At 40.8% G+C, this 54,570-nt stretch overlaps 4 protein-coding genes across 6 annotated transcripts; 3 read left to right on the top strand and 1 right to left on the bottom strand.

Annotated features, from left to right (window-relative positions):
- The first annotated feature begins 5,535 nt into the window (after positions 1–5,535).
- On the top strand, positions 5,536–9,094 carry phox2bb (paired like homeobox 2Bb). The gene is made up of 3 exons (XM_079893516.1): positions 5,536–5,980; positions 6,596–6,783; positions 7,643–9,094. The coding sequence occupies exons 1-3, from the start codon at positions 5,740–5,742 to the stop codon at positions 8,063–8,065; spliced, it is 852 nt and encodes a 283-aa protein (XP_079749642.1). The 5' UTR covers positions 5,536–5,739; the 3' UTR covers positions 8,066–9,094.
- Positions 9,095–16,291: 7,197 nt separating this feature from the next.
- dicp2.2 (diverse immunoglobulin domain-containing protein 2.2) lies at positions 16,292–20,184 on the top strand. Its single transcript, XM_079893524.1, has 8 exons — positions 16,292–16,386; positions 16,885–17,187; positions 17,280–17,591; positions 17,984–18,004; positions 18,272–18,370; positions 19,026–19,096; positions 19,325–19,393; positions 19,652–20,184. The coding sequence occupies exons 1-8, from the start codon at positions 16,326–16,328 to the stop codon at positions 19,733–19,735; spliced, it is 1,020 nt and encodes a 339-aa protein (XP_079749650.1). The 5' UTR covers positions 16,292–16,325; the 3' UTR covers positions 19,736–20,184.
- Positions 20,185–22,604: 2,420 nt separating this feature from the next.
- Positions 22,605–24,731, top strand: LOC307171731 (uncharacterized protein). Its single transcript, XM_079893525.1, has 6 exons — positions 22,605–22,700; positions 22,978–23,280; positions 23,377–23,688; positions 23,892–23,936; positions 24,091–24,171; positions 24,340–24,731. The coding sequence occupies exons 1-6, from the start codon at positions 22,616–22,618 to the stop codon at positions 24,375–24,377; spliced, it is 864 nt and encodes a 287-aa protein (XP_079749651.1). The 5' UTR covers positions 22,605–22,615; the 3' UTR covers positions 24,378–24,731.
- Positions 24,732–33,827: 9,096 nt separating this feature from the next.
- limch1b (LIM and calponin homology domains 1b) lies at positions 33,828–48,211 on the bottom strand. 3 transcript variants are annotated; one of them, XM_079893047.1, is made up of 9 exons: positions 48,082–48,211; positions 45,827–45,994; positions 45,669–45,751; positions 41,674–41,747; positions 39,779–39,857; positions 39,455–39,538; positions 39,039–39,147; positions 35,797–35,899; positions 33,828–35,615 (listed from the first exon to the last, which is right to left on the bottom strand). In XM_079893047.1, the coding sequence occupies exons 3-9, from the start codon at positions 45,677–45,679 to the stop codon at positions 35,590–35,592; spliced, it is 486 nt and encodes a 161-aa protein (XP_079749173.1). In that variant the 5' UTR covers positions 45,680–45,751; positions 45,827–45,994; positions 48,082–48,211; the 3' UTR covers positions 33,828–35,589. The 3 variants fall into 3 exon arrangements, with proteins under 3 accessions (XP_079749173.1, XP_079749171.1, XP_079749172.1); XM_079893045.1 differs by having other exon boundaries at positions 41,674–41,750; XM_079893046.1 differs by having other exon boundaries at positions 41,674–41,750; positions 45,669–45,754.
- Positions 48,212–54,570: the final 6,359 nt, after the last annotated feature.

Consider the following 54,570-nt stretch of genomic DNA (forward strand, 5'->3'; position numbering starts at 1 on the left):
CATCTGTGCACGCGCACAGTTCATCATCACCATCAGCGCGCGCATGACGCTAATGAGGCTCGAGACTGTTAACAAACTCACGAAACAAAGCAAGGTTTTTAAAGCGTGTCTCCTCAGAACATGATGAAACAGGTGAGCTGAGAGAGGAGTGTTCAGACATTCACTCGTGGGATCGCGCGTCCGGATAATGTCTCGAGATCATGGAGAAATGCAATAAGGATTTTATAACAGAGAGAAAAGAGGAGGAAAAGCTCTGCCAGGCCGTCCGTGGGTTCAAACGTTCACGATCGCTGCTTCTGCGACCCTTAATATCCGTTTTCATTCATCAAAAACATTTCGTTCATTACTAGACAAATGCAAAACTCAAAAAATATGACGCGGGTCACATATGATTTATTGACATGTATGGAGACAGAAGAATGCCGGCCATTGTTTCCCGATGAGAGACACAGTGTGTATCAGTGACTGAGAGACAGAGTGACTGCCTGTCCACACACACACACACACACACACACATCTACGGTTAGGCCTACTGTGTACGATAGCGAAAAATTAGTCGGTTATTTTTGCATAATCTATTTAGACTTGTGTTGTATTAGAAATAGTTTGGCTAACAATGACACCTTAAAATAAAGTGTGACCGAAATTGTTGTGGCTAAAGAACTATCGTAGAATATACAGAAACGGCACATTTAGCAGCTGATAGCTGATTGGTTGGCGTGGCTTGTACAGTATAACTGCTGTTCAACTTGAGGAGCCCCATAGAGATTTGTTTAAACATTAAAAAACACTCCATCATTCTGGATGTAGCTGGTCATTAATCGCTTAATTCCAGTAAAGCTTCCCCGCACACAATAGGCCGCTGTCTGGCGCTAATGCGTGTGTGATTGAGCATTTATCGGGGGTCTTCCTCCAGCGGGTCCTGAGGGCCCCAGAGCCACACATGCCTTCAGGGGCCCGAGAGCCTCGTGGAGACGGGCTCGGATAATGACACTGACCCGACCACTCCATTCAACCTGCCGGCTGATTTATGACATCGAGGCTAATCTTTGTCAATTGCTTAATGTGGACAACAATGCCAGTGTGTTAAATAAAATATGGCCCTCTCACGCGTTTGTACGAATGACCCCGCCGGCCTTCTCAAGCCACGGTAAAATAAACAGCTATTCCTCCTGAACAAGAGTCACTTAAACTGAGCAGAAGCGATGAAATAAAGCAGGGTTACACTTTATTTTAAGGTGCCCCATACAGTGTAATTATATATTTCAGTCTGAGTAATATTACACAACTACATTACTGTAAGGTTAGAAGGTTACACTATTTAAGGTGTCATTATTAAAGTGTAATAAGTAGGCTACTAAGTAATTATAATTTACTACATGTACTTGGTTAGTGTAGGATTAGGGTTTGGTTTAGGGTTAGTTGCATGTAATTATGCATAATTTACTGTTATTACTATGGTAAGTACATGTAACATATGTAACAAGGACACTATAAAATAAAGTGTTACCAAAAACAGTTCAGTTTCATTTCAGATTTATGCAACTGTTAAAAGTAGTTATCATTTAGCGTGCAATTAAAGCATGACACATGCCGCATCAATCAGGCACACATGTAAGGTTGAGCACAGGTGAGCCCAGGTGAGCATCTTTACCGGACAGTCCCGGATCCGGGTCACTGTTAAACCAGCCGTACAGCACGGGATGAAACGATGACAGGGACTCCGATAAGAATTTAATTCCATCTCATTTTAGACAATTTTATGAATCAAATTCTTAAACACTGGCAAGAGATTAAATAATCACATCTTTGCGAAATCTTATTTGGGTCCGGTCGATGGCATTTCTTCTCCCGTTAATGTCGACTTAGAGGTTGGAGTAATTTCGTAATTGATTCCGAGCGCAGGATCTCGGCGGGGCCAGAGTCGCGTTAGAGAGGCTAATATGTTTGCTAATACTGTCCCCGCAGAATAAGATTTCTATGCTAATCCTCTGCTCTGAAGGCCAGACATCAGCGTGGTCACTCGGGAAGACCGTGAGATGAGAGAGGCATCCCGGACACACTCCGCCTGTGGACCGCAGACAGAACCGGGGGTCCGGGGCCTATTCTCCAGAAGGCAAGTGTCGGATCTCTATGTCAATATAGATTATTCTTTAAAAAATAAATAAAAAATAATAATAATAAAAATATTATATATAAATATATATTTTTCAGAAGCCTAAATTTTATTATGTTTATAGCAGTGCTGCGTTTAATGAATGGTTACTCACCATTAACCTGTCATCGATGAGAAGCGTGATTTAATGTGAAACAGAAAAACCCGCTGCGTCGCTAAATATTCAACAACTGCATCCCGCCGCGCGCTCTTCACGCGCATATGCTCTTTAATTTATTGTAAAATATAATAAAATCACATTTGACTGGTATTCTATATTTGTGCGAATACGCAATTAGAAATTCGAACAGTTAGAGAAAGAAATTTGAATTATTTTTAGGCCTATTGCCTTATTGTTTTATTATCGCCGGATTGGTGGAGATCGATCTCTAGTTTAAATTAGGCTACAGGTGTTTAAGAAAATAATGGGCAGAAAACTTATTTAACGATGGGTAATTCATTTAAATAAATAAACAGTTTGATCCGAAAATAAACCAAGTTTGCTTAATATATTTGAAAAGAAATCCAATGAATGCATTTTTTTTTTTTTTATCTAAAAGTGAAATAAAATTCAACGCTCAAAATTCAATCGGAAAAATAAGCCAGGCCTTCTGAAAGCATTCCAGCGCGCGCAGCATAACCTTTGAATGCACATATTAATTCCCCGTCTGATAATCCGAGGATTTCCTTCACATTAAGTGAGATGTGATGTTGGATCTGACAGCAGTCCCACCCCTCTGTCCTCCCCTCTTATTCACTCCTCTGTTTTCTATTCTTCTTCTGGGACTGATTCGTCTTATCCATCCACACACAAAGGCATTTTGTTTTGTCCCTTTGTGACCCGCATTCCTCCCGCACAGAGTCTCCACCGAGCCCGAACTCACGGCTCTATTGTCACACACTTCCACCAGAGATTTAGGACCTTCGGAGCGCTTTGATTTATTTAAGTGAAGCCATATGGACGCTGTTATTTATAAGTCCTTAAATCACAAATTAACTTCTAAATTACGGCTACTGAACCATTATCGCACTGTTAATCACTAATAACGTACAGTTTTACGGTTTGCTGTTAGAAAAGGGCTTAATTTAGAAGGCTTACACGCTGTTTTAACTGATTTATGACAGATTATGGTCAAGTGGATCTCGAGAGAAACGCGCGCGCCGCGTACATGTGTTCTTTAAGCTCGCGCATTCAACGCGTGATATCAAAGGTTTATCGCTGACATTTCAGTCCGCCCAACAGATCGCAGAACCAGTTGATAGAATGAAAGGAGATGTTGAAAATATAAAAGATGGGCGTTTCGGCGGCTGGTGGAGCACAGATCAGCGAATAAAGAGATGTTTGAATGGGGGAAACGGATGGCTAAAGCTATAATTGTATTTGCCTCGGCAAAATATCAGAAAGGACTTTTCTCGGGCCTTTGTGTGTTATTAGATTAATCCCTTCGTTTTCCTCTCGAGGCGCGTGGAGGGAGGACGGTGGACCAGTTGGTCTTTGGTTGCAATAATCAAATTATCAATTTGCTACATCTTTTAGTCACAACTCGCGTGTAGAAAGAAAAAATTAACATAATAGGGGGCCGGGATGTATCAAGAGAGACTGGACTTTTTAGTCGTCATTTATCTTTCTCACAATAAAAAGACGAAGGACCGAAAAAAGAAAAAAAGAGAGAGAATTTAAACGGTGCAGAAATGGTGGAAAATCAAACTCGAAACGCGTGATGCTTTCACTCGTGTGACCTCATAAATATTAATAATCGCTTTTATCCCTCTGTTGCATTTTGACACAAGCGTGTGTTTGTGAGCTCAACCACAGGTGCATCGGTCCTGGTTCTGTTCAACGCTAAAGGTGTTGTGCTTATCCTTTGTTTTATGAATTGACAATTGTTTTATATATATGTTTGATATTTTAAATATGAGGCGTGTGTTTTTGCTTATGCCTTACACACGGCCAATAACACTGGAGCCTTGAATATTGTTTTTTACTGTGAGAAACGCAATTATTTTGACTGCATTTCATATATAAAGTCCGTCATATGACTTGTAATCAATGACTGTTTGGATAACCACAGCTAAGAAATCATTCTTACCGGAATTTTGTTATGTATTAATTAAAATTAATTCAAACATCTGTGCAGTCCTCCGTTAACATTGTGCATGATTTAAATATATTATGGTATCACCGAGTTACAATTACACTTATGTTCTAAAGCAATTTGGCAAGATAAGAGGGTTGATGATTAAGCTATTTTGTGAATTTGCACTTGCCCTTAAACAACAATCACGCGAATAAAATCATTTTAAAATATATATTGCAGAAGCATTAATAAATTAGATGGAACTACAGCAAATAAACCAGTAACTCAGTTCAGTTTAATTTAGAAATTAAATCAGTTTCATTTAAAAATTAAATATCCGTACATGTGGTTACAAACATAACCTTTAAAGCCGTGTTTGCAAGTAAATCTATTGCATGTCTATATTCACTGACTGAATACCTTTATTATAAGGTATTCGAATAGATTTACATGCAAACTTTAATTTTACAGTGTCCTTGTTACACGTTACATGTAGATACTGTAGTACTAACTAAAAATTATGCATAATTACATGCAACTAACCTAACCCTAGTATGTAATTATTTTTATTACACAGTATCTAAATGCTTAATTACACTGTAACACAGACAGCCGCCTATTGCATGAAATTATTAGTATTATTGTTGTTGTTGTTGTTGTTGTTGTGCTATTATTAAAGCATCACGGAGAACATTTGCTTTCAGCAGTCATTGATTTCCGTCAACATTCTTCAGAATGACATCGCTTATATAAGTATCCCACTAAATTAGGCATGTACAACCACAACAGTCTCGGCTCCTGAAAACCAGCGAAGCAGTGCCGAGTATAAAAGAAAAGAGAAAACGAGAGATGAAAAAGTTAAAGGAGACGGGGAAATACTATCGAAAATTCAGCCCAAGGTATACCACCGGTTTAAAGGCTTAAAAGCTTGGGGAAAATTGGATCAGGGAGAATCGTCACCCAACTTTCATTATTTCCAAGTGGTGTGATTGAATTAAAGGGCAAGATGGCGGTTTGAGCGCGAGGGCTGGGCTGGCGCGTAATGGCGGGGTATTAAATTCTAATTAGAGATGCAGGGGATCAATGATAGGGAGGTTGGACAGCCCGATCCCCCAGTGCCAGCCCAATAGACTGATGAGTTATTGTCATGTAAAAAAGCGCTAGCAATAAGACCCAAACGCCGTGCTATTGTCCAAGCGGAAAGAGCCAAGTTTATTATGAGGACTATATGCTCTAGAGACCTGGGGCTAGGCGGCTCCTTGGGAGGCTTTTCATAAAACAAGGCTCAGCTCCTATAAAGGAGGGCAGTTTTTGAGCAGGCGCCGAGCAGTGCACATCTACCCACGGCACGAGCCTCCTTCAAACCAGTCAAAATTCAGCCGTCACGAGCTGAGCTCCCCAACTCCGTGCGCGCTTCGGGTTTTCATGTGCTCCTCGCCATTTTAATCCAATTTGTGTGTCTTTTTCCTTGGGAGTGCAGCTTTCCTTCTCCACTGAGCCTTTTCAATGTATAAAATGGAGTATTCTTACCTCAATTCCTCTGCCTACGAGTCGTGTATGGCCGGGATGGACACGTCGAGCCTGGCTTCAGCCTATGCGGACTTCAGCTCCTGCAGCCAAGCCAGTGGCTTTCAGTACAATCCCATCAGGACGACGTTCGGGGCCACCTCGGGGTGCCCGTCGCTCACCCCGGGCTCCTGCAGCCTCGGCACCCTGCGGGACCACCAGAGCAGCCCGTACGCCGCAGGTAAGCCGACACACGCCGTATATAAGCGCCCTGATTGCTTTGGAAAATGGAAATGTGTTTAGTATTTACCAAACGAAATTTGCTTACACAAATGAAAGAATTTATCACGTTAGAAGCGATTGCAGGCAAGAGGTAATTCAGTTACGGGGTTACACTATCCCAGTCACACCCTAACCGCCAACAAAATTATCTTAAGCTGCCAAAATGATAGGCATAATTTATTTACTTTGCGATGAGACATAAACCTTCGAAAATAATGAAATAACCAGCGACTTAAGCTCATTATTGACAGTGAATTGAAGTTGCACTAGCAACAATAGCAGCATTTATGACAAGTTTCCAATGCAGTCTCCAATAACATTCAATTAACAGCATTTCGCGGATAACAGGATTACATCTGACTCGGGATTTTCATAACCTTATCTTTTATCACGATTTGATCTTATCCTACAAGCATAACCACTGAATACACACCTAGTTTAGAAACTTTATTTGAATTATTTCGTTTTCGTTTCTTGCTATTAGAATCAACAAGTGGCGTGTTTTACATCAACATGACATTTTAGGTACATTTTCTAGGTGCACAGTTGACTTGACTTGTGTGTTCTTCGACAGTTCCCTACAAGCTGTTCACGGACCACGGGGGATTGAACGAGAAGCGAAAGCAGAGGCGCATTCGCACCACGTTCACCAGCGCGCAACTCAAAGAGCTCGAGCGCGTGTTCGCCGAGACGCACTACCCGGACATTTACACGCGGGAGGAGCTCGCGCTGAAGATCGACCTCACCGAGGCTCGGGTGCAGGTGGGAGACCCTATACTCGCATTCACTACATCTACAGCAGAACACATCCCTACATGCATTCACTACATCTACATCAGAACACATCCCTACACGGTACACGCATTCACTACATCTACATCAGAACACATCCCTACACGGTACACGCATTCACTACATCTACAGCAGAACACATCCCTACATGCATTCACTACATCTACATCAGAACACATCTCTACACGTATTTATTACACCTCTACAGCAGAACACTACATGCATTCACTATCTACAGAAGAAAACATCACAAGCAAACTCTTATTGTATGACAAGAGCAACTGTTTTTTATTCTTGGGCTGAAAATGATGTAGCACTTCCCAGTGTAAATATAAAATTAAGTGCAATAATAATACCCAGCAAGCAATAGCCGTCATTTCAAACTATAGACCCGATATAGTCCGGCTGTGAGTAACACACTTCTAGACAAAAAAAACTTGAATTTGGTTACATGTTGTTTTTGCCAAAATCTTTCCATCATGTAAGCAAAGTAAACAGTAATTACAAGGTTTTATTTCTTCACTCATTTCATTTCTTTGTCATCTAATTGATGACTAGTCTATTATTGGGCTGTGGTTTTGCCGTCTATTAAATGTTCACTGACAGCCCAAAGCCTTGTTTTAGAATAGAATAGCAATATAATAGCCTTTATTGTTCTTTAGCCTAGATGTCTGAGCTGTGTTTGGACGGCTATTAGACGTCTTTTAAACGCAAAATTGCTTTTTGGAATGCAAAATGTTCTATATTATTATTAAGAGCATTCATATTAAATAATAACAATAGTTTATGTATGCAAGTGCAATGATATAACGCGCGCGCTTCTCCACAGGTGTGGTTCCAGAACAGGCGCGCCAAATTCCGCAAGCAGGAGCGCGCGGCCGCGGCAGCAGCAGCCGCTGCCAAGAACGGGTCCGCGAAGAAGGACTCGCGAGAGGAGGACAGCAAAGAGGCCAAGGCCACCGATCCTGACAGCACCGGCGGGCCCGGGCCCAACCCGAACCCGTCCTCCAACTGTGGGGGGCCGAGCCCCAGCGGCGGACAGGTGAGCGGCTCGGGGAACGGCCCGGTGGAGCAGGGGAAGACGGCAGTGGCCGGAATGGGAGTCACTGCACCGAGTCAAGGGTGGGCTTCAGCCCCGGGAACCATCACCTCAATTCCGGACTCTCTGGGCGGACCGTTCGCCAGCGTTCTGTCCACATTACAAAGACAGAACGGAGCCAAAGCCACTTTAGTAAAGACCAGCATGTTCTGAGTCAGAGGTAGCGACGAGCGCGAGATTCAACAAACCAACAAGAGTTTACTCGAGTGACTGTGGGGAAATGCCAAAAGAAGGAGAGAGAGAGAGAGAGAGAGAGAGAGAGAGAGAGAGAGAGAGAGAGAGAGAGAGAGAGAGAGAGATGGAGAGAGAGTCAGTCCTGCTGAAGAAAGAAGAGACGCCACCCGACTACTTTCGGTTTACACCACAAGATGGATAATAATAATAATATTAATAATATCATACACATTATGTTAACATTGTGACCTTATCCGGACTGTTGTGTTTTGGCTGTGGTCGACACAAGTAAACGAGAGACTGCGATGCGCGCTCCCGCTGCAAAGAACACTCACCAATGACTTACGAAGATACAATGTCATTATTCAATGTCATTATACATGTCATTATATCTCGGCGCCATAATTATTTGTTTACATTGACTCAAGCGCAAGTTCCATGTCTGTATTACAGAATCCACTCTGTTATATATTTTTACCTATACATTTGCCAAGCCTTAGAGCCAGGGGCTCTGCAAACATTCATCTACACATTTACTATTAATCTAAGGCGAATTGTTCTTCAAAATGGCACAAGTACATACTTCACTGTTGACAGGAATACGTAAACGTTTTGTGTGTCTTTCTACAGCTGTGTTTTTGTGGCTCAGATTGTATAGTGTTAAAGCGTATTGACGTCCTAGATAAGCATAGACCACATTCCCCTTGTAGTTCATTGAGTCTTTATAATGTTTTACAACTGGCGCATTCTGTGGAGGAAAAAGGGAATGGATGCAAAACACTGTATTTATTTTCTATATTATTTGCATGTCGTCTTCTCCGTCCGATTTTATAATGATTTTCACCTATTTTGTGAGCATAATGTAACACGTTTTTTGTCCAGGATTTGAGATTATTTATATGTAGGTAATGGATGCTTATATTTAAGAAGGAAATATTTCTACATGTGCACATAGTTTTTCAGGTGTACCATTGACATGCTGTTGATGATAAAACGATTATGATGCTGAAAATAATACTGTCCCGTTTTCTCTTTAAAGTTTCCACTTCATTCAGCAGAAAGTCTTCATGCAAAAGATCTTTATGTGTCCTATAGCTTTGTTTCGTTCAGCACCTCGGACAGCCGCGCGAGCACGAGCACGAGCACGAGCACGGATCCCCTCCGGTAAACGACACGACTGAAGTGTATCGACGCTACTGTCACTACTGTTAAAAACACACAGACTAACTTCATTCCCGTTTTACTTCAAAATTCATATCTTTAAACATCCAGAACTATTATCTTACAGGTCGATTTTGCGCAGAATAGGTTTGCTATCTACATACAATAGACTATTATAAAAAAATGACTCATTCTATTAATAAATTCATCTGAACTAACGACAATTTGAAGCAATTAGATTTGTATAAAAAAAAAAAAAAAAAAACTCAGTATCTGTAGGCCTATTAAACTTTAGAAAAAAAAAAAAAAAAAAAAAAAAAAAAACTAAACCTACCCACGCGTATCATGTGCACGAAAAAAATTGTGTATTAATTGCAGATAAACACAATGCGTGCTATAGAGACGCATTTAGTGCGACCGGGTGGATTTTATGCAGATCCACATACAAGACGTTAAAAATGAAGTAGCCTAATATAATGCTATATTATTAAATTATATCATACATACACTGAAAAATATGATAGTTGAATTTACTAAAAAAAATGTATCTTAAGTGGTTGCACACAGTTGATTTTAGCTACATTTAAAGAAATGCATTAGGTTGAACTTAATCAATTTTAGTTCAACTTAATGCATTTGTTTAAATGTAGCTAAAATTAATAGTGTGCAACCAAAATTTAGTAAATTCAACGAAATTTTTTTTTTCAGTGTAGCTAGGCTATTACAGTTCGTTTATCCCACTAAAGATGTTCTGATACAGAAAATATCCAAACAATCTGTTTGGATATAATGAATAACTGTGTGAATAACTGAAGTCTCACAAAGGCAAAAATTGAATCAATAGTTTCCCGATAGCGATAAGATATCGTTTATAACATTAACAAATAGGCAAACGTCTTGCATGTATGGCTTGTTATTGACTAGAAGCATTGAAATTAAGTTTCAATGGTTGTGAAATAGTGAAACTCAACTTTAGAAATTATAATGATGAAAAAAAATATATATTTAATGCGACTTTTCACTATAGTAAAGAGTTCTGCAGTTATTGTCCAGATGCAACACTAAAACAACGAGAGTCATCAGCGCTTTATGAGCTATCCATACACTGACATTCGTGCATCTCTAAATCATCTGCTTTAATCTAAGCTCTGGCTGCCGTCATGTGTCTGTGATCTCCATCTCCATCTTCAGACTCTCAGATTATAAAGCCTTCACGAGAGGAAGAAGAGGATGAGGAGCAGCGCGCGCCTTTACACACTCTTACTTACATTAAGGAGCGATTATATGGTTTAAGAGCAAGCCCAGGCCGCTTTAGAGAAGGATGTACAGCAGCTGGTGTTCTCTACACGAGTTTAGGAGCATTCGTTCTGTTACTTTCCCTGAACGAGTCGCTGTCTGTTCATCAAGTGCTGAAATCATCTTCATCATCATGGCCTGGTGTTACGAATACTCGTTATTTTAGTCAGAAAACCTTAAAAGTTATTATCTTAAATATTCAACCTAATTAACAATATACACATAATTCGTGTTTATTGTATGCAGAGCAACGTTCCGATGTGTTAGTGCTGCAGTGTGTTTCATCTCCACTCACTCGCCTGTGACGTCACTAGTGCACTATATAGTGAGAGTTGTGCTTCAGGGTCAGTCACTGATCAGCAGTGCTTTATTCTCCCAGTGACACCAGTGCAGGAGGAGAGGAGGAAGAAGAGGAGGAGGAAGAGGAAGAGGAGGAGGAGGAGGAAGAACATGTCGTGTTGAAGACCCGAGGCGTGCAAACGCTTCTCAAACACCTCTGAACCACTGTAGTGTTTCTGTACAGTTTGTTGTCAGCTTGTCACCGCTTTATGTAAACGGCATGTATAGGTTCCTACTGTATATATTTTTTTACTAATCAAATCATTAATATGTCATGTATTTTATTACATTTAGTAAATTAATTTGGCAAATTAAATAACATTAATCATTTAATAAACCTAAATAAATTCTAAAGATATAAATACTGTATAGGCTATAATATATTAAATTCACAATATATGCCACATGAAGTGTTACCATGGTAAGAGTATTACGTTTCGGTGTAACTTCATTCTCAACAGTGCATGATTCATTCATACTATCGCATTTTAAATCTAATTAAGAATACCATTGTTTTAGAAAACGCGACCAGAAATCGATTTCAACTACATATCCTTATATCCTATATGTTCTCTGAATACAACATTTCGTTAGAGCTGATTCTTCTGATTCACATCAAAGCGTTTGCTAATTAAAAAGGTTTGACAGTCATTTAGAAAGATCAATTCAGATCTGAATTATTTCACAAATTTGTAAATGAATGAAATATGCAGTGTCTTAATCACACACACTTCACACCTTCAGGTCGGGATGGGCATTATTTCAGCTATTTGAAACAAAAAATACTAGCCTACTTTCTATTTTAAAGTAGGCTATTTAAAACAATTAAAATGTAAGGTATCTAAATAAATGTAAGTTTGGTATTTTTGTAGTAGTTCATGCCTTAAACCCGAACGCTGGGTCGCTGTGAGGTTTAGACTGTCGGAACGGCTTTCTGCAGGGAAGTATAGAGCACGACTGCGACTAATGACACAAATAAACTAGTTTATAAAAATGCGACTTAATCGAAAGTCGATTCCAAAAAGCGGAGTCGATTAAACCGTTTCCAGAAGTGAAGTCGGATAAGGTAATAATGTTACGGTGGATTCTGCTTGTTGAAGGGGAAAACAATAATAATTGCTGACAAATGTTATTTAATTTCCATCAAAAAATATGAAGACATCTACGATATTCCAGACAGATAATTAGCTAGTATAACATACCTTATAGTGTAATTTATTTTCTTTATTTTCTTTTCTCACAGTGAGCCACGCCGGGAAATGAAAACTAAAGTTTATGAGCAGTTCCTCACATTCAGAGCATCCAGATAAATACAGTCTAATGGTGATGGTTAATTAAATGTCAAAGAAATTGCATTAATTGAATGGCAAGTTTTTTTTTTCCACACATTATCTTGATTTTATTTTTATATATTTAAATGGAAGCATTTAGTATCTTTATGTATAGCTTACATTTTCATTTCATCTGTGATTTCGGGTACAACAGTATTAAATATGTGTGTGTGTGTGTGTGTGTTAGCTTGTATTGTAGCTGCTGAATTAAGGTGCAGTGTGTGTGTGTGTGTGTGTGTGTGTGTGTGTGTGTGTGTGTGAGAGAGAGAGAGAGAGAGAGGATGTATCACTGATGATGACTGGACAGATTATTACGTTTTATTCTTGTGGTTGCGTCATCCAACCATTAATTTCAGATTCTACAGATCGACAGAGAGTGAAAGAGAGACAGGGAAGAATAGACATAAGTATAGCTCAGTTTTCTATGTGTATGAGACACACACACACTAGCATCTGAGAAGGGTGGGGCCGGTGCAGTGTTTGAGTGGAGCTAGAGCGCCCTCTGCTGATTCAGACTGTTATTACACCCGCTGGGAGAATAAGAGAGCTTTAAAGCATAACTCAACACTACTTCTAATTCATACTGAATAGAAAAACACAATTCATCATATCAGTTAAGATATATTATTATATTTACATTTTCTATTACATTTTTTATTTATTAATGAACAAGCACTTTTTTTAAATTATTATTCATTGATTTAAAAAAAAAAAAAAAAAATCAGTATACTCTTATATCAGGCTTTTAAACAGCACCTCCTACTGGATCTACCTTCCTACAATTAGAAATCACCTTCAAGCCAAGTCACCTTTATAGCACTTCACAATACAGATTGTTTTAAAGCAGCTTTTCAGTGATAACAGGACAATAATGATTCAATGACACAAACAGAGTTCAATTCAGCTGTAAAGCAGCTTTTTCATTCATTAAAAAATAAAACAATATTAGTAGTATTTATAATAATAATACTATTAAATAATACTAGAAAAACTCTACTTAGCTCCACTGTACATTTCAAATAAATGGCAGCTTATATACAAAAAATGTGAATTAATAGTATTGTTAATGTGTTCATCAACAGTTTAGACATTTTCTGTAGCATACAGTCTCTAAGACAAGCCTGAACAACTGTAAATATTCAAATTGAAAAATAAAGGGTTAGTGATGTGTCTTTGTCTGAGGTGAGCTGAACATGCACATATGATGAGAGTAATATCTTACAATGCTCACTTCGAATCTCCTACCCTACAGAATGATTAAACCAAACTGATGCTTTCAGCAATGGTTGCAAGGAAGGATGAGTTGAGCTCCCTTGGGAACCGATGGGGAGGTTTGGGCTGAGGTGGAGTAATGAGCTGAGGGAGAGAATCCTCACACTAAAGCAGAGCTGGAGACCATGAGGCCTAAGGCGGATCCGATCAGCTGGGCGGAGTAGTGGAGGAGGAGCCAGAGGGACAGAGGAGGAGGAGTCGAGGAACTGGATGAAATCAGCAGAGACTGAGAGAGTGGGAGGCTGTGTGGGACCATCAGTGATGAAGGAAACTTGAGGCTGGGTGAGACCATCAGCGATGTAGGTGACCTGGTGCTGAGCACGAAGGCGATTTAGTGCTGGGCTACAAAGGCCGCTTGGTGTTGGGTGACGAAGGCCACTTGGTGCTGGGTGACGAAGTTGATTTAGTGCTGAGCGATGAAGACCACTTGGTGCTGGGCTACAAAGGCCACTTGGCGCTTTTATAAATCATAAATTAACTAAATTAATTTTTTTTTTTTACAACAGAAATTAATCAACACTGAACTTACTTAAGGTGGACTATGACACCATTTTCTTCTAGAGCTGTTGTATATCTGAAACAAACTGTTTTTCTGTTATTTTCCTGTTATCACTTTAAAGCTGCTTTGAAACAATCTGTATAGTAAAAAGCGCTATATAAATAAAGGTGACTTGACAAGACAAAATTGCTAGCTAATGCAAATAATGCATTTGTTGAAGGACTGGTATATGCACATAACTATGCATACAAAAAATATAACATTTAGCTGAGCACTTTTCTTATTAGAAACCTCAACAGCCAGCAAATGGTTGTCATGTGAGGTATTTTGGCATCTGTACTACAGGCATGTACACCACAGGGCCAAAAGTATGTGGGCATCCCCTTCTTACTAATGAGTTTTGATATAATCCAGTAATTCCAGTGTAAATTCTCAATGCTAGAACATACAATGACATTCTAGAGAAATCTGGCTTCTGTCATTGTTGAGGAGGGAACATTTCTGTTCCAAAACTATCTTAAGAACAACCCCCGACGCAAAATGTTGTGTACAGGTGAGAAAGCTGTTGCCATAGTATTCCATTTTTACCATAATGCTGTTTAAAGAGTAGACAAAGTACCATACAATTTCCAATGATATACCTACCACTACAATAACAGTTCTGTTAACAACCTCTGTTGATCCAACTGTCCGTAGACGGGAAAACAAAAATGCAGAAGTATAAAAGCCCTGGCGCTGTCAAAAGTAAATAAATGAATGTGTATTTCACAGTTCAGGTAACACCGAGAAAAAGTAAACATTGTACATTTGCATATATGAATGTCATTGTAACAATGGAAAGAGGGTTGAAAATCTGTGAAGTTACACTCTAACATCGTAAGGCAGCTTTTTTCGGAAAGTGAATTGAGCGAGTTGAATATTAGCGCTGATATTGAATTAAATTAGGCACTTTTGAGGACTCGATTGCTCGGAGTGGAATTACTCCAATCTTTGGAGTTGACTCCCGATTCTTAAAGGAGAAGTTCACTTTTAAAATGAAAATTCTGTCATCATATACTCACCCTCATGTTGTTTCAAAGCTGTATGAATTTCTTTCTTATGCTGAACAGAAAGGAAGATAATTAGAAGAATATCAGTAACCAGACAGTTTTTGGGTCCCAATGACTTCCATAGTATATTTTTTTCCTACTATGGAAGTCAATGGGACCCAAAAACTGCCTGGTTACTGACATTCTTCTAAATATCTTCCTTTCTGTTCAGCATAAGAAAGAAATTCATACAGCTTTGAAACAACATGAGGGTGAGTATATGATGACAGAATTTTCATTTTAAAAGTGAACTTCTCCTTTAACGCTGCGAAATTGAAGAATCGATTCTTTGGAATCCATTGCGAGTCCTATGAGCTCTATTCTCTAAGCAGAGTTTTAGAATAGAGTACAAACTCAAAACATAAACCTGGAAGTGTTCAACTGGTGCTATATCCCACGCAGAAAGATGGTGAGTAACAACATCATGTATTTGACATTACTGTGCAGTGAAGGGAGAGCGGTCCTCATACATACACTCGACTGAGCACACCACTCTCTGCTTTACGATCCTGGGCCGAGCAGCTCCCGTACCACAATGGGATGCGGAGGACACTGGACTCGTAGCGGGTGCGGGCTCTGGCTGGTAATTCGTGATGGCCGTGGCTGATGGTTGGCTGGGCTCTGTTGTGTTTCCTCATCTGCTGAGCAGACTGTGCAAACTAGGGATCTACAATTAACCAGCACCCACTCTACGAATGCGGCAAAGCTCTCCGAGGACCTTCTACAAGCAGGATTGTCTTGGATTGCTAATAAATCCCTTGTGATGTCCTCGAGGGAACGCTCCCTTGTTCTAAGAGGAGAAGACCTGAACGTCCACCTTTCTTCTCATTTCCAGTCTTTTGAGGGTTCGGTGTTCTGTCACGCTGACTGGTACGCAACACAAACGGGAAATAATACTAGAATAAGTCTATTATTTATTACTCAGGAGCACAAGAGAATAAATAAACCACACTGTACATAAAAACAACATTTAACATCTAACGGCATTCTAGGAAACGGTATCCAACACTGCTCTAACTTTAAATAGCCTGTATATGCAGTTTGGTGGCTTTTCACCACATGCTCACACAGGCATGACGTTATATCTATTGCAGAAGTCAGTGGCATATAACAACCCACATAGACAGAGTAGTTGAATGCTACAGTCTCTTTATTGCATCACAATGTTTTCCCACATTTCACAGGAAGTGACCTCACAGAGGACGGGCGGAGAGCCACTATAATGATGGAAAGAGGAAGACTGACAGAGACAGATGGATGACATGTGTCGTGTAGACATGCTGGGACTGATGATCCTCTGCTCGCTGCTCACAGGTAAGCCAACCTGTAGAAAACATCTGTGAAACTGACAACAGGTTCCTCTGGGGTTTTAAGATATCGTTTAGTTTAATTAGTTAGAATCCAATGTAAAGCAGAAGTTGAAAAAGTGAATTATATTCTTACTAACATTCTATGGAGTGTGATAGTAGTGTGTGTTTAGCTCATACTGTATTATTCTCACAAAACATTGTTTTGTGTTTGTCTCTGCTTTACACTGATAATGAAATAATTCAGTTTATTTCAAGTTTATGTAAGAATTCAAAATGAAGAAAATTACACAGGTGTAAACAATCCTCTTCAGAGAAGGACAGAGCAATGTAGATATTATACATTTAAATTTAAATCAGAAGAAATAAAATACAGTAGGCTATATATTTACAATATAGGGAATAGATTATGCCAAAATAACGAGTGTGGACCATTTTTAATCACTGATAATGTAAATATTTAATATAAAGCCCTATATGAACACTCATATCTACTCTGTCTCAGGTACCAGTGGATACACATCTCTCCATATGTTCAGCAGAGATGGTGAGAACGTCAGTCTGCCCTGTAGAAATGCTCTTCCTGACTGCACATCAACTAGATGGATGTACAATAGAGAAATCAGTTCAGAGTCAGTTGTATTATTTGAAGTATACAACGACACAGAGAGACGTGAGAGACTGAGTCTGGGGTCTGACTGCTCTCTGAACATCTATAAAGCCACAACTGAAGATCATGGATATTACATCTGCAGGCAACAGAATACACAGACACATACTGACAATGTTTATCTGCATGTTCTTCATGGTCAGTGTTTCTGTTCATTATATGATAAAGGAACATAATTCTCTCTTTAAACGCACATGTTTACTGAAATAAATGTGTGATTTCTGTTTCAGTCTCTCCATCATCCACACAGACTGAGATTAGACCTGGACGCTCGTTCACTCTCTCCTGTCACTTGTATGTACATGCTGGATATAGTTGTGTTAGTCTCTTCTATAATGAGGGAATTAAGCTGGTCTGGAAGGATAAGACTGATGTGGATCTGCAGTCAGACTCCAGATATCAGATCTCATTCTCTCGTCAACACTGTACCAGTTCTCTGACTACAACACTCCTCAATGAAGACGACAACACAGAGTGGAGATGTGAGATTACTAGAGGAACTAAAGTCAAGACCTCAGTCAGATATACTGTCACGTACTTGGGTAAGCTATGCAACTAAGATATATTAAACAATTAAAGTTGAGAATAAAATTGCTGGTTAAAATCAAAGTTTTTTGCCCATTGTCCACATGATATCTTACCCTCAGCTGATCCTTTCATTTATCCTTCCTAAATTATGTCATGATGAAATCCTCCAAATTAACAGCTAAAGTGAACAACATCAGGGTTTGTGTGATAATGTGCAGATGGCTTTCAGCAACACTGAATACATAAATAAGCCTTTGACCAGCAGAAGTGTGGAGTGTGAGCTGAGGTTACTATGGTGTGTTTAAACTAACTCCTGCTGTTTTTCCTCTTAACACATCAACTGCGCTGTCACATGACCTGAAACACGGTCACATGACCTGAAACACGGACACAACCCCACCTCCAGCAACACCATCTACAACACAAGGTGCTCAATCTCTCTTCACCTATGACTAATATAAGATTATTGCTGCTGAATGATGGTTGGATAGTCAACATTAATACCTCTATAAGTACTAATATTTCATATTCACAGAACAGAATAAACTTTGACTCTCTTCCACTTCGAATAACACACAAAGACATCTTTGGTTTATCGCTGTGAGGGCATGAAGGAAGAATCACACAGTAATTCTGTGAAATGTGGTGAAATGTGTGTGAGTGTGTGTCCGGTGTTTGACTGTTCTTCATGTAGTCTCTCCTGCAGTGATTCCTGCTGTAACTGCTACGCTAGCGGCTCTTCTTACTCTCACTGCTCTTATCGCTCTTCGGTTCATCTGTAGAAAAAGAGCCGGTGAGTTTTCAGTCACGACAAGTTTCCGTCCACTTTTTGCACTGTTTTGTTATCAACTAAGTAAATATGTGTTTGAAAATAAGATTGTGAAATTTGCTGTTTCCATCCAATTGGCCGTTAACAGATGCGTAATGACATCATCCCTAAAAAACGCATTATCGCATAAGTTTAGTTGAAAAACAAAAAAAAATCGGCCCTTGAGTCATTTCCATACATAATTTCACTTATATCTCAAATTATATTGTCTCTTTCACATCCCAAATATTTGTAAAATGAAGAGTAATGTGACAATTGGAATTCGCCAGTTTACTGCTTATGCTACTATTTAAAAATTAACACTTTTATTCAGCAAGGATGTATTAAATTAATCATGTGACACTGAAGACTGGAGTAATGATGCTGAACATTCAGCTTTGATCACAGGAATAAATTACACTTTACTATATATTCACATAGAGAACAGATGATTTACATTGGAATAATATTTCTCAATATTACTGTTTTTACTGTATCTTCAATCAAATAAATGCAGGCTTGGTGAGTGAAAGAGACTTTCAGAAACTTACCAGCCTCATTTATTTTTTATTTTATTGTGTAAATGTTTTAGTGTACATGATTAACTGAAGAACTGTTCTAATGTTGGTGTTCTGTTAAGGGTCAGATAAGGCAGCGGTCAGCAGTTTGACCCCGGTGACCCCGGTGACCCCTCCAGCTGCTGATGTCCATGTTAGTGAACAACACTGATGATCTCAGCTCATAGATTCACACACACATTTGACCCACAGCGCATCAGAACAAGCAACATTGGTTCAGCTATACAGTACTCTACCTGTTTAAATTTATTTAACTGAGCAGTAGTTGTAAAATATACACAGCATAATTTCTATTAAATAAAACTAATCAAAAATGAGTTACACTACTGTCTACACATTACATGTTTCTATTGATGTTTAGGAGAATCCAGAAGATGTGGCTTATGCTGAGGTCATTATTTCCAGAAACAAGTGTACTGAAAGACACAATGTGAGTAAAGGAATCTGGTCAGTTTCTTCCATTTCTGTGTGTGTTTGCTAACAGATAATCAGTTAACTTCTCTTAACTTCTCCTAATAATAGACTGGAAATATATTTCTGCATAACACTGACGTCATAAGTGGCAGACACATGTCGAAACTGCGGTGTTTAAATATGCAATGCTGAATCTGATTCTTAGAAACATTTGTCAGTACGGTGTGTTGTAATAATGTCTGTCGTTGTGGTTGACTCTGTGTGTGTGGCTCAGGCTCAGGCTGATGATAAAGTGACGTATGCTGCCATCAGAGGAGCAAAGGCTGGAGGCCAGGAGGAAGTCCTGAAGTTCTGCTGAGACCCGTGCGATCGAGGATAAGACCAAATTATTAACAAAGAATAAGTTATTGAATGCTTTTGAGACGTGACTTGCAACTCGATTTCCAGAAAAGTTGGGACATTTTATAAAGTGCAATAAAATCTATATTCTATAATCTTTTCACTTTTATTCAGCCTCAGTCCCAGTGTTTTTGGAGTGTGTTGCAGTCATCATGTTTATATTTACAAAACACACTTGAGTTGGTCAGAGGAAATATAATATTTGAAACATGAAATACTTTCTTTGTACATTTTCCAGTTATATGAAGGTTAAAGAGAATTGACAAATCACATATTCTTTTATTGCATTTTACAAAATCTTTCAACTTGTCTGGAAATGTGGTTGTAAAATAAGACTTTAAACATATAACTATAACTGTAACATGTCTGATCTCCTGAGCTTGTCATTAAAGACTATTTTTCTTATTCTCCTTTGTCTTTGTGTGTTTTACACAACCAATCTGTGACAGCAACAAGTAATTCCAAGTATTTATATTTACAAATATTGTAAAGTTGGTCATTGAATATGTAGAATTTATTATGCAAATGTAAATATATATATACACACACACACATATTATTACATCAGTGAAGTCTGGACTGAAGACTGTGAGGGTTTCGGGTTCATCTGAGACAGGACGGGTCAGTCACTGTAAACCGGCCTGTCAATCACAGTCAAAATCCTCATAAACACACTTCACATTTCATTTCATTTATGATACTCAACTATTTTCTACCTTATTGGAGAGAAAAAGAAAAAAGTTGCTCAGCTGTGAATCATTCATGACTTTTGCATATTAATGCATTTAATATTTAATGACCAAATACATGTTTTTACTATTGAGCAATTCATATTTTTATAAAAGTTCAACCGTTGCTGCAGATGAAATATAACATGGATAATGAGTTTACACTAAAGATTCACGACGAGATGAGATGAAACTCGTAACTTCTTGTAAAAGAATATGGTTTGCAGCATTCTAAGCGTGTCAACACTGGACGCCTGACAGTGAACGCTCCAGATCCATTCGCTCTGTTGGTGAAGAAGCGCAAGCGTGTGGAGTGTGTCAGAGATAGAGTGGGGCATCAGTGCACTTAGATGTGTCCCAATCACACACTATACACTATACACTCAACTGTGTAGTGCAACTGTGTGTTCTTTATGCTGTCACACATTGTTGATTATAATAATATGTAGCCTATTAATAAGAAGAAAATAAGAACATAAATAAATAATATATTCTTATTATTATTAGTAAGCACCACTCATCTTATAGTTATCATTAATAACACAGCATAATAATCAACATTATCACCCAGGAAAGACGTCTTGATGGGGTCAGTAAGGATGATATGGATAGAGGGTCACTGACCCAAAAAGAGTTTGAGAATTACCCCAGACAGCAACATAGTGTCGGCCCACATCTGGGCCGTGTGGAATACAGGTGTGGGCCGAATAAGTATATGTATACTGGGACTGCATTAATTAAATCTTTTTGATCAGGTAATATACTAATTATTAATCACTCAATCTTCTTTCAGTTTCTGGCCACTCTTTATTTAATGCTCTCTTCAGTGTCTTCCTCTTCCTTCCATCTCATCCTCAATATTTCCTCTCAGTCTCAAGGCCTTCTAGAGTCCATACGTTTCTGCATCCCTATAGAATTCAACATTAAACAGTGAAATAATAATCATACTGTATATATACAGATCTCTTGCTTTTAACTCTCTCTCTTGTTGACCCACTGACCCAGACATTTGTGTCTACAGTCCTGCTTCCCAGAGCATGCACGACCAAGACGAGAAGATCTGCATTTCAGACGCTCACGAACTGTTGAGATGATTCGCCTCTGCTCTCCTCCACCCGCTGATGACTCTTATTCAGTGATATCAGCATCCAGCGGTCCACAACAAACACATTAATGATGTATTCTTATCCCTCAAACAGAGCTGACGTCTCCTAACGTCTCTTCTCCCACCCCTACAAACTTCTACAAGAATTACAATTTTCCAAAACATATGAAGACAGAGCTCTTCTTCAAACACATAATGTAAGTTATGACCATGTTTATGGCTCTTTCTGATATATTACTAAAATATTTGGCTCTTTGTCTCCACTGTTGTGCACTTAAGCCTCGTACTGTGGTACTGGCTGCCGATGATTAACCGCTGGCTGGTGTTTTCTGTGGGACGGTGGTCTGGGTCAGGGTTTCTGGTGTCGTAAGTCCTGAAATACCATGATGAAATACCATGATGTGTCCCAGTGAATCAGCCAATGTTGAAGCAACTTCCTCAGTTTCCGCTAAATTAATCTTTTTTTTTTTAATTAAAGTAATGTTCTGATGAACTAGAAGACCTGGGCCTAGGCTTTTGGAAACTAAAAATAACTCTAGAACTGAGCGAGAGAAAACGCATAGATGACTCTTGTTCAATCTTTCTAATGGAACATTTAAGATACTTTGTTTAAAAGCCTTATAATGTTGGTACAAGACTGTGAACTTAACGGCTTTAGTGTGGGAAAGAACTACAATCTTGTAAAGCTTTGCTATCTATCTATCTATCTATCTATCTATCTATCTATCTATCTATCTATCTATCTATCTATCTATCTATCTATCTATCTATCTATCTATCTATCGATCTATCTATCTATCTATCTATCTATCTATCTATCTATCCGTCTGTTCGTCTGAGTTTTTATAAAACGTTATAAACATGATTTTCCATCTAAATGTATTGCATGTCAACTCTTCGTGTCTTTGAGAAGCAGCTGTAGCAGATTCAGGAGTAAACACGTTAGGCTGATGACATGAAGTTATGACCACAGGAACTGATGCTGTTTAAAAGAAGAACTGAGTGAATGATGAACCATGAAGACGGACAGAGACAGAAAATGGCTGATAAGAGTTTGCTGGGACTGATTGTTCTCTGCTCATTTCTCAAAGGTAAATGAATCTGCATGTGTCACACAAGATATTTAAAATGTGATTATGATCATTGTTTGTACTTTAGTCTGTCAGATGTGATCCTTGATCCTGTTAAGATGATTTAATTTGGATCGGTGAATATATAAGACCACTTTTCTTTGATATTTATGTGGTCAACAACGGGTTACATGTAGATTTATGTCGTCTACTTTATAACTATGTAATTGTAAGCCGTGTTTAAGAGTGAAAAAGTATCTGATGCACAATATGAACACTCATATCTACTCTGTCTCAGGTACCAGTGGAGACAAATCTCTCCATATGTTCAGCAGAGATGGTGAGAGCGTCCGTCTGCCCTGTAGAAATGCTCTTCCTGACTGCACATCAACTAGATGGATGTACAACAGAGAAATCAGTTCAGAGTCAGTTGTATTATTTGAAGTATACAACGACACAGAGAGACGTGAGAGACTGAGTCTGGGGTCTGACTGCTCTCTGAACATCTATAAAGCCACACCTGAAGATCATGGATATTACATCTGCAGGCAACAGAATACACAGACATATAATGACAATGTTTATCTGCATGTTCTTCATGGTCAGTGTTTCTGTTCATTATATGATAAAAGAACATAATTCTCTCTTTAAACGCACATGTTTACTGAAATAAATGTCTGTGTGATTTCTGTTTCAGTCTCTCCATCATCCACACAGACTGAGATTAGACCTGGACGCTCGTTCACTCTCTCCTGTCAGTTGTATGTATATGATGGATATGGTTGTGTTTATCTCTTCAATAAAGAGAGAATTAAGCTGGTCTGGAAGGATAAGACTGATGTGGATCTGCAGTCAGACTCCAGATATCAGATCTCATCCTCTCCTGAAGACTGCACCAGTTCTCTGACTACAACACTCCTCAATGAAGACGACAACACAGAGTGGAGATGTGAGATTACTAAAGGAACTGAAGTCAAGACCTCAGTCAGATATACTGTCACGTACTTGAGTAAGAAAACTAAATGTCTGCCAATATTCAGCTCAATGCTGGACATGCTGTATGAATATTCCTCTATAAGTCTGTAAATATAAATAATGCTGTTCTGAAGAGATCAGTTCGTCAGTTACTTTGACTATAATCATATTTATCTTGTGATACTATATTATTATATTATTACATCTCTGTCTGATGCAACTCTTTTCTCCTCTTAGTCAATTCACCAGACAACAAGACTTCGGTTGGATTATCACTCAGAGGTATGAAATGTCTTTAACACATTGCAGTGCATTATACTGAGAACATTTGTTGTCATTGTTGTTTCATTTATCATCATTTACAGTTTCATGGACTGAGTTTGTTTATAGTCTCATGCTGTAACATCTATCTGATGTGTCTGTCTCTTTGCTGTAGTGATTATACTTGTCATTGAGATCGCAGTTTTAACTACTCCTACTGTTATTCTTCTATGGATCATCTGTGAAAGGAGATCTGGTGAGATTTGAGACTCTTTTCAACATCTGGTGATTCACAACAATTGATGACTGTGATCAGACTGTGGTCACAGATACACCATCTGAAATATATTCAAGAGTTAATCAGTCTTCTTACCACATGATGCTATATGAGAGGTTTGATATAACGGTGTGCTTTTATTCACAGATAATAGAAGAAGAGGTCAGGACACCCAGAAGACATAGTGATGTAAATAATACTGACTGAACCACCCTCTTGGCAACTATAAAAATAGGCATTTTTATAGATAGGAATTTTATAGGCATAGACTGCTTTAAACTGAATTATTCTAAGTTATGTAAAATGATATATAAAGAGAGAGAGAGAGAAAATGAGATATAGATTGTAAGTACATGTAACATGTATAAAAAGGACACTGTAACATTCTGTTACCCTGAATTCATAATCTATTGCTTATGACATACTTCAATTAAAGCTATAGGCCTGTTTATAATTCATAGATGTGAATGTACATTTCTGTCTGTCTTTTGATGACTTTTTGATTTAGTCTGTCATTATTCCAGTAAATTGTCAAAATTCATCTCCACCTTTTTATTTTATTTATAAATGTCAGATATATTTCATATATTCTGCTAAAATCCAAGACTGTTGGGATAAGTCACATCTGTTCCTCATTCACATGCAGTTATCGTTAAAGGGTTAGTTCACAAGCCTTTGTGAATTGTCAAGTTTAGACAATTCTTGATCTCCTTTAGCAAAGAATGAGTGGAATTTTTCTTTAGGAGTCTGTAAGATTTGATTTTCCTGCTAAGACAAAAGCTGAGATAAAACTCACCCTACAATAAAGCAACAAAACGCACCCTGGAGAGAAGACCTCAAAGAAAGAGCTTTCTCCTTCCTTATCTGTGCACCCCCCTCTCCCTCCTCCCTTCCTTTCCCCCTGATTCAAGTCACTAAAAGTTCACTAAGAGGATCTACATACTACATATTATGTATCTTTTGAATCTATTGTTGCTTCCATCTTATGTTTGGTATCATTGGTGCGATTGGTAAAATGGTCTTAATTTCATTGCAGTCATATTATGAGAAAGATTGAAATCTTAGGAGAACTCTGTCCTCCTCTTTGGGTGATGTCTCTTCAAGATATCTCCCCTCTCCCCCGAAACCAGGTGTTACCCACTGGGGTACATGAATTGACCCAAAACAACCCTAAAAAATAGTTGTACAAGCCTTTTGTTCTGGTCTGTGTATACGGGGGGTAAGTGGCAGAGCAGTCTTTGGGAACCTGTAACCAGAACACCCCCATGCAGTGCGGTGTCAGTGTCTTCCCGAGGCTTACACACTCACACACCACTGTGTGTCTCTGTCAGGTATACATTTCTTACTCTCAGAGTCAACTTTGATGATGTCATGTATTTATTATTTCTGAATTGGCTTTTAATCATTTACTTGTGTAATTGGCATGATACATTTTTACCTGACAAATAAAATGTTTTATTTTATTATTCTTCATTATTCTGAAATAATTTTTTGTAGTAGAAAGTAATATTGAAACTAAATTCTAATAAATAAAGTGAACTTCACTGGAGCGCTGAAAAGACACGCATTATACCTTCACCCACACCGTTGTGTTCCGTCGTTGGGCCAATGGGCCTTTACAAGTCTATAGCATGACATCTGATGTGATACAGTAGTAGATGGTTCACTCTCAGAAAAAAAGGTACAAAAGCTGTCTCTGTGGCGGTACCTTTGCAAAAGGTACACTTTTGTACCTAAAGAGTACATATTAGTCCCTCAAAGGTACATATGTACCTAATGTAATTCGGGGAACAGACACAGTCTCTATATGATGATAGATAGGTGAAAGAGGCTCTATGTGATGGGATTTATCTGACCTTGGTGACGCGAGGCCGCTAGCAGACGGTCGGTTAAGCCAGTCTGTCTGCTTCCTGACCTGAGCCCCAGTTAGTCATGTTTGAGCTCTAAGACTATGTGCCATATTACTAGAGAGAAGAGCAGCACCATCCCAGGAGGGATGAATACCATCTCTTTTCAACAGGTCGGGTTTGCCCCAAAAACTTTTCCAATTGTCTATGAATTCTATATTTGTCACGTTCTCCATCTGTTTCTGCACTACATTACCCAGGATCCTCTTTGGCACACCTGCACTCACTCTCCAGATTACTAATCACCCGCACCTGTTCCCAATCAGTAACCTCATCAATCTCTATAAAACACTCACCATACGCTGATTTCACGCAGCCGCCATTTTGAAATCGAAAGTGAGGCTCCGGTGGGAAAAACCCCGGAAGTAAAGATAAACAACAATGCCTTTTGACTACCAACCTGAAGCTGCTGCCGCGATTTACACTATTGGATGTTAATATCCAATATAGGATATGTATTTAGTTCGTTCCTGCTTCTTTTTTTACTTTCTGAATTATATTAAAAAAAAAAATTTTATTTATAAATGAATTTCACTGTATATAGTCTAAAGTACAAAAGAAATGTATGTACAGTTTTAGAATTGACACAACATCATTAAATACAACAATACGCCATCGCATTCAAGACTCTCCTATGATTAAAGGCGACACTTCCGGTTTTCTTCCCTCCGGAGCCTCGCTTTCGATTTCAAAATAACGGCTGCGTGAAATCAGCGTATTGCCCCAGTTCATGGTCAAGCCTCCAACAGGAACAGATCACATTCTGTTGTCTCCTTTTCCTCTGATGCATCAAGACTCCAAGATGTAATGTATACTTACCTGAAACACTAACCTCTGTGTCATTGTTGTGCCGTCTTCAGAAATCCTGTCAGATTCCATGCTGCCTGTGATCCTGTGTTCCCTCGAGTTTCCAGTGTTTCATCCGAGCTTGCTTGCTGCCGACCGCATCTGAAAGAGAAGAGACTTATATTACTGAACTGTGATTGCTTGACATCAACTTATCTGAAGTGAAAGTGCTTACCTGCTTTTCACCCCACATCGACTCATCTTCACGGAATCTGCACTTAAATTCATTGAATACTCACCTTGCACTTTTGTCACCTTAAATAAAGCTGTGTTTGGATTCACTTACCTCTGTCTCCTGGTCTGTATCCTGACAATATTATTTTGCAGTTGTCTCTTCTGAAACTCAGCAGTGTTTACCTGGCCGCTGGTCCTCTTTGTAGCAGCACGAAAAATAGGCTAAAACTTTTATTCAAATTGTTAATAGCTAAATTAAATTCAAAAAGCGAGCTCCCTTTACTATAATTGCTATAGCATTCAATCAGATGCAGCGCAGTTGGCTACAACGTTCAGCGCTGTAAATTGAAGCCTTTAACGGTCTTCAGGTCTTCAGACAGAGCGTGAACACAAATAAGCACGAGACCATTTGAAAGCAGCTGTCAAATGTACCGAATTGAGCTGAAATAGTCTTGGCTATTGGACCCGCAGTCCGCCCGTGCCTACTGCGCGTCCGACCCAAAGCCGCACCGCACACATTATGCCATCTGTTGCATCAAATATTAGCGAGTCGCCCGATGAATACTCGCGGGTACCCGCCCGCGTGCAGTAGTCTGATCTAGACCATGTGCATTCTTACTATCTTCAATTTACTTTACTGTTTATGGTTTATTTTTACAGGGACAATGCACAATTAAGAGTTATTGCACCAGAGTTAGCTAACAGCTAATTTAGATCTGCTGTGCCTGGGCAGGTAAAAAAATAACAATACACTATTACATATACACCACATAAAACATCACAATACATATGTCCAGGAATGTAATATTTACAAAATCAGTATATAAAACAGAATTCATGTTGTTTCAAACCTGTATGTATTTCTTTCTTCTGCTGAACAGAAAGGAAGATATTTAGAAGAATGTCAGTAACCAGAGAGTTTCTGGGTCCCATTGACTTCCATAGTATATATTTTTCCTACTATGGAAGTCAATGACACCAGAAACTGCCTGGTTACTGACATTCTTCTAAATATCTTCCTTTCTGTTCAGCAGAAGAAAGAAATACATACAGGTTTGAAACAACATGAGGGTGAGTATATGAAGACAGAATTTGAAGACACAAAGAGTTTTGTACATCATGCATACATCAGTGTAAAATACAAAATTATTAAAATTGTAAAAATTAAACTTTTTCAAGATAGTACAATAATGATAGTCAATGATGATAGCCCTTGGTTTGATTAAAGTTTGGATGCATGTCTATAGTTCTGAAATCTTCTCTGTCAGGCTGACTATTTCCCTTTATGAAATTAACACATATGAAACCCTTATCGCTGACAGAGAAGGCTATACTGAACATGTGGCAGGCAGTGCAAGTGACAATAACAGGAGAAGATGACATGACTCACCGTGTTTGTTGACTGATCCAACTCACCACAGTTGTTTGACTCATTAAAAGGTAAGCACGGATGGCAGGTTAACAGGCTAGCGAAATGTTAACATGCTAGCAACAGTGATTTAGATTAAAAGCTAGCGACGTCAGATTAATGTTATAGGCAATATTAGACAATACCAGATATATATTGATGAGTAAGTTATATTTAGCAATATAAATGGCAGGGAATAATAAAATTGAGATTCAAAACAAAACTATACGGAGCTACAAACAAGAACCACTCAGCAGTGAGGCAAGGGACCTTCTGTCACAGGTGATAAAGAAGCTGTGGGTTTCCTGAAGTCTGGTCTCTCAACCAATGTTGTTGAGACCATTTTAAACTATAGAGCTGTCTCCACGAGGAGACTTTATGCCTTACGCCCGGTTCACCCACACTTTCACTCTGCAGGAGAATGTGGTCCACTAAAGCGCTCCAGAAGCGGACCTCATGCAGCAGTGCAGTGATCGTGGAGCAGATGGGGAGTCGGACTGATGCTGGGGAGAGATCTGTGTCATTGTGGATATCAACCTACAGTCATCCAGAGGAGCAGTCCAGAGCTGAGGCCAGAGAATGGGCTTGGCTGTGGTGGGGGAAGAACTCTGTGGCTGGGACTGTCAGGATTGTCAAAAAAGGGAGATGGATGATTTTCTTGATGCCCCAGTGGAACCAAAAGCCCTGTTCAGGGCTGCTGTTACAAATATGCATCACCAGTAGGGGTGGAACGGTACATGTATTCGTATTGAACCGAAACGGTATGGGCGTCACGGTTCGGTGCATAAATTTACACGGAGTATACACGGTATACGGGGGGGCCCGGGCGTGATCGAAAAGTCCGCAAAGTGTTTACTTATATTTGTGTGTGTGTGTGTGTGTGTGTGTGTGTGAGAGAGAGAGAGAGAGAGAGAGAGAGAGAGAGAGAGAGAGAGAGAGAGAGAGAGAGAGGGAGGGAGGGAGGGAGGGGGGGGGGCCCGGGCGCGATCGAAAACTCGCAATGTGTTTACTTATATTTGTGTGTGTGTGTGTGTGTGTGTGTGAGGCGCGGGCGTGATCGAACAGTGGAAACATAAAAACATACTCAGTCATTTTGTTTATACAGGACATCATTCAAACTGCAAAGTGTTTAAGTTACTGTTAATTAAAATTTTAAGGAAAACAAATAGGTAAGCCTGAGAAGAGGCTAATCTGAAATGTAGCAAATTAATTTTCAATTAATTTCAATTCATTCAGGTATAAACCTTCATTCACAAATAAACTGGTTCTATGCCTTTACTTTATTAATAAAACTTATTTAAAAAATACAAGGCTTAAGTAATTTATTTTCCTTTGGTGGTACAGCCTGAGACATGCACAAGCCTTCTGCATTTTTGTTTTGCTTTTCCCTCCATTGTACCGAACTCGTACCGAACCGTGATGTCTGAACCCAGGTATGAACCGAACCGTGACTTCTGTGTACCGTTCCACCCCTAATCACGAGTGTTCTAGTGTGTTCTAGTGTGGCCACATAAGCGGAGATAATGTTTATAGCAGATGGGAGTTATCTGCTTATATATACTTATCTACTAGCCTTTGTTGTTATCATTTTCATATCTATGTTTGCCTTAATGTGTATGTTCTGTTCTTTATCTGTAATTCAATTCTCACGATACTCCACTCGGAACTTCGTGAGGTCGTGTGACAATGCAGAAAGAAGGTCTGGTTTTTTTTTTTACTAGAAATAGAGCCGGCATACCAGCATTCTGGAAGAGGCAGCAGCAGCAACTTTTCTCTTGCTTGCTTTTAGTTATCTATAGCATATGCTTTGTGCCGGCTGTTTTGGATAATTATTCCAGAATCATAGGGGAGTACGACAGCATGGAATGAAGCCCTTCCCATACTCCCGCTGCTGAGGCTGAGCTGTGCCAGGGCCCTATACATGGTTTGATAAATGGTATCATTCCCCAAAGTCTCCCCTGGCTGATGGTTTCACCAAACTCCAAGTCTCTTTCATCGCTGATGGTTTTGTCCAGTTACAAGTCTCCTTCGTTGCTGATGGTCCCACCAAGCCTCCTTCTCCCGCCTCCTCTTCCAAAGCCATCCTGTTGCCTGGCCCTGCCTCCGCTGGCTGCTTTCAGGCCTTCGGCTCCTCATTTTGCGGCTCCACTCTGCTGCTTAGATTTGCCTCTGGCTTTCCATTCTCCAGCTTCACTTTGGCCACAGAGCCCATTACTCCACCTTGGCCCATCAACCAGTCTGCTCCACCTTGTCTCCTCGCTCCCTCTGCACCTTCCGGCTCCACCTTGGTCAGTCGTCACTCTGCCTATGCCATGGACTTCTCTGCCTTCAGCTGCGCCTCGTCCCTCCATTAGTAGTTTTTTGCTGCTAATTATGGTTTCATTGATACTTATTCAATCATTAATCAATCATTGAGAGGAAAGCCCTCATTAATTTGTATAATTTCCTCATGCTCCAAGTGGAGTGTTACAGTGTCACCTGCGCAAAAAAGGATAAAAGCTTTTGAAACCTGCCTCCCCAGAAAGTCTATTGCTCATTAAAGGGGTTATGTCCCAGAGACTGGTTTATGTTGGTAGATTTGAAAGATGTATATTTTCACATAGGCATCTAGCCATCACACAGGAACTTCCTCAGGCTTACCTATCAAGGCACAGCCTACACATTTTTGACTGTTCTTTTTGGCTTTCAAGTGCTGAAGCAGCCCTAACACTGAGAATTGCGGCTCTCAAAGTATCAGCTTATTTTGATTGCTCCTCTGCACTCAGTCACAGCAGCAAATGAAGATGAATACAAAAGTTCTAGTGTCTCATTTAGGAGAGCTTAGGCTTCATAATAAAGAAGACTAAAAGCTGCTGGTACCCAGACAGGAGATAATATACTTTGGTCTCAGACTAAACTCAGACCTGTATCAAGTGTTTCTGTCAGAGGAATGCATCAGGTCAATTCATGGCTGTCTATCCTTTTTTCAGAAAGGGAGAAAGGTCCCATTCAGACTATGTTTATGTCATCTGGTGCTGATGGCTTCAACTGTCTCTGTCATTACATTGGAACTGTTGTGAATTTGAGAGTTTCAACACTGGACAGCAGTGCAGCATTTGCATCCGCAGCACCACCTCAACCGCAAAAGTGATTGATTCGCTCATTCCTCGAATCAAGGACTATGCTTAGGTTTCTCTGAGGAAAGTGGTGAAGTCGGAATCGTTGCTCACATGTTGGGGTGCAGTGTACGAGGGCAGAATAGCGAAGGGGAAATGTCCCGTCTCGCTTCAGAACACAAACTTCCTAGAACTGTTGTGTTTCTGGCACTGAAACATTTTGTGCAAACTGATTGTGTTTTCATTAATTATGGGCAATGCATATCTCAGGAATAATGAATGCTGGGATGGCTCCCCTGTCCAGTGAGAATCCTCTGTATGGAGATCAGAGTCTCCATCCCAGGAGGTGAGCCATTTGTGGGAGCGATTCGGTTGAGCTGTCGTAGATCTCTTCGGCATACGTTTTCTGCAGAAACTTATGGGGATTGTCACTAATTCTATTGGCCAAGACCCACTCGTACAAAGGTTTATGAGAGGTGGAAGGCATACTGTATGAACTGGGTTTCAAAGCCACTGATTTGTGATTTCACAGTGAGATTTGTCTGTGGGTCTGAACACTTTGTCTCAGCCTCCTTTTGAGCCTAAAGACAGTATTGATTTAAAGCTCCTTTTGCTAAAGCTTATTGGAGCTTGGATTCATAACGCCTGAGGAGGTTCCCATAGTGAGATATCTCATTCATTTTATCAGAGAACCTGGTTTATGTAAGTAACCTAAAGTTTGTGTTCAGGAGGCAGATAAGAGGACAGATCCTGCATAAGACAAACAGCAGTTTCATTCCTCCTACTGTTGATGTTCATGTCAGTAAACAACAATTTAATAATATAGCCATAAAGTCTGAATTTGTACACCATTTTAACTATTTAAGTTAGTAAATGTAAGTTAAGATCCCTAGTCCTTTTTTTTTCTTCATTTCTGTTCCATGACCACTGTCTTTTGATAACAGATCATTTTCTTTTTCAGTGAAATATGAATCTCTGTATTCCGATGTCTGTTTTGATACCTGCTGTTCATTGACTATATCTGTGTAAATTATTCAGGTTTAGTCTGGTGATAAAGGGACATACGTTGCCATAAGGGGAGCAAAAGCTGGAGGCCATCAAGATCTTTTCTCATCCACCCAGATAAATATCAAAGAGCACAGTATTCAATTAACCATCACAACAATTTAACAAAATAATCCTTACATTTTCCAGTAATTCCCAGCATTTCTTTTTCCAGATACTTAATTTGCATGCTACTACAGTATCATTTTTGATAATTTATTAAAATATAAATGGGTTCAAAAAATATAAAAATATAAAAGCTCAAACTTTCAAAAAAAAAAAAAAAATAAGCTATCCAATGCTAAGTAACCACAGTACTAGTTCATCCCATACTGAGAATATGAGATGCATACTTTTGCCACAAAAATAATGTTGGAAATGTCTTCATCACACAGTCATAATTTAACATAACAGAACTATAACAAGAACCAACAACCTCTTTAACCAATAATGACGTGCAGTAACTTAAGTCATGAATTACTGCTCAACAGTCTGGACAGCCAGAGATGACCACTGATTGAGAAAGTGTGGTCAAATTAAGGAAGTGTTGAGCATAACAGATTTCTCAACAGTAAAAAAAAAAAAAAAAAAAAAAAAAAAAAAAGAGGACCTGCAACAAGAAATAATATTGCAAATACTAGTCATTTACAAAATGTTCAGTATATGAATTTAACAGTAGTTGCTTGAAACTCTTTTTAAGAAAGAAAAAATGGTGTCATTAGGAACTTTGACTTAAAACATACTGTTATTTAATATATTTTTACAATCTATGAGAGTTTGCAGGTTGCTATATGTAAATGTACGAAGTGGAATAATGAGAAGTATGTAGTTGTATGCAGTAGGTGGTAAAATGAGAACATTTACTGCGAACTTCACTTGAATTGCTCTGATGGTAGGAAAAGCCTTTTTCACAGAAAGTATGTACAGCTTGATTACATTAGATGCATAAACAATATATTTTTTATATAATTACATTAAAATAACAACTCGAATACTGCCATGAGACCAATCTTCAAATCAAGCACTTCAGCCAGTTTGATCCTGTTTTCTTTTGCACGGGGTGAAATTGCATTATATTGATACATTACGCATTATTTTAACCATTATTACAATCTGATTCAAAACATTTCATGCTGTAGAAACGAAGAAATATAGACGATTCAATTTTTTAACATTTTATTTATAAACATACAGTATATTGTAAAGCCGTTGCATTTGAACATCAAATTAATCTATTTTTGGATAGTATAGATTTGGGATTTGAATAACACAATAAATATACCTTAGATGTAATATATATTTTCCAAGGTAACTATTTCCCTCCTAAACAACATATAACTTGCCTGGCAAACGCCTCGGCCCTGTGTCAATCTAAAGTTATGATGAAATAAACATAAAATACATGACCAGACCCGAAGCACAGAAACGCGGGCTAAATAAATCATGACAGAAGATTAAACAGCCAACGTGGTCAAACTGTTTTCCACAATCATAAAAGCCTTCCTTTCACCCTTCTGTTCAGGTACACATTATGAATGTGCTAACATTGGTAGGCATAAAACTACGGAGCCACTAAAGGGACATGTATATTTAAATGCCTCTGCGTTCTCTTGCAAATGTTTGCGTTCCCCAAAACTCAAAAGTTTCTTGGGGCAATGCAAACATTTGCAAGAGAATGAAAAAGCATTAACATTATGTTTCCTCCCATCTCATATTTTTTCATCCCTGTGTCCCTTTAGAGGCTCTGTATAAAACACGTTACATTAGCCAATGAGTGTGTTATGATGAGCAGCTCATGAACATTTTATATTTGTATTGCTTTGCCATGTGTTCAATTCAATCATCTTCAAAATTAAACTAAAATAAGATAGTTATTTTATATACATATTTATGTGAGTTTTTCCAAAACCAGGTTTAGGTCTCTTTATAGCCAAAACACATTTTGGATTTAAGGGGGGGAATCAGAAAAGTATTGTAGTTTTGGCCATACATTTAAATTTTGCATAATACTATTGCTAGGAAAAAAAGATGTACAATGTGCTGTGAAAAGGGCAAAACTGAGATATTTAGGCAAACACTCCATTATTTCAAAGAGCAAGGTGCAACATGATCCATAAGATCATAAATGAGCAAAAATATATTCCATTTTTCATATGAGCGTAGAAACAGTCTTTGCATCAAACACTTTCTCGTAGACGTCGCATCTCTCCTAAGGCACAACTTCCCAAAGCATCAATGTATGAATATGTCTGTTGTCTTAACCAGCAGTCAGTTCACATGCATTTGCATTTTTATCAGCTCAAATTTACTTTTTATGTATAAAAATACATAATTTCCTCCATATAGTTCATAGAATGATTACAGTGACTGTGTTCCCATGATTACAGGCTTTCTTTTATCACGAGGCACTATGAATGCTAACATGTTATGTTTTGAAAATGAAGACAATATAACTTGCAGACAGGAATTCTCGTGATAGTTTGGACAGATTTTGGTGTTTTAATCCACACAGAAAAATAACTATTAAAAAGCCATCACTCTGAATGTTCAGCTGTAGTTGAAGAGCAAATCAAGCCAGATTTAATAGAATACTCTGATGTAAGAAACATTTTAAAACTAGATGCGTTTGCAGCATGAGGATGAATGGATTCAGACAAATTTAAAGCGAAGTGGAGTCATAGCAGGAATTCCTCATTAGTGTTAATGATCTATAGGTGACTCCAGTCGTCCACATGTCATCAAGAGAACGCACTTTTCAGCTAAAACACTGTCAGTTCAGCCAGAAGCGTGGTTTTCACTGCAGCCGTGTTGGACTTGAAGAAGTTGAAGTGGTTTGATTTTAAATGTGCTTGTATTCACAAACGTGAAGATTGTGGCCGAGAGAATTATGGGTAGATTTATTTTGCTCCTACAATCAATGAGTTCATAGGGTGGTGGGCTGACCAGCAGCTAAAAGACAAGAGGAAGACAAAAAGATAATGAGACATTAACAATGATCTGAACTCTGAATTCAATACATCATACATTTATCATGTATTTGAGCATATGTCCTGACTTTTCCTCATCTGCTGCACTGAAGGAATGTCAGAATGGATAGAGAGAAAGAGTGAAGCGAGTGTGTGTAACTCACAGCGGGAGCGGATATAGCACTGATGGCAGTTGAGCAGACCGTTCCTGATCCGCACATCTGTTCCTGTGCTGGTGTCGCCCAGCTGGCCCTTACAGATCCCACACTGACAGAGAGAGAAAAACACTTCAGAGGATGAAAACACACACAAACACTGTAAAGAAAATGTTCTCATTGCTTCAACCTGCTCCATCCAGCAATCTGTTATTTTCAGCAGCTCTACAAATGTCTGTCAGCGAGGCACCTTGAGCCAGCGCCCAGGAGGAAATAGCACTTCTAGTTGAGTGTGCTCGCGACCTGAACGGGCAAGGCATGTCTTGGAATTGGTATGCCAAGTCAATAGCATCCACTATCCAGTGGGCCAACCTCTGCTTGGAGACAGCCTTTCCCTTCTACTGGTCTGAGTAACAGACGAAGAGCTGGTCTGAGGTCCTAAAGCTTTGCGTTCTGTCCACGTAGAACCGCAAGAAGCGGACAGGACAGAGAAAAGCCAGGGCTGGGTCTGCCTCCTCTGAAGGTAGCGGTTGCAGGTTCACTATCTGAATGGCGTGGTAGGAACCTTGGGCACATATCCGGGCCGGGGTCGCAGGATCGAAGGGAGGTCTCTGCAGTGCGCTGAGCACCAGAAACAAGTTACAAGAGGGTATAGAGGGAGGACGAGGCGGATTCAGTCTCCTCGCTCCCCTAAGCAACCTGACGATCAGGTCATGCTTTCTCAACGACTTACCTTCAACTGCATAATGATGCGTGGCAATAGCGGCGACACTCACTTTGAGGGTGGAGGTAGACAGCCTTCGCTCCAACCCATCTTGCAGGAAGGAAAGCACAACACTGATCGGGCATCTTCTGGGGTCTTCCCGGTGGGACTCACCACTCAACGAACAGGTTCCACTTCAACGCATAGAGACGCCTCGTAGAGGGGTGTAGGTAGGTCACCTAGAACCTCCACGTCCCGTCCAGGGACCAGACATAGAGTTTCCAGCGGTCTGGATGCAGGAATGGGCCAGGGACGGGCTGTTGCGAGGAGCATGAGGTTTGAGAAACCAGGTCTGGTTGGGCCAATAGGGCGCAACTAGCAGGACCTGCTCCTCATCCTCCCTGACTTTGAACAAGGGAGGGTCTGTGCAAGAAGGCTCACTGGGTTAAACGTACTTGCAGAGGCCCCAGGGCCAGCTGTGTGCCAGTGCATCTGTGCCGAGGGTTCCGTCAGTCAGGGAGAAGAACAACTTGCAATGCGACGTGTCCGGGGAAGCAAACGGATCTACCTGGAAGCGTAGGCTGTCGCGAGAACTCGTCGGCTGCACGATTGAGCACGCCTGGGATGTGAATGGCACAAAGCGACCTCAGATGCTTCTGACTCCATAGGAGGAGATGGCGGGCGAGTTGCAACACGCGGCGGGAACGTAGACCACCTTGTCGGTTGATGTACACTACAGTCGCAGTGCTGTCCGTGTGGACCAGTACATGTTTGCCACAAAGCGGCACCTTCAAGCAGCTGAGTTCAAGTTGTACTGCTAGCAACTCAAGGCAGTTAACATGCGAATGCAGCTGGGGCCCCGTCCACAGACCCGAGACTACATGCCCGTTTTACGTCGCCCCCAGCCGGTGTTGGAGGCATCCGTGAAGACCACAGCATGCCTGGACACTTGTTCTAGGGGAAAACCTGCCTGTAGAAATGAAGGGTCCGACCACGGGCTGAAGGTTTGGGCACCCGGTACGTGCCCCTCTGCCAAGCCCATCTCAGGACCCGGCCATAAAGCCAGAGCTGAAGCGGCCTCATATGAAGCAACCCGAGCGGCATTACTGTGGCTGCGGATGCATATGCCCCAGGAGCCTCTGAAAATGTTTCATTGGGGCCGCTATTCTTCGTTTTAACGAGTTTAAGCAGTTCAACACCGACTGGACAGGACGATCGCTGCAAACCAATCTCGGGGACGGATGCATTCAAAAATGTGTTTCTGTGTTTGCATCTTGAACGGGAGCTTGTGAAGGGCCTGCTGCTTTCGGTGTGAGTGTTGGGCCCGAGGAGGTGGTCTCGGCGGGGAAGCCAACACTGTAACCCTCAGATCACCAATGCTATTAGCCGAAGTAGGGGAATAGACAAAGGGACTGTATCTCATTTGAGGTATTCGAGTCTCGATCGCAGTACCGTGATGGTCATGTTCCCACAGTGAGAACATGATGCATCCACGAAAGCTGCCTCAGCGTTCTGAATGCCCAAACACGAGAGACAACGATCATCAACCAGAGCCAAATAGCCATCGCATCCAGAAACACACGGGTGTTAGCTCTTTTAGGGAAAACTGTTCTTTATAGTGCTGAAGCGCACAGGGGGATGTCCGCGGCCAACAGCGGGAAAATAGTGCAGCCTGCTGGGGCACTCAAACCGAAACCAATGCTCAGAGCTGTGAAAACAGCTGTTTTTGCTCTGACGCAATCTCCGCTGTAGTGCGCCGTGACACCAAAACGGTGAGAGGTCTTCTTCCCAGAAAGAACGCTCGAAAAAGAGCAGAACATCAGCGTGCTCGGCTCTGAAGCGAAATGCAAAGATGCGTTGCACCTGCTGCTCATTATATGGCGTAATTATCGCATGCCAATGAACATTGGCTTGTTTAGTTACACTCGAAGTAAATTGGTCTCTCTGTGAAGATCCCATTTCTGTCGGTCTCCTCCGATAACAAAGGAGTGACCGACTGAAAGGGAACTGCTGTTTTACATTGGAATAATATGTCACTGTTTTTTTACTGTATTTTTTATCAAATTAATGCAGCTTTGATGAGAATAAGAAACTTTCAAAAACCTCAAGAAATCTTTCTGACCCAAAACTTTTAAGCTGTAGTGTAAGTTCTATTGATACTAAATAAAGCAGAGAAAGAACAACAATGTTTTACACAACCTTGATTCCTCTTTCTATTTGAATAGTGTTATTGCAGCCACCACTGGCCGACAGTATCATTCATAACCTCATACAGCTGATCATAACTGTAAAACTAGATGGAAAGCCAAACGTCTAAAATGAGCCAGAAATCCTGATGGTCCACCTGGAAAAACTTTCCGTTCATTAGCTGGAAAACCATCATTCTGAAAGTGATTCCAGTGTCGTTATCGTTACATCTGTGCTGTGGACTCTACTATTCTCTCAGAGTTAGAACAACTATTAAAACTTTATAGTTATAGTTATCGTTGTTGGTGTGATAACAATATACTTGCATCTGTACTTTTCCAGTTGTTTTACGTACTCATACCTTAAAGCACTGAATGTGGAAGTAAAGGCTGAGAGTCTCTATGATCATGGCGGCACCTTTGCCAAGTGGGTGACCACAACTTGAACACAGTTTCTTCCCACTGACAGACCTACACACACACACACACACACACACACACACAAACAACAAGAGCAAACTTATAATCTAAAGTCATTCAATAAAAACAGGACTGTTGTCAGTAACCAAAGATGGCAGCATCAAAACTAGTGGTCGACTTAAATGGGTTTATCAATGCTGATATTTGCAGAGCAGAATGGGCCTTTCTATATTGTTGATATGATCATATTATACAATTAATGATTTCACTTACAGTCACATCTGATCTGGGCTGGGGAGAAACAAGTGATCATTTGACTCGTGTGTATTTTGCTCAGGTCAGAGAAACTGTGCTGTACCTGTTTGGTGATGGAGGTGTTTGTGTGTCTGTGAATGAAGGTGAGGATGATGGATTTGGCCCAATGTTCTCTATAGAGTCAAACCTGAGGATGAAGAGTCACATGCAGTGTTCAGCCCTCATCTCACACACACACACTCACACGCTTGGAATCACAACGCTTCAGCCATGAGGATGAATTCAACAAAAATCACAAAAATAAAATCATTTAAACTTTAAAGCACACATTGCAGCTTGTGTATGAATATATAAATCAATGAAAGAACACATAATGGACACACAAACACACACATACATTCAGACACACTCACTCACTCACACACACCTCTTGCGTCCACCAGGTTTTGGTTGTGATGTATTCTTGCTCCAGGTCTCATTCTGCTCTCTATTGCCCAGTGGTGTATCTGTAAAATATCAAACAAACCATAGACAAGTAAAGAAACAAACCGTGTTCATAACACACTGCAGCCTCAACTGGATGAGGATCATTGTGACTCTTGTGGTGTTGCGCTTATTGTCTTCAGCCTGTTTTGACCGCTGATTATTTTTTTCTTAAATTAATGTTAAATATTTAATATTTTATGGTAGGCGACAATGTTCACCTCTAAATTAAGCAGAATTTAGGTCTATAAAAAACTGAATAAAAAAACATTTTATATTATTTTCAAAGAATACTACCCCCTCCCCCCTCCTCCTAATTTCAATTAGGTTAAAAATAGAGCAAAGGTATTTAAAATCCACTGCATGGAAGGCTGATTGAAGACATTTGATGGGAGAAATAAAGGAAATCTCATGTAATATCATGATGTCACCACTAGATGCCTGTATAGCTCTATATTAATATACATACAGGGCTGTGTATTGCATTTGGAAATGTACTGTATGTTTACATATTATCAATGACTCCTGTAGCCCAATTGTAGATTGTACTCCGCAAAATTGCTCTTTATTTTCAATGGCAGACTATTGTTTAAAATATTTAGCTGTTTTGAATCATGTTCATGATTTTTTTTGTTCATATAGCAAGTGCCACAAAAGTCACCAAGTTTCAGACAATTCAGATAAAGTAGTACATTTTCAAAATGTCAAAACATAAAATGACCAAAGACCACCAGAGGATTCAGTGAAATTGATCATTTATTTGAAAGATTAACACAGATTCAGTTACTGTTCTTTTAGAAAACCTAGTTAGTCGTCTATCTAGATGGCATCTGAAGTAATCGCAGGCACACTCTCGACACAAAGCCTTTTCCAGCCAGTTAAGATCTTATTTTGGCTCAATTCCTTAACTGAGAAAGTAATCCCATTATGCACTGACACAAGCTCAGTGAACAAAATAATCCAAGATGGAAATAGTTCTATTCGATTCACATTTATTAATGTACCCATAAAAAATGCATATCAAATGCATATTTAATGCATATTAAAATGAACGGATGGAACAAGTATTGTTATTTTGCATATTAGTTTTGCTAGTTTAGCAACATGCAAATGTCAAACTGTGTACTTCAACCAGAATAGACAGAAACTTGGACTACAAATCTACAGACTCAAAATGTTGATATTAAAGCAGAACTCGGCAACTCTAGCGAACTCTAGTCACTTCTTCGCTGATTTTCCCTTTTGTTGTCGCATGTTTTCCCCACGAGCTCCCCCTACAGCTGTGGGGTGTATATTTCACAACACGGTCGTAAAAAACTCACTTGCGGCAGCCTCCTCCCCCTCTCTATTGCTGCTCATGTGCGTTTGTTATGATCGGAGCAAGCCAACTGTATCGTGTGGAGCTATGTCTACCGAGGTGGGTAATACATCATACATGCATGTGTGTTTATGTCGAATTGCCGTAAAGCAATTCGTGTTTCGCGCTCGTTCTCGTTCTCGCTTCTCACGAGACTTCCAATTTCTATCTTGCAAGGTTGGTTTTCCGCCTGGGAATGCTGGGGGGAGCGGGGAAAGTCACCAATATCACCAGAACAGGTTGTTTAACCATCCAAATGATTTCTAGACAGTTTTATTAAGTTAAAAAAGTTACCAAGTTCTGCTTTAAACTTGCACTGTAGTAAGATATTTTAAACAACTAATTTAATAACTAAAAATATGTTATCCACATTTTACTGTGAAATTTCCTCCCATTTAAAAAAAAAAGAAAAGACATTGTGTCCCCCTCAGAGTGTCATCATTGAGGCTTTCTAAACGAGTCCTCAGCGAGACGAGACTCACCCTGAAGAGACTGCAGTGGCTCCCCTCGTCCTCGTCCTCTCGGACCCACCGACACACAGCCTGGCTGAGGAGAACTGCTGTGGAAACATACAGAAAACAAGATCTTTAGTTATAATGATGAGTTTGAAAAAGGTTTAAAATGTTTAAGTTCACTCAAAAATTCTTCATGTTGTTCCAAACCCATATACTGTTATTTTTCCATGCAACACAAACTCTTCATGTGGCTCTTTTCCATTAAAGGTTACATATTATGCCCCTTTGCACAAAATGTAATATAAATCTCTGGTGTCCCCAGAATGTGTCTGTGAAATTTCGTATAGCTCATTTATTATAGCTTGTCAAATTTGCCCCTTTTTTGGGTGTGAGCAATAAGGCTCAGATTTTGTGTGTGTCCCTTTAAATGCAAATGAGCTTTAGCTCCGCCTCCGTTCAGAAGAGGGCGGAGTCTTTACACAAGCTTCAGAAACTCCGGCAATAACAAAACAGGCCAATCTCACTCATCCAGAATCCCAGAAATAACCAGTAGCGAGTGCAGCCTTACGGAGAGACTCAGGAAGAGTTTCACTTTTAGGGGCCGTTCACATATCGCGTTTAAGGTACGCTTCTGTCTCCTCCTTTCCAAACACTTGCGCTCCCGTGGCGTCTGTCGTTGCTATGCAACCATGAACAGCGGCGAGGAAGTTTCTGTAATGGATTTCCACCACCGAAAAACTCTTGCTGTCGCTCTGCTACAAGATTTATTTACGGAGAAGAGAAAAAACCCTGTAATGTTTGGGTGAACCCCATCCTTCATGTTGACTGAGCTTTCAATGTTGTTACTGAAAGGGTGAAGCTGATTGGTTGGTTCTTGTCACATGACCGGCGGTGCGCTTGCGGCAAACTGAAACCAAACATTTTCAATAAAACATCAATATCTAAAGCTGTTAATTCTCAATAAGAACTTCTGCAGATGAATGGCAGAAATAAAGTCAGTCTGGTTATTAATAAGTGAAGCTGGTAATGCTGTTTGTGGAGTTGTTTAATCCTCCTCTGCTGAGATCTTCACAGATGTAATGTCTTCTTTTATCTTCAGTTGATGTAATCTAAGGCTGTGGTTGAAGTCAGTTGTAGTTCTTGTGTTTCTCTTTTTCTGTTCTTGTTGTTTCTCTTTGCTTCAGTGATTCTGCTTGTTAACAGCAGGTGTTCATCACTAATGCTCAATCATCACTTAATCGATCACTTAATTATCATTAACTCTGATTCAGAGTTACTTTAACACTCTTTAGAGTGGAACCATATGTACTCTGAGCAGAGTTAATTTAAAGGGGTGGTTGATTATGATTTGACTTTTCTAACTTTAGTTAGTGTGTAATGTTGCTGTTTGAGCATAAACAACATCTGCAAAGTTACAATGCTCAAAGTTCAAAGCAAAGGGAGAGATTTGCTCTTAAAGAAATCATTTTTTAAGGACTACAACAAACGGCTGGTAGAGACTACACGAGCTTCCTCCCGGGTTAGTGACATCACTAACCCTATAATTTACATAAAACCCCGCCCCCGGGAACAAGATTTATAGATTATCATGACAGAATATGCTAATCAATGACTAGAGGATAACTACACATCAGCTTCATAAATTCATCAACTAACCATTCAGAAACGTCCTGTTGCTTCTACATGTTGTCACTTCTTCTTGTGTCTCTCCATCATTGTCTGACTCCGGTTTGAACATAAACATTGACATTTCCAGTGCATGTCTGTGTGAGGTAAAAGGACAGGAGCTCTTGAAGCTCCGCCCCCTGTGCTGAGAGCAGCAGCTAATTTGCATTTAAAGGAACACACACAAAAACGGTGCGTTTTTGCTCATCCTCAAAAAGTGACAATTTTAACATGCTATACAGTGAGGAAAATAAGTATTTGAACACCCTGCTATTTTGCAAGTTCTCCCACTTAGAAATCATGGAGGGGTCTGAAATTGTCATCGTAGGTGCATGTCCACTGTGAGAGACATAATCTAAAAAAAAAAATATCCAGAAATCACAATGTATGATTTTTTAACTATTTATTTGTATGATACAGCTGCAAATAAGTATTTGAACACCTGAGAAAATCAATGTTAATATTTGGTACAGTAGCCTTTGTTTGCAATTACAGAGGTCAAACGTTTCCTGTAGTTTTTCACCAGGTTTGCACACACTGCAGGAGGGATTTTGGCCCACTCCTCCACACAGATCTTCTCTAGATCAGTCAGGTTTCTGGGCTGTCGCTGAGAAACACGGAGTTTGAGCTCCCTCCAAAGAGTCTCTATTGGGTTTAGGTCTGGAAACTGGCTAGGCCACGCCAGAACCTTGATATGCTTCTTACAGAGCCACTCCTTGGTTATCCTGGCTGTGTGCTTCGGGTCATTGTCATGTTGGAAGACCCAGCCTCGACCCATCTTCAATGCTCTAACTGAGGGAAGGAGGTTGTTCCCCAAAATCTCGCAATACATGGCCCCGGTCATCCTCTCCTTAATACAGTGCAGTCGCCCTGTCCCATGTGCAGAAAAACACCCCCAAAGCATGATGCTACCACCCCCATGCTTCACAGTAGGGATGGTGTTCTTGGGATTAGAGCCCTGCACGGGCCTCAAATCTAGGCCCGAGCCCGGCCCTGGCCCGAGACGCTCAGGCCCTAGCCCGACCCGTGTCCGACAGCTCATCAGAATTATCAGCCCGAGTCCGACCCGAGCCCGTTTTTTATTTATTTTTTTTACTATTTTCACGTCATAGTTCACATGCAGGCCCGGCCCGCATGTGAACTATGACGTGAAAATTGGCCCGAAGCCCGGCCCTAGGGGCATAAAAAAGTCGGGGCCCGTCGGGCTCGGGCTGAAATGCAGGGCTTTACTTGGGATGGTACTCATCATTCTTCTTCCTCCAAACACGTTTAGTGGAATTATGACCAAAAAGTTCTATTTTGGTCTCATCTGACCACATGACTTTCTCCCATGACTCCTCTGGATCATCCAAATGGTCATTGGCAAACTTAAGACGGGCTTTGACATGTGCTGGTTTAAGCAGGGGAACCTTCCGTGCCATGCATGATTTCAAACCATGACGTCTTAGTGTATTACCAACAGTAACCTTGGAAACGGTGGTCCCAGCTCTTTTCAGGTCATTGACCAGCTCCTCCCGTGTAGTTCTGGGCTGATTTCTCACCTTTCTTAGGATCATTGAGACCCCACGAGGTGAGATCTTGGAGCTCATGGAGCCCCAGTCCGAGGGAGATTGACAGTCATGTTTAGCTTCTTCCATTTTCTAATGATTGCTCCAACAGTGGACCTTTTTTCACCAAGCTGCTTGGAAATTTCCCCGTAGCCCTTTCCAGCCTTGTGGAGGTGTACAATTTTGTCTCTAGTGTCTTTGGGCAGCTCTTTGGTCTTGGCCATGTTAGTAGTTGGATTCTTACTGATCGTATGGGGTGGACAGGTGTCTTTATGCAGCTAACGACCTCAAACAGGTGCATCTAATTTAGGATAATAAATGGAGTGGAGGTGGACATTTTAAAGGCAGACTAACAGGTCTTTGAAGGTCAGAATTCTAGCTGATAGACAGGTGTTCAAATACTTATTTGCAGCTGTATCACACAAATAAATAGTTAAAAAATCATATATTGTGATTTCTGGATTTTTTTTTTAGATTATGTCTCTCACAGTGGACATGCACCTACGATGACAATTTCAGACCCCTCCATGATTTCCAAGTGGGAGAACTTGCAAAATAGCAGGTGTTCAAATACTTATTTTCCTCACTGTATAAGAATATCTGTGGGGTATTTTGAGCTAAAACTTCACATACACACTCTGGGGACATCAGAGACTTATTTTACATCTTGTGAAAAGGGCATTACACCACCCCTTTAACTCTGGGGATTTTGCTGTGTAGAAAAAAGTAACAGCTTGAAAGTAATGGCAGAATTAAAATTTTTGGGTGAACTTTTCCTTCTAGTCGACTGCTGGAGTTGTTGTCCCAGACCTTACTGTCATCTGTAAACTCTGTGTGTGTGTCTGCGCTGCTTCAGCGATGCCGTTTTCCCTTTGTCTGCAGTTCTCAGAGCTCTGCTGGAGGAGAACACAGTCAGTGTCGTCTAGTGCCTCAGTGCCTTCATTTAACGTCATTCATTGAAGTCTCACCGTCTGGTTCTCCACTGTTCCCAGCCTGTGTTCCCGCTCGGGCTGCAAGTGCAAAGTGTTTTGTGTTTTGGGAAGGACTGCCGGTGCCGTCGGTGAGTGAGGGGTCAGAGGGGTCAGCGGGGTCACAGGGGTCAACGGGGTCACGGTCTCCTCCAGAATCTTCCTCTCCTGTATCGACCACACAAACACAATCAGTGGCAAAGCTTCTATGAGCAAACAAGTAGCAAAACTTTTCACGTTTCTGTGGTGTGATGATCTGTAAGTATCTTACAACAATTTACCACCTTTCACACTGTTTGAGGATCTCAGATTCATGTATTGGTCTACTCTGCTCTGATTGGTCAGATGACCCAGTCTGTTGTGATTGGTCTACTCTGCTCTGATTGGTCAGATGACCCAGTCTGTTGTGAGTGGTCTACTCTGCTCTGATTGGTCAGATGACCCAGTCTGTTGTGATTGGTCTACTCTGCTCTGATTGGTCAGATGACCCAGTCTGTTGTGATTGGTCTACTCTGCTCTGATTGGTCAGATGACCCAGTCTGTTGTGATTGGTCTACTCTGCTCTGATTGGTCAGATGGCTCAGTCTGTTGTGATTGGTCTACTCTGCTCTGATTGGTCAGATGACCCAGTCTGTTGTGATTGGTCTACTCTGCTCTGATTGGTCAGATGACCCAGTCTGTTGTGATTGGTCTACTCTGCTCTGATTGGTCAGATGGCTCAGTCTGTTGTGATTGGTCTACTCTGCTCTGATTGGTCAGATGACCCAGTCTGTTGTGATTGGTCTACTCTGCTCTGATTGGTCAGATGACCCAGTCTGTTGTGATTGGTCTACTCTGCTCTGATTGGTCAGATGACCCAGTCTGTTGTGATTGGTCTACTCTGCTCTGATTGGTCAGATGGCTCAGTCTGTTGTGATTGGTCTACTCTGCTCTGATTGGTCAGATGACCCAGTCTGTTGTGATTGGTCTACTCTGCTCTGATTGGTCAGATGACCCAGTCTGTTGTGATTGGTCTACTCTGCTCTGATTGGTCAGATGGCTCAGTCTGTTGTGATTGGTCTACTCTGCTCTGATTGGTCAGATGGCCCAGTCTGCTGTGATAGGTCTACTCTGCTCTGATTGGTCAGATGACCCAGTCTGTTGTGATTGGTCTACTCTGCTCTGATTGGTCAGATGACCCAGTCTGTTGTGATTGGTCTACTCTGCTCTGATTGGTCAGATGACCCAGTCTGTTGTGATTGGTCTACTCTGCTCTGATTGGTCAGATGACCCAGTCTGTTGTGATTGGTCTACTCTGCTCTGATTGGTCAGATGGCTCAGTCTGTTGTGATTGGTCTACTCTGCTCTGATTGGTCAGATGACCCAGTCTGTTGTGATTGGTCTACTCTGCTCTGATTGGTCAGATGACCCAGTCTGTTGTGATTGGTGTACTCTGCTCTGATTGGTCAGATGACCCAGTCTGTTGTGATTGGTCTACTCTGCTCTGATTGGTCAGATGGCCCAGTCTGTTGTGATTGGTCTACTCTGCTCTGATTGGTCAATGACTCAGTCTGTTGTGATTGGTCTACTCTGCTCTGATTGGTCAGATGACCCAGTCTGTTGTGATTGGTCTACTCTGCTCTGATTGGTCAGATGACCCAGTCTGTTGTGATTGGTCTACTCTGCTCTGATTGGTCAGATGACCCAGTCTGTTGTGATTGGTCTACTCTGCTCTGATTGGTCAGATGACCCAATCTGTTGTGATTGGTCTACTCCGCTCTGATTGGTCAGATGACCCAGTCTGTTGTGAGTGGTCTACTCTGCTCTGATTGGTCAGATGGCCCAGTCTGTTGTGATTGGTCTACTCTGCTCTGATTGGTCAGATGAACAATACGGAGTATCTGATTGGCGCATCACTAGTAGGAAGTGAGGCTGGAATTACTGACGACTCGTTTCAGACAGTTCAGAATAATTTTTTTCTTTTGGGAGGCAATAACTTTATTTATCTGAACTTTTATCTTTAAAACTTTACAGACCTTTTATATTCACAAAAAGCTCTATGACACACTGCATGAAAGGTCATATCTGAGAAAGCATAATAGGTGCCCTTTAAGTATGTGAAAAAAGTAAGGAAGAAAACCAATATCAATTCAGTATGCAAATATTACAGTGCCGTCAGTGCTATCGGTTACATTTTGAATGGTAGTAAATATTGTCACTATGTCAGCCAGTGGGAGATGTGCAAACTTCAAGACCTGTTAAGAGAGAAACTTCACCTCCTCATGGTAGCGCCTCTCCTCCTCTTCCACTTCCTTCTGCGCCTGCTCCCATTCCTGCTTCAACTTCTCCTGTTCACGCCGATATTTCTCCTGTCATCACACACATGCATTTCATCCATTAATGCAGAATATACAAATGCCTTTAGGAGACCCTCTAACACTTGAAACTCCAAATGGCTCTTTAAAGCTACAATATGTAATTATTTTCGCCGCTAGGGGTCGCTAACCTCTTACAATAACAAAGGCGTAGGTTGATGACACAGTGATAAGCGGAATCATGGATCCTGTCATCATGCGTCAGGATCTAATATTGTTTATGGATGAGTGAATACAATAATGTTTTTAACATGACTGTGGAATGAAGTAGGGTGCGAGTGCTAATGAGAGACAGATCTCAGCACCACACGCGAGTCCCGCGGATATAAAGGAATAAAGAACATTTCATTCTACTGAACTAACTTACCCGCTAGTGCTGAATAATACTCTCACTGGGCAGTTTATCAGACGAATGAAACTTGTGAGGGAACGCAGCGCTGTTTCACTTGCTCTACACTATCAAACTAAACTGCATTTGAGTGTGTTGAAAGTTATAATGTTATTCTCTGTGTTAGTTTGTCTGTATGAGACTAGCAGTGAGCGAGATCAACATTAGAATAACACACTGATCATATTCTAACATTTCATCATGTTGAGCTATATAACATTGATTCGGTTTATGTACATTTGCTCACCTGTCTAATAGACCTTATGTAGCCCCGCCCCTTTTCAGCGCTGCGCTCATTGTCTTTTGACTTCCGGTCTGTATTTTCACAGCGATTTTGCGTGTTTATTAATGAACGGATTGTTTTAAAATCTTCCCGGTCGACTGACATTTGTTTAGTCATCGCTTTAAACATTACAGTCCTCATGATAACTTTCGTTAACTTTACATTAAGTAAATCCACTTCAAAAGCTAATTACTCCTGGACAGCAATGCCATAGAAATATACAGAGCGACCACAAAACGGAAGTTAAAAGACAATATTCTAAAGATGGTGTCGTCCTCGTTTCTCTGGCGCATAAGGTCTATAAAGACCAAAGACTCTGTCGAGTCGAAGTTGGTTGCGGACGCTAGCTCTCGGCATCTCGAAAACACCACGCTGATATTAATCCTCGTTTTAGTTCTCCTTTTGTCCCAAAGTCTGCTTGCCATGATCCATAATGTTTGAACGAAACAACAACAGCGTGAGCGCGCCGCTAGACGTAACGCAGTTGTCCACGTCTGTCGCCATGGTTACTATGGCAGTACGAGAGGAAACCAGGGATAACGCGGATATTACGTCACTGACAGGCGACAAGTGAACATGGACGAGCCATTATTTAAAATTGTGAATTTCTCTGAATTTACACATTCTTGGAAACATTTAGGATAATGTAAGAACACAATTGAAAGAAATATATAACTCTGTGCAAGTGGTTTTTGGATATTTTGATACAAAATTCATACATATTGTACCTTTAATAGCCATGTCTTCTTTATATCATTATTAAGCTCTTTTACATTGGTATAGAGTAAACAAGGTTAAGGCAAAGTGCTTGGGATTTTGAAAATCCATTAGGCAGCCAAAAGACAACATTTTAAAGGCACAATCAATTCCAAGTCTTTGATTTTTTTATTTTAATTTGTTTTTAATAAAAAAAAATAATCTCTATTTAAAAAAAAACAACAACAACAACATTCTAAGCAGTAAATATCTGTGTGATTGTGCGTTTAAATATCTTGACATCTGCAGTGAAAAGCTATTTTCTCAAACAGGCAATCATTCCCCCTGTACACACACACAAACGCACACACGCACACACACTCTCTCTCTCACACACGCAGGGGTGTCTTTATCTTAAGCAGTGACTCGTGTATCATGCTGGGTTTTAGTTTTGCTTTGTGTTTTGCTGCTTATGATCAGAGTGTTGTTAAATTAACATTCATTCATTCTGTCTTATAAAGGCACTAAACGAGTTATCTAGTAGTTTAATTTATCTTTGTAATGAAAGTGAATGGTGACCATGGCTGTTCTTGGTCCCCATCTACTTTCATTACACTGAAAAAGCAGCTTGGACATGCTAACAACAGAATTTTTAGGAGAATTCTTTCTTATATGCTTAAGCAACTTGAGCATGAGGTGTCTGGTTAGTCCACAGTCGGGTAAAGTATGGAGATATGCTCAGGTGTCTGGTTAGTCCACAGTTGGTGATGTATGGAGACATGCTCAGGTGTCTGGTTAGTCCACAGTTGGGTAAAGTATGGAGATATGCTCAGGTATCTGGTTAGTCCACAGTCGGTGATATATGGAAGCATGCTCAGGTGTCTGGTTAGTCTACAGTTAGGTAAAGTATGGAGATATGCTCAGGTGTCTGGTTAGTCCACAGTCGGTGATGTATGGAGATATGCTCAGGTGTCTGGTTAGTCCACAGTCGGTGATGTATGGAGATATGCTCAGGTGTCTGGTTAGTCCACAGTTGGTGATGTATGGAGACATGCTCAGGTGTCTGGTTAGTCCACAGTCGGTGATGTATGGAAGCATGCTCAGATGTCTGGTTAGTCCACAGTTAGGTAAAGTATGGAGACATGCTCAGGTGTCTGGTTAGTCCACAGTCGGTGATGTATAGAGACATGCTCAGGTATCTGGTTAGTCCAAAGTCGGTGATGTATGGAAGCATGCTCAGATGTCTGGTTAGTCCACAGTTGGTGATGTATGGAGATATGCTCAGGTGTCTGGTTAGTCCACAGTTGGGTAAAGTATGGAGACATGCTCAGGTGTCTGGTTAGTCCACAGTCGGTGATGTATGGAGACATGCTCAGGTATCTGGTTAGTCCACAGTCGGGTAAAGTATGGAGACAAAGCATGCTCAGGTGTCTGGTTAGTCCACAGTCGGTGATGTATGGAGATATCCTCAGGTGTCTGGTTAGTCCACAGTTGGATAAAGTATGGAGATATGCTCAGGTGTCTGGTTAGTCCACAGTCGGTGATGTATGGAGACATGCTCAGGTGTCTGGTTAGTCCACAGTCAGGTAAAGTATGGACACAAAGCATGCTCAGGTGTCTGGTTAGTCCACAGTCGGTGATGTATGGAGATATCCTCAGGTGTCTGGTTAGTCCACAGTTGGATAAAGTATGGAGATATACTCAGGTGTCTGGTTAGTCCACAGTCGGTGATGTATGGAGATATGCTCAGGTGTCTGGTTAGTCCACAGTCGGTGATGTATGGATATATCCTCAGGTGTCTGGTTAGTCAACAGTTGGATAAAGTATGGAGATATGCTCAGGTGTCTGGTTAGTCCACAGTCGGTGATGTATGGAGATATGCTCAGGTGTCTGGTTAGTCCACAGTTGGTGATGTATGGAGACATGCTCAGGTGTCTGGTTAGTCCACAGTTGGTGATGTATGGAGATATGCTCAGGTGTCTGGTTAGTCCACAGTCGGTGATGTATGGAGACATGCTCAGGTGTCTGGTTAGTCCACAGTTTGGTAAAGTATGGATACATGCTCAGGTGTCTGGTTAGTCCACAGTCGGTGATGTATGGAGATATCCTCAGGTGTCTGGTTAGTCCACAGTTGGATAAAGTATGGAGATATGCTCAGGTGTCTGGTTAGTCCACAGTCGGTGATGTATGGATATATCCTCAGGTGTCTGGTTAGTCCACAGTTGGATAAAGTATGGATACATGCTCAGGTGTCTGGTTAGTCCACAGTTGGTGATATATGGAGATATGCTCAGGTGTCTGGTTAGTCCACAGTTGGTGATGTATGGAGACATGCTCAGGTGTCTGGTTAGTCCACAGTCGGGTAAAGTATGGAGATATGCTCAGGTGTCTGGTTAGTCCACAGTTGGTGATGTATGGATACATGCTCAGGTGTCTGGTTAGTCCACAGTTGGTGATGTATGGAGACATGCTCAGGTGTCTGGTTAGTCCGCAGTCGGGTAAAGTATGGAGATATGCTCAGGTATCTGGTTAGTCCACAGTCAGTGATATATGGAAGCATGCTCAGGTGTCTGGTTAGTCTACAGTTAGGTAAAGTATGGAGATATGCTCAGGTGTCTGGTTAGTCCACAGTCGGTGATGTATGGAGATATGCTCAGGTGTCTGGTTAGTCCACAGTTGGTGATGTATGGAGACATGCTCAGGTATCTGGTTAGTCCACAGTCGGGGATGTATGGAAGCATGCTCAGGTGTCTGGTTAGTCCACAGTCGGTGATGTATGGAGATATGCTCAGGTGTCTGGTTAGTCCACAGTCGGTGATGTATGGAGACATGCTCAGGTATCTGGTTAGTCCACAGTCGGGGATGTATGGAAGCATGCTCAGGTGTCTGGTTAGTCCACTGTTGGTGATGTATGGAGATATGCTCAGGTGTCTGGTTAGTCCACAGTTGGGTAAAGTATGGAGACATGCTCAGGTGTCTGGTTAGTCCACAGTCGGTGATGTATGGAGACATGCTCAGGTATCTGGTTAGTCCACAGTCGGGTAAAGTATGGAGACAAAGCATGCTCAGGTGTCTGGTTAGTCCACAGTCGGTGATGTATGGAGATATCCTCAGGTGTCTGGTTAGTCCACAGTTGGATAAAGTATGGAGATATGCTCAGGTGTCTGGTTAGTCCACAGTCGGTGATGTATGGAGACATGCTCAGGTGTCTGGTTAGTCCACAGTCAGGTAAAGTATGGACACAAAGCATGCTCAGGTGTCTGGTTAGTCCACAGTCGGTGATGTATGGAGATATCCTCAGGTGTCTGGTTAGTCCACAGTTGGATAAAGTATGGAGATATACTCAGGTGTCTGGTTAGTCCACAGTCGGTGATGTATGGAGATATGCTCAGGTGTCTGGTTAGTCCACAGTCGGTGATGTATGGATATATCCTCAGGTGTCTGGTTAGTCCACAGTTGGATAAAGTATGGAGATATGCTCAGGTGTCTGGTTAGTCCACAGTCGGTGATGTATGGAGATATGCTCAGGTGTCTGGTTAGTCCACAGTTGGTGATGTATGGAGACATGCTCAGGTGTCTGGTTAGTCCACAGTTAGGTAAAGTATGGAGATATGCTCAGGTGTCTGGTTAGTCCACAGTCGGTGATGTATGGAGATATCCTCAGGTGTCTGGTTAGTCCACAGTTGGATAAAGTATGGAGATATGCTCAGGTGTCTGGTTAGTCCACAGTCGGTGATGCATGGATATATCCTCAGGTGTCTGGTTAGTCCACAGTTGGATAAAGTATGGATACATGCTCAGGTGTCTGGTTAGTCCACAGTTGGTGATCTATGGAGATATGCTCAGGTGTCTGGTTAGTCCACAGTTGGTGATATATGGATATATCTTCAGGTGTCTGGTTAGTCCACAGTTGGATAAAGTATGGAGACATGCTCAGGTGTCTGGTTAGTCCACAGTTGGTGATGTATGGAGACATGCTCAGGTGTCTGGTTAGTCCACAGATAGTGATGTATGGAGACATGCTCAGGTGTCTGGTTAGTCCACAGTCGGTGATGTATGGAGACATGCTCAGGTGTCTGGTTAGTCCACAGTTGGTGATGTATGGAGACATGCTAAGGTGTCTGGTTAGTCCACAGTCAGTGATGTATGGAGATATGCTCAGGTGTCTGGTTAGTCCACAGTTGGATAAAGTATGGAGATATGCTCAGGTGTCTGGTTAGTCCACAGTTGGTGATGTATGGAGATATGCTCAGGTATCTGGTTAGTCCACAGTCGGTGATGTATGGAGACATGCTCAGGTGTCTGGTTAGTCCACAGTTGGTGATGTATGGAGACATGCTAAGGTGTCTGGTTAGTCCACAGTCAGTGATGTATGGAGATATGCTCAGGTGTCTGGTTAGTCCACAGTCGGTGATGTATGGAGACATGCTCAGGTGTCTGGTTAGTCCACAGTTGGTGATGTATGGAGACATGCTAAGGTGTCTGGTTAGTCCACAGTCAGTGATGTATGGAGATATGCTCAGGTGTCTGGTTAGTCCACAGTCGGGTAAAGTATGGAGACATGCTCAGGTGTCTGGTTAGTCCACAGTCAGTGATGTATGGAGATATGCTCAGGTGTCTGGTTAGTCCACAGTCGGTGATGTATGGAGACATGCTCAGGTGTCTGGTTAGTCCACAGTTGGTGATGTATGGAGATATGCTCAGGTGTCTGGTTAGTCCACAGTTGGTGATGTATGGAGATATGCTCAGGTGTCTGGTTAGTCCACAGTCAGTGATGTATGGAGACATGCTCAGGTGTCTGGTTAGTCCACAGTCAGTGATGTATGGAGATATGCTCAGGTGTCTGGTTAGTCCACAGTTGGTGATGTATGGAGATATGCTCAGGTGTCTGGTTAGTCCACAGTCAGTGATGTATGGAGATATGCTCAGGTGTCTGGTTAGTCCACAGTTGGTGATGTATGGAGATATGCTCAGGTGTCTGGTTAGTCCACAGTCGGGTAAAGTATGGAGATATGCTCAGGTG

Source organism: Squalius cephalus (genome assembly GCF_949319135.1).
Source record: "Squalius cephalus genome assembly, chromosome: 14".
Classification (NCBI taxonomy): domain Eukaryota; kingdom Metazoa; phylum Chordata; class Actinopteri; order Cypriniformes; family Leuciscidae; genus Squalius; species Squalius cephalus.

Bases quoted from the DNA above. Each gene is read 5' to 3' on its own strand.
- dicp2.2 (XM_079893524.1), top strand. From the start codon at position 16,326: ATGGATGACATGTGTCGTGTAGACATGCTGGGACTGATGATCCTCTGC. The intron at 17,188-17,279 runs GTCAGTGTTTCT...TTTCTGTTTCAG, and splicing joins TTATCTGCATGTTCTTCATG to TCTCTCCATCATCCACACAG. The intron at 17,592-17,983 runs GTAAGCTATGCA...CCCCACCTCCAG, and splicing joins ATATACTGTCACGTACTTGG to CAACACCATCTACAACACAA.
- limch1b (XM_079893045.1), bottom strand. The intron at 39,539-39,778 runs GTGTGTGTGAGT...CTTCATCCTCAG, and splicing joins AAACCTGGTGGACGCAAGAG to GTTTGACTCTATAGAGAACA. The intron at 35,616-35,796 runs GTGAGTTACACA...CTTGTCTTTTAG, and splicing joins GTGCTATATCCGCTCCCGCT to CTGCTGGTCAGCCCACCACC.
- phox2bb (XM_079893516.1), top strand. From the start codon at position 5,740: ATGTATAAAATGGAGTATTCTTACCTCAATTCCTCTGCCTACGAGTCG. The intron at 5,981-6,595 runs GTAAGCCGACAC...GTTCTTCGACAG, and splicing joins GAGCAGCCCGTACGCCGCAG to TTCCCTACAAGCTGTTCACG. The intron at 6,784-7,642 runs GTGGGAGACCCT...GCTTCTCCACAG, and splicing joins TCACCGAGGCTCGGGTGCAG to GTGTGGTTCCAGAACAGGCG.
- LOC307171731 (XM_079893525.1), top strand. From the start codon at position 22,616: ATGATGAACCATGAAGACGGACAGAGACAGAAAATGGCTGATAAGAGT. The intron at 22,701-22,977 runs GTAAATGAATCT...ACTCTGTCTCAG, and splicing joins TCTCTGCTCATTTCTCAAAG to GTACCAGTGGAGACAAATCT. The intron at 23,689-23,891 runs GTAAGAAAACTA...TTCTCCTCTTAG, and splicing joins ATATACTGTCACGTACTTGA to TCAATTCACCAGACAACAAG.